Source organism: Pteronotus mesoamericanus, unplaced genomic scaffold (assembly GCF_021234165.1).
Source record: "Pteronotus mesoamericanus isolate MK-2021 breed Mesoamerican mustached bat unplaced genomic scaffold, CSHL_Meso_final contig_32, whole genome shotgun sequence".
NCBI classification, from domain to species: Eukaryota; Metazoa; Chordata; class Mammalia; order Chiroptera; family Mormoopidae; genus Pteronotus; species Pteronotus mesoamericanus.
In genome coordinates, this window is record NW_026555134.1 from 6196246 (window position 1) to 6268334 (window position 72089).

The window sequence follows — 72089 nt, forward strand, 5'->3', positions numbered from 1 at the left end:
TAATTTCCTGGGTTGTTGCTAAAGATAGTGTCTTGACTTCCTACACAACTGACTTATAGTAGGCAGGCTTCCTGTACTGGTTATTTTAAATAATGTGTTGATTTCTTAGGCTGGTTAATGCAATTTTGGATCAGAGTTCTATTATTGTTTATAGTCTGGCCATTGTCTATTTATCTGTTGTCTCTTACGTTGTCTCAGTAGTATTTTACTGAGATATACAAGGCTCCCCTGTAGTGTATCAACTAGTTAGACCCACATTGACCAGAAATACTAGAAATGTTGTTGAGGGGGAAAAACAACATCTTGTAACCTGTCTGCTAATCTTCCAAATGCCCTAGAATAGAGATACTTAAAATAGGCTGAGGTGACTACCACCTGGATATGGAAATGCTGGCTCTCACAATTTTGGATTTATGTAATTTGCTCAAGTTCACATTTACTTGTATTAATCATCTGTTCCTGACACAGGTCTTTGATGCCTATATGATAGAAATCTTCAACTTGCAATATTTTTATTCCACATTTCCATTTTCACATACAATGCAAAGTAACAATTCAAAGGAAGAACTACTCCCTCCTTGGGGCAGTTTGCATATTCTTGGTGGTCTTTTTGGTTATATAGTGACAGAAGGGGAGGGAAGGTGGCTAGTGAGTAGAGCTGCAGTTCCACATGTTGTACATTTTCCCTGGCTGCAATGAGCCAATAAACCCCAATTTGTTTGACTACAGGTATATTCCTGGTGGCTTTGACTGGTGATTACTGACAGAAATGGGGTTCACTGAGATTCATCCAAGACCCTTGCTGTCTAGACTATGATCCTCAAATCAGTAAGAGTGAGCACAGCTGGGACCCACTGAGTCTCTACCTATTCAATGAGCCACCCTACTATGGCTTGGAGGTTAGTTCATGCTGAATTGCATGCTAATGTTTCATCAAGGACTTTAAGTTTGGGATTAATTTTGTCTGGTGTCCTAGGTGACAACTGGCCTTTGACTAAGCAATCGAAATGGGAGTTTACATATCTTTATGGACCTTTGTGGGGTCATCTGAGTCCTCTCAAGATAAAAATGTGTCTCCCCCGAGGTTAATCACCTGTTCCCTTTAAGATTTCTCACCAGCACAAAAACTTTTATGTATATTTATCCAACTGGCAAAATATCTAGACAATAACAATTTAGAACAATAGTTGACTACTCTGGTAAAAAAATTTTTTTATATGAAAAGCAATTTCCATTTGAGGGATGCCTTCAAGCAAAGAAGTAAGGAACCTCCAGAGAATGCCTTGCTTCTTGATAGTAAAGAGATCACAGGTTTAATGTAGAAAATGCCCCCTTCTTTGTGTATTTAAAACATCTGTAATGCTTCTCATTCATGGGTGGATGTAGATCCAAATTCATTTTCTTGCATCTTAGATTTCTTCCCTCAACTTTCAGAGGGAAAATCATTTGTCTTCTACAAGTAATAATTTCATATGCTTGAAGGTGACCCTCTCTCACTTATGTTTGATTTCTTTACTCTTCTGTTTCTCTTTTTCCTTCTCAATAAACTTTAAAGATTAATTACTAAGGAAAAACACACAGCTTCTATCATTATGTGAGCACTCTATGAATATTTAGTCCAGATAAGCATTCATAATGTCTAAATTAAAAATATATAAATATATATATTCAAGAGTTTGTTTTTTTATCTCAAGTAGTGAAAATTGCATTTACATAATAGCTTGTGTTACTATAGTTACAAGATAAAGAGGAAAAGCTTTAGTAATAACAAGAACAAGAAAAATCCCAAGATAACAAAACAAAAATAAAGTATGATGTTCTTCTTAATTTTTTGTATGGTTTAGAGTCTTTAAAATTTAGCTGTCCATAGAAATAATGTCACCACAATATCATGCTTTGTGTAAGACCATTGTAAATTGTAATTTCTTATAATGCTACTAAAAATAGAAATGTAATGTTAGCAAAAATTGTAATTTCCAGATTTTTAACTAACTTTAAGTACTTAGCCAAAAGATTTAATCACTAAATAATTTTTGAATGTGTGGATGAATTCTAAATAAGAAACTGATATAAAACACTACTAGCTAAATATAACTTTAATTTACTAATTTACTCTTATTCTTATCCTAGGCTAAAACATGCATATTATTTTGTGTGTTATATAAGTACATAAAATTTATATATTGTTTGTCTCTTAAAATTTCTTAAAATAATATGAAATGAATAGCATCATAAAAAAAGGCTAACCTGTTTTCCACTTTTTCTATGTCTGGAAAGAAAATAACTTGGTTATTTAGTTAAAAATAATAATTAATATGAATGATTATACTAGGTATAATAAGAAAAATGCAAATATATGTGTGTGTATATATGTAAGTATATATACACACACATATATATGGCATGTATGTTGCTATATATAAAAATGAGAAAAACCATATGAAATTGTGAATTCATAACAAGAAGGAGTTATGATCTGCAAAATCACCCTCCTGTAAGCCCTCAGCCATGAACACCAGCTTTGGTGGTCAAACAACATACACTGTACTGTGTGGAGTCAGCTCCAAAGCTAAGTGTGAGAAAAATCCACAGAAGTAATTTATGAGCAGACACTCTTTTATCACTGCTTCAGATATCAAATCCTTAGATAGTAGGAAATAGATATAAACAAATAATTTATTTTGCTCCATGCTAGTGTCCAGAAATGTCATAAAATTACAGACACTGATGCTAGAAGAAATTCGTAAAGGCCAGCTCATCATTTGATACTGTTTTTAGGAAGTGGTCATACTGATAATGTAGCAAACGTCTCATATTACTGAAAAAAATAGTGAGTTTAACTGACTCACTATTGCACAGAGTGTAACTGACTTCCCAAGGATAGCTCTAAGGGTAAATCCAGGACCCACAAATCCTTACCATGGGCATGCTTTTGATGCTACACAAAGCTGTGTCTATTACCATGATTTCAGGAAAATCTACTCTCAAACTAGGAAAACTGATTGCTTACATTCATTTTTAGGCAATCATGGAAAAACACTATCTGTAGCTTATAATCTAAAGATTTTAATGTTGAAAATAAGTGCTCTGTATGAATTAACCTCCCAAGAGAGGTTAACCTCTCCGCTGGCTAACCCCATTCCAATCTATTGAGGTACTCAGTCTGTTCAATATTATCTGTCTCTATCTAGATCTCTGTATGCATCTACACCTACTCATCTCTATCTTTCTACATCTACCACCAACCTAATGGAGTTGCTAAAATATAACTCAACTTTCATTTGCTATGTAAAACTCTCAAAGGAAACTTTGGCTGAATTGTCCAGTACTTTACTAAGCTGTAAGTCATCCCTGCATATAGAGAGATGAAGAGTTCATCCTGTGGTTCACAGAGTTCAAATTTTTTATAGTCTTTTTAATTTATAAATCATGTTTATTTTATTACAGTTGTCTCTATTTTTCCCCTTTTACCCCTCTCCACCCATCCCACCCCCACCCCCCACTCCCACAGTCAATTCCCACTCTGTTGTCCATTCCATGGGTCATTCATACATGTTCTTTGTCTAGTCTCTTCCCCTTCTTTCCACCATTGTCCTCTTTCCCCATCCCCACTGGTCACTTTCAGAGTTCAAGTTTTTATAAGAAAAAATAATAGAGAAATAATCAAACAAATGCAATGGAGTGTGTTACATGTAATAAAAATGTTTACAACCAGTCCCATTAATCAAGGATTTTAAATAATTGTGTCCACACCTAAACAAAACAGCTATCCCATATAATGGGTTCCTATATTGTACCTTGAACCTTCTGCAGTCTCTGAAATTCTTCTCACATCTCTCATGTCATCATTATTTTTCTCAATTCTCTAATTACAGCTTTCTGCTTGATTTTTAAATAGCATTTGATACTCCTCTTGATAAATGGGGAAATAATTCTCATTTTTGGTTATAATCTACCCACGTCTCAGTGATGATAATGTCCACCCACAGGCTAATTTAGGTAATTTTCCTCATTGAGTTAATTAACATTTGCTCCTTTACCATTGCCCCCCTTTTTACGTTCCCCAGGTAAAAAGTATGACTTTCTCTGTAGCGTGGCTCTCTTCAGTGTTCAAACCAGTACTATGGTGTGTACATCAAAATGTGGGTTCCATAATTCATCCAGGGGGCCAATGAAAAGGCATGGAATAAGTGTCCAAAGTAAATAATACTTGATGAAATTTATTCATAAAAAGTGTTAATAAAGTAGTTTAATATGCACAGGCATTGCAAAAAGAAGAGCAACATATGTATCATAAAGTTTTGTTAATTTATGAATATATAAATGCAATAGTGTGATATAAAGAATGGAAAAGGCTGTATTCCTCCTTTCCACACTATTCTTTTAGGTGCATATTTCCCACTTCAGAGGCTGTCAGGTGTCCTTCCTAATATATATGACGTGTTTCAATATGTATGCATACATTGTTGAGAGCTTAGCTACCCTCTCCCACCGCTGTCTCAGCATTCATTTACTGTGGGCAGGCAGCCTGCAGAGGCCTCCGTCTAACTCGAGCCCATCCTGTAATGCACGCTCTAGGTCACGGCCCACAGAGTCACAAGCAAATGGAAGATCCTAGTACGACTTTGTAAGCAGCCCATGGGAGTAACAGTATCCTCCACTTCCCAGTGTCCTCCCCTGTGTACCCCTTAAATAAGACCTGGTGGAGCTAACCAGAATTCTGCTCTTTCTGATTTGAATTGATCAATGTGGCCTTAGCCAAGGAGCTCTAAAACACTATACCCATGGTCTAATAAAGGCATGAGGTGGAGTCCTGCCTCTTTCTGCCTGTGCACTACTGCCTTGGGTTCTCCGTGTGGCCCTTCAAAGTAGGCCATGCACTTCCTCCAGGACCCGTGAGTAACAAACTCTCATCTCACTGCCATTGTGATCTTTCGTTGAACCATGATTCACTATTTGGCACACGGGGTTCAACTTGATAAGTGTTAATTTTATACACACACACACACACACACACACACACACACATACATGTATCCATCCATACATATATGTCCATTTTTAAACTGTTCATGAATTCAAGGTAACTCGTCTGCATTTTTTTTTCAAGAATATACCATTCTTCCATATCAGTATCTATAAAGCTGCCTCATTCTTTTTACTAGGTTTTAAATATAATACTATATTTTTAAGTAGTCATCTGGTCTACTCTCTCCTTCTACCACTCCCTCTTTCCATCTTTCTTTAATGCTGTAATTAAAAACAATGATGAAAAAAACCAAACCACACATGCGTAATACACATATGGTCAAGCATGCCCATTAGTTACGTTCCTAAAGTGGAATTACTACAATTTTTATATATTAATTTTTGTAGATATTGAAAAATTGACCTCAATAGAGATGTACTTCACCACAAATGTATGAGGATATCATTTTTCCCATAATCCCATTAAACTATGGTTATCAAATCTCTTAGTGATTTTTCAAAATGCTATAAAGAATGATATCTCAAATTAATTTTGATTTGCATTTCTCTTACAAGGACTGCAATAGAGCATTTTAAAATATATATTTAAGAGTAATTTGCCTTTGCTTTTCTCAATGCATATTACTCTCTTACTGGTACTGCATATTTTAAAAAATTGATTTTTAGGAACTCTTTAGAAATTAAGGAAATCAATCTTGTGTTTAAGACGTGAGTTTCATTTTCTTAAACCACTCAGTCATTTGTCTTTTGACACGGTTATTTTTTTAAATGTGTTACTTCTGTGTCATTGTAGAAATTCTTTAAATATTTCTTCTCCTAACTTCAACAGCTTTATTCATACTTTCAATACTTGTTGTGCCTGGAATAATTTTACTGTTAGGTGAAATAAAATGATTTAACTGAATTTTTGCCAGTGGCTACTCAGAATTTGTTAAGTGCATTTACGAAATACTATACAATTCTGATACCAATTTGAAAAGGAAAATTACCATTAATTGATTTTCATATGCAATTGGGTTATTGATATTCTTTTTGTTCTTCCACTGAAATTACACAGTTTTAATTATTGCCTTTTAAAATTTTTAAAAAAATTCCACCAATATACAAAAAGAATAACAATATGACTAAATTGGTTTCATCTCTGAAATATCAGGTTGGTTAAACATGAAAAAATAATCAATGTAATTCACAATGTAAAAAGAAAAAGGAGAAAAATCATGATTATCTCCATAGTTGAAGAAAACACATTTGAAAAATTATACATCTTTATTTTTTAAAAAAAAGACAAACCAAAAAATTTTTACCAAATTAGAAATTGAAACTTTCACAACCTGATAAAGGTATAAAGAACATCTAGTTCATAATTAAAAATCTCAATATTTTAACAATACACTTGACCAAGATTAATATATAGATGCAATATAATCTCTACCAAAATTCTGATTGGTTCTTTTATTTGTAAAAACTAGCAAATTTAATGTAAAATACAAATGGAAAACAAACAACATACAATATCTACACTACTTTTGTAAAAGAAAAAATATCTTTGAGTACTTAAATTGCTCAATTGTAGGACTTACTATAAAAATCTATAGCAACTGAGACAATGTGGCATTAATTTAAAGGTAAATATTAAAATTGTGCAAAGAGATAGTTAAGAAATTCAACCACACATATATGGTTTACTAAGTTTCAACACAGATATCAAGTTAATTCCATGAGGAAAAGAACAATCTTTTCAACAACTAGTCCTGAGTCACCCATATGCAGAATAATTTACTTCATATTCATCTCATGCTGGACATAAATATTGACTCCACATGCATCCTAAATTTAAGGGTAAATTTTATAACTATAAAACTTATAATAGGAGAAAAATCTTTGCTGTCTGAGATAGGCAAGGATTTCTTAGAGGACAAAAATCATGAACCATAAAAGAAAAAGATATGATAAATTGAATGCATCATACTAAAAATGATTGATCTTTGAAAGACACCACTAAGAAAATAAATAGTCAAGCTACAAACTGAAGGAAAATATTTGCAATGTATATATATCTGACATTATATTTATATTCAGAATAAGTAAGAACTTAACTCAGGAAGACACTCAATCCAACAAAAATTGTCAATAGCTCTGAAAACATACATTTGAAAGAAAAATATATGAATGCTAACATATGAACATATAGTTTCTCACTCATTAGTCATCAGTAAAATTTAGATTAAAACCACAATGAGATTATATTAACACCTCCATTAGACTGGTTACTATTAAAAGATTCACAATTCTTGATGTTGAGAAATAGAAACTCTTATACATTATTGCTGGGAATGTAAAATGGGAAAACCATGTAGTGAAAGAGTTGGGCTTCTTGCACTGAATTTAAATATGCATTTCCATCAGACCAGGCAATTCCACTCCTAGATTTTTACCTAAATGCAATGAAAACACTTGTCCACATCAATACATATACCTGGATATTCACAACAGTTTTACTTAGTCCCAACTTGAAAACAATACAAATATCCATCAATAGCTGAGGGGGTAACATATCTGGTGCATAGCCACACAATAGAATACTAATCAGATAAAAAAGTAGGATCTCCTAATGCACAAAATAACACAGATGAATCTCAAAATCATAGCCTAGATGATAAAACAGATACAAAGAAGCATCTACTGTATGACCCTATTTTTATTAAATTCTAGAAATGAGAATAAATCTCTGGTGATTGAAAAACTGACTAGAGGCTGCTTGGTTCCTGGTTGGAGAGAACTGACTGAAAAGAGCATTGAGAGAAATTTTTGTAATCATGAAAATATTCAAGTTTTTATCGGGTTAGTAATTATACTGAAGTATTATTTGTCAAATTTCATCAAACATCCAAAAAAGTATGCAAAAGGAAAGACAAAAACCACATGATCATCTTGATAGACGCAGAAAAAACATTCGATAAGGTACAGTGCCTATTTATCATCAAAACACTAAGCAAAATGGGAATAAATGGGGCATTCCTCAACGTAATAAAGGTCATATATGAAAAACCTACAGCCAACATCACACTGAAAGGGCAAAAACTGAAAGCTTTCCCACTAAGATCTGGAACACAACAGGGATGTCTGCTTTCACCACTTCTATTCAACATAGTTATTGGAAACCCTAGCCACAGCGGTCAGACAAGAAAAAGAAAAGGCATCCAAATAGGAAAGGAGGAAGTAAAACTATGATTGTTTGCAGATGACATGATAATGTACATAGAAAACCCTGTAGACTCCACCAAAAAACTACTCAACCTAATAAGTGAATTTGGCAAAAGAGCAGGATACAAAGACAATATTCAGAAATCAAAGGCATTTTTGTACACCAGCAATGAAATAGAAGAAGAAATCAGAAAAAAAATACCATTAGATATAGCAACATGAAAAATAAAGTACCTAGGAATAAATTTAACCAAGAGGTAAAAGACCTGTACGCAGAAAACTATACAACATTGAAAAAAGAAATTAAGGAAGACACAAATAAATGGAAGCATATACCGTGTTCATGGATTGGAAGAATTAATATCATCAAAATGTCCATACTACCCAAAGCAATTTATAGATTCAACACAATCCCTATTAAAATACCACTGACGTATTTCACAGAAACAGAACAGACATTTCAAAAATTCATATGGAACCATAATCGACCCCGAATAGCCACAGCAATTTTGAGAAAGAAAAACAAAGTAGGAGGGATCACTATACCAGACATCAAACCATATTACAAAGCTACTATACTCAAAACAATCTGCTACTGGCACAAGAACAGACCCATAGACCAGTGGAACAGGATAGAAAACCCAGAAAAAAGCCCAGGTCTATATGGCCAACTAATATTTGACAAAGGGGGCAGAAGCATAAAATGGAGCAATAATAGCCTCTTAAACAAATGCTGTTGGGCGAGCTGGACGGCTACATGCAGAAAATTGAAATTTGATTAGCAGCTGACACCATACACAAAAATAAACTCAAGATGGATAAAAGACTTAAATATAAGTCACATAAGAGGAGAACATTGGCAGGAAACTCTCAGATATCCCACGCAGCAATTTTTTCACCGATGTGTCTCCTAAAGCAAGGGACATAAACAAAAGAATAAACAAGTGGGACCTCATCAAAATAAGAAGCTTCTGCACAGCTAAAGAAAACATCAGCAAAATGAAAAGGGAGCCAACCATATGGGAAAATATATTTGCTAATGACACATCAGATAGAGGTTTGATCTCCAAAATATATAAAGAACTCACTCGACTCCACTCCAAGAAGACAAACGATCCAATCAAAAAAATGGGCAAAGGACCTGGGCAGACACTTTTCTAAGGAAGAGATACAGAGGGCCCAGAGGCATTTGAAAGGATGCTCGGCATCACTAGCCATCAGAGAAATGCAGATCAAAACCACAACGAGATATCACCTCACACCAGTAAGAATGGCCATCATAAACAGATCAACAAACACCAGGTGCTGGCAAGGCTGTAGAGAAAAGGGAACACTAGTACACTGTTGGTGGGAATGCAGACTGGTGCAGCCACTATGGAAAGCAGTGTGGAATTTCCTCAAAAAGCTGAAAATGGAACTGCCTTTTGATCCAGCGATTCCCCTGCTGGGACTATACCCTGAGAACACTAAAACGCCAATACAAAAGAACCTATGCACCCCAATGTTCATAGCAGCACAATTTACAATAGCCAAGTGTTGGAAGCAACCTAAATGCCCATCAGTAGATGACTGGATCAAAAAACTATGGTACATTTACACAATGGAATACTAGGCAGTGGAAAGAGAAAAAGAACTACTAAACTTCTCAACAGCATGGATGGAACTGGAGAGCATTATGCTAAGTGAAATAAGCCAGGGGGTGAAAGACAAATACCATATGATCTCACCTGTAAGTGGAACCTAACCAACAATACAAAGATGCAAAGGAAATAAGACCAGAACACTGAAAGGAAAAGAAACCAACAGAGACAAGAGGGAAGGAAGGAGGAGTGGGCGGGGAAAAAGGAAGGAAAGGGGCATGTCAAGGAACATTTAGCAAGGACTCATGGACAAAGCCAAAGAGAGGAAGGATAAAAAAAAACAGTATGAATTGAATTTTATGTAAATTGGTTTAAATTAAGTTCTAAATTTTTGTCTGATATCTGTGAAATCATTTCAGACTTTTGTTTGTTAGGGTACAGAGATATTATAAATACTTTTATATTGTTTATGACTGTACTAAATAGAGTGGAGAACTCAAAAATGTACTTATGCATTTAGTCTCATTACACCTGCCTTAGGTATCCACTAAATCCCAGTTGTATTCCATTTAAAGGCTATGTTAAGTAGTTGTATAAATCAGAAAATCATTGAAAAATCAGTTTAAACAAACTTCATGTTTAGTCTACATTTTGCTGAAATAGGTTTAAACAGTTTACATTATTGTTCTCATTTTACATATCTCAAAACAAAAGATTTCCAGGTACACAGCCACATTCAAATAAAAGTGCCCTTTCAAATGATTCAAATTTACATTAATCCCAATAAAATATATGAAAAAGTGAAAATCAATGATTTTTTTTATTCTTAATGAAGTTTTTAAAATATCATCAAGGTGGAATTCACTTATAGTTTATTTTTCAGTCAATATAGAAGAATCTGTTTGTGGCAATGAGATAGAAATACTTAGCTGTTTGGACTGAGGACAGCAAAAAGCAGAAGTCACAGGTTGAAGCATAATCAAAATTATCTTCCACTTTTTTTACTTGAAAGCAGCTTCAATCAATAGTCTTGAAGCTCCAGATTATCTATCAAACAGACAAAAACTCTCTTAGGTGGCTAGATCCTCTAATCGAATATTGGCAGATGAGATCCTCTAGGTGATAAAAAAGATTTAAAACCCAGAATGACATTATTTGATGAGTATTGAAGCACACTTATTCAAGTCAAGGTGAAAAGTATATAGTATATACTTATCTCTCAAGTTATTACAATTCTTTAATAACATAACTATGTGTAATTATTACTACTTTCATTAATATATATTTAAAAGCCAAGGTCAAACCTTTTCTTGTTGCATAATTAAGATATTAAATCAATATCTGTAATACATTACATTAAATACAAAATATATTACATAAGAAATATATTTTGGTGTGTGGAAGTAATATTAAATCAGAATTTTAATATATGAAAATAATTATTAAAATATTTATAAATCATATCTTATTCCAGTTCTTGTAAAGTTACTTCCTGGAGCCCTAAATTACTTCAAAAATTAGGTAGCATAAATTAGTAATTGAATGTGTGTTACCTAATATTAAGAGTTTTAGAGAAACAGAGAACTTTGTTCATTTTATATATATTTAATGTGTTAGTATGCTCTTAATAGTGTTGCATGGCAATTTAGGATAATTTTAATATGTTCTTGTATTTTGTGAGTTAATAACAGATATTAGAGGGTGGATTAATCACTATGGGTAAAGATTAGAATAGGAAAATGATTTTTATACCTAAGGTATTTATCTATGCAGGATTGATGTGCAGTAATTTTCCTTTAAAATATCACATGTGACCTGTTATAGGAACAGCAGAATCATGTTGTATTCCTTGATTAATAATAAAAGAATAATAAATTATTTAAATGTGTAATACATTGCATGATGGGATGCAATAAATTATCAGTCTATTAGTCATGCCTGCCAATGTCGGAATCCCCGAATATGAAAACTTGGAGTTAGGCCTAACTTTAAATCAAAGTTTTGTAGTATGTCAAAGACCCAAATCACATCTTGCTCTTCCATTTTATTGTTGAAACTGTCAGCAATGATCGGCTACTTTTACTAATACGAAGCTCTCAGCACTGCGATAATTCTGACATTTCTTTCTCATTTCCATCATCTACTCTTGTGAGAAAAGTCTGAAGAAAGTTTATTCTGGGGCTGCAAAAAAAAAAATGGGATCAATAAGCAAGCCTTCAACAGCAGTTCTTCACTTGGGAATAAGTCTTCTCCATGGGTGCCACCCTAAAGCACTACACTCCATGACTCCAGAAATTCAAAGGAAATGAATATACTAAAATAAGTCTCAAGGGTTTTGTGCATAATGAACAATAACTTCCAATATCCCTAATTAATGCAAAGAATAGATGGCTATTTGTAAAATGCAGTTGAGAGCAGAAATATACAGCGATTTTATTTCAGCAGTTACAGAGTCCAGAAAAATACTAGTACTCCCTTTACTTCGTGATGCTGATAATTGTCCAGGAGAGGGAATTGGGTATTCTAACTAGATTGTTTTAAATATTTTTAATTATAAAAAATAATTGATTATCTTGGGAGATAAGACCATACATGGCACTCTATCACAATTTGTGCATAACTCCCTATATTCTATGAGATGAAGGCCTTAAATTAAAAAAAAAAAAAGTCTGTCTCTAAATGCATTAATTGTAGCTACAAATTAATTTATGGAAATAAAATTAGCAAAAACTGGGCCAACTTCAAAGAAACACTTTGATTATATATCAGTTTGTTAGATAAATCATAATTCAAATGAGGAGGGAAATGCTCTACACAAACCCAGAGAAAACCTCAGTAAAATCGATAAGCCTATATCCAGGATATCTAAGGGAAAAAAGAAAAAACACAAATTACTAATATCAGGGACGAAAAAACAGCCATCACTTCAGAACTCATGAACATTAAAAGAATAACAAAAGAGTACTATGGACATCCTTTTTGCCCACAAATTTGATAATCCTGATGTCATGGATAAATTCCTTCAGATATATATTCTGCCAAAATTCACACATGAAATAGACAATCTGAATAGGTGAGTACCTAATAATCCAATGATGCATAAAAATAAGTATACAGCACAACTATGTGTGATTTATCCCAGATACGTTAGCTGTTATACCATTAGAAAATCAGTTAATATAATTCATCATACCAACAGGCTAAAGAAGAGAAATCGCATGATCATACAAACAGATGCAAAAAATGGCAATATCCAACATCTATTCATGATAAAAAAAAAACCTTCAGCAAAATAGGGAGAGGGAAACTTCTTAAATTAGATAGAGAACATCTACAGAAACCATACAGCTAACATCATGTTTAAGGATAAGAAAATCAAAACCTTCCTGCAAATATAAAGGAATAAGGCAAGGAACAGTATCAGACAACAAGGCAAGAAGCAGTATCAGGAACGACCTCATCACTGAGTTTCAGCACCATATTGGAAGTCTTTGGTAATGAAATAAAATGTATCCAGACTTGAACAAAATACAATTCTTTTTGTTCACTGATGACATATATCAGAACAGTCAACTCAAAAGTAAAGAAGAAGAACAAAGTTGGAGGACTGACACTACTCACCTTCAAGAGTTATTGTGAAGCTGCAGGAACCAATATAATGTGCTATTGGCAAAAAAAAGAGACAAACAAGTCAACACAATAAAATAGAGAGCACAGAAATATATCCACCTAATATAGTCAATTGATGTTTGACAAAGAAGCAAAGGCAATACAATAAAGCAAAAATGCATCTTCAACAAATGATGCTAGAGTGACTGGCATCCACATGCCAAATATATGAATTTAGACACAGATCTAACACCCTTCACAAAAATTATCTCAAAATACATCATAGACCCAAATGTAGAATGCAAGCTACACAACTCCTAGAAAATGCCATAATGAGAAAACCCAGATGATCTATGTATGGCAGTGACTTTTTTCAGTACAACACCAAAAGCATAGTACCTGAAAATACCTACTGATAAGCAAGATTTCATTAAATTTAAAAATTTCTGCTCTGCAAAAGCAGTGTTGAGACAATGGGAAAAAAAAGCCACAGACTGAAAAATGAATATATTTGCAAAAAACATATTTGATATAGGAATTTTATCCAAATATGCAAAGTATACTTAAAACCCACCAATAAGAAAACAACCAAATTAAAAAATGGGTTAAAGACATGAACTGACACTTCACCAGACAATATATACAGATGGCAGAAATATGAAAATATGTTCAACATCATATGCCATCAGCAAAGTACAAATTAAAACTATTAAATATTTCTGCAATATCTATGAGAATATCCAAATTCCAAAACATTGAAACCACCAAATGCTAGTGAAAAGGTGGGATGACAAGAACTCTCATTCATTGTTAGGGAATCCAAAATGGTTACAAGTCCTCTAGAAGAGAGTTTGATAGTTTCTTACAAAACTAAATATACTCATCGTAAGATCTAGCAATTATACTCCCAAAGGAGGTGGAAACTTATTTCCACACAAACACCTGCAGACAGATCTTTAAAGCAACTTTCTTCATAATTGTTAAAATCTGGAAGCAATCTTTAAGGTATCCTTCAGTAGGTGAGTGCCTAAACTGTGGTATGTCCAGAAAATGGATTTATTTAGCACCTAAAAGAATGAACCATCAAGCCAAGAAAAGATATGAAGGAAACTCAAACTCCTATTACTAAGTGAAAGAAGCCAACCTGAAAAGGCTCCATACTGTATGATTCCAACCATATTACATTCCAGAAAAGGCAAAACTATGGAGACAGTAAAAAAAAAAAAATCAGTGGTTTCCAAGGGTTGGAGGGAGGGAGAGATGAATAAGCAGAGTACAGAGGGTCTTTATTGCAGTGAAACTGTCCTGTATATTCCATGGTGAATGAATACATGCCAACATTCATTTGTCAAAACCATGCAATGTAGAGGGAACTCTAACAAAATATGAACATTGTGAAATAATGATCTGTTATAACATCTGTATCACTCCAAAGTGGGATGTTGATGTTCCCAAAGGTTGGAGGTGGGGGGTGGGAGGAGGACAGGGTTCATACAGAAACTGTGCTTTCCACAGAATTTTGCTGTGGATTTAATATGCTCTAAAATATAAAGTTTATTAATTTTAAAAAATAAATATTACAGTGGGCTAATATTATTACTCAATGTGTTTGTTATTTTAACCATTAAATGAAGCGATGATGTAATGTGCTCAATCCAAAGTCATAATAATTTCTCAATAATGTGGGCTACTTAATTATGATGAATGTGCTTGTTTTTCCCTATGTATGCAGTATCTGGGGATGTTTAGGACCAAGCATACTATTAAACAAAAACTACAATATGAAAACATAAATAATTTCTAGATGATTATTTTTAAACCAAATATTGAATTGATGATAATTGGTTAAGTCTACTTGGAAAAATTTCACTCAATGAATAGTCCCCAAACTCATTAATTCATAGTCACAGAACACTATTCCTTGGTTTAATACCATTGTCTTCTATTCTTTTACTCCTCTCTTTAATCTACTAAACTTTTTTAAAAAAATCCAATCCCCAACCACTTTCTACCTTTGTTTTTGAATCACTTGAAATATATTCAGGACATTAATTAAGGTTAATTTTGAAGAGAAGGGCATGGTATAACAAGGCCAGGTACTGGCTGGAATTAATAGATTATCTCACAGAAAGGTAAAGAGAAACAGAACAATTTATGTTCCATTTCCTTTGTCATCTGCTGAAAAGGGCTATAGCTTTGTAATAGGCACACAAATAGCTTAATGACTCAAATATAAATCTCAAGAAGTCAAATAAGTCAATGTCTACAATTTTAGCTGTTATACACTAGTTTACTTTAGCGGGAGTTCTATACTCAAGAACGAAATGCAAACTTCAATTGTTGGAAAAAAGTTCATGTATAATATATATGTATACATGCTACATACAATAAATAAATAATTATGCAGAAACATGTTTAAAAATAGAAATGAACACATTTGAATTAATATCAGAGATCTTTCTCTCAAAGGAACTGAATAGGTTCTCAGACTAATCCTCTGTACACTAGAAATGAAAACCACTGTCAATTCAATTGATAGGTGGGAAAGATACCAAAAAAAATTGCAGTATGCTTCTAATTTAAGAATTGATTCTGGAAGTTAGCAAATATAATCTAAGGATGACTTCATTGCTGTCCAATTGGACTTAAATATTGTTATATATTTTTAATAAAATGTTATGTTATGGATATTTCTCTTTATTTTTTTAAGTTTCATGGTTCTACAGTATGTTAATCAATACTGCATTTTTGGTGAACAAAATTTAGTGAGATAATCTTATAATAAAAACAATAACTATCTTAGCACTTAATTTGTGCTAAGGATTGCAGATAAGAACTTTACTAGTGTCAATTCTATTTTAATCTTGAGAAGAACCCTAAGAGAAAAATTTGTTAGCATTTTCAAGTAGGAACTGAGAGTACCGTAACTTTACTAAGAACAAAGAACTAGTAAGGGTTAGAAGAGGAGCAACTTCTCATCTCTGTCACTTTAGAGCTTCTAGTTTTAATCACTACACTATACATTTTATAATCACACATGCTTATCTTCCCTATCAAGTGACAATAAGAGTCCTCAGATACGCACAGCACAGTGCTAGGCACTAGAAGTCACCCATTATTTTCATTTTATTGGATACCAGACAGCATTATGTATATTTTATTCAAAAATATTTGAGCAACTAACAAATAAATACTATGAAGATAGAGGAGAACCCATCCAATCCAAATTGCATTTCAGTCTCAGTAAATATGAAGTGGTAGTGGATTTGCTTAAATAAATTCCAAGGCATTCTTAAATTTTCAAAATAAATATTGAAGATATTAGAGTAAATAAAAATGCTTCTGCCCTGCTGGCAAATATTATAAAAGCAGATTTTTAAAAGCATTTGAAAATAAATTGCTTATGGTAGTTCAAACTGAGAAGAATAGGAGATAATACACCATGATTTTTTTGGTTGAAACCACGCATATTTTAATAGGTATGCTTCATACCAAAATTAAAAGCAATTTTGTGCTGCTTCTACCTTACATATAGTTTTTAAAATAATTAAAAATCACTAGAATAGTAAGTACAGGTCAAAATTGAGAAAAACAAGTATGAATAACTCATTCTCTTATTTTTGTTTGTTATATTATTCTTTGTCCTTACAAAATATTATAGCATATCATTGCCTAACACACAGAACCATTCGACTAAGTTTTGAGTATTCTTTAAACAGTCCTTGTAAACGTATTAGTATCTCATGCATCTTCACTGATATCTACATAAATCTTAGTATTATATTTAATATTCTTCTTGAGAACTCTATTCAGCTCAAGTATGTAAGTCTTATCTCTGTCAAATATAAGTGGTGCTTGGGTAAAGAAAAAGAAAACCACCTATTATTTTCTGCTTAAATTGATCATAAAGTAAAATGTTTGCTAACTTGAAGTATTATAGAACCTAAAAATTGCCAATGTCTTATAAAAACATTCTATTTATGTACTAAAATGATTTTTTTATTTACATTCATTTACATTGTTACAATCATTACCTATAATTGCTTTTTGCTCTTCCATAAAGTTTTATAGTGAAAATTTCAAGAAATATCTAAAAACATTTAACAGCTTCATGTCACTTTTTTATTTTTTGTGAAATATTCCGTAATTGCAAATTAGGTGTTTAGTGATTTGAAAGACTTAATGTGCCTCTAAAACCTCTCTTATTATCTGGGAATGATTGTAGTCACTGGGCTCATTAGGCAACACATTGACCCTCCTCTACTACTACAGAAACTTCACATTTTTTTAACATTTATTTTATTTCCTCCTTTTCATTCTTTTTTAAATTGACTACATTCAGTTCAGTAATATTGGCTCATAATTTAGCTTGGAAAACTCTCTTTCAATATTAATATTTTATAAATGTATGTGATTTTGACCAAAGCCTTTAAGAAAATCTTTGTTGAATGACATGATTTTAATGAATGTATTTTATTCCATATCATCAATGGTCTTACCATATTGTAAATACAAATAAATAACATTTATGGCAATACTGCAAAGGTCAAAATTATGACCTTATTATTGTGCTCTTATCAATATCCCCAAACATTTTATCCTGATCCCCTAACTGTAAGTATTTCCCCTAGGATTTTATGAAGGGGTTAATGGGGTTCTCATACATCAGCAGAGACTGATAAGTTTTAACTCCATGTCCTTTGGTGTTCATTGTTCACATAATATCGCTTAATTACTACAGGTCACTATGATTCTCCCATTGTGGCTAACTGATTTATGTGTATATGTTACCCACCTCAGTCGAATATTTAGTACTGGAAAGATTATCCTAGTCTTTATGAAGGAGTTTCCTTAGTGAAGTTACATAAACATTTTTTTCTACCACAATTCATAGAAAATCAAATGCGGGACTGGCTTCGGAGATACCAACACAGGGTCATGCTCTCATTTTTGACCATATTTCTCGCCAACACACAGGCTCTGTTACTCAGCTTGATGCAGTTTTCTTAGTGTCTCTCACTCTTTTATTTTTATTTAGATTTTGAGTCCATATGATGACTCTGTGTTTCTGAACCACCACTGTGGCCTGGAGTAAAATTCTTGTCCCCAGTATTTCAACAGAAATATCGTTCCCTATGTTAATTAAACAATATATAGTATAAGACTTTCCAGAACTCTTGAATATTCTGTCCATGAAAATTATAAGAATTACATGTAGGGTTGAAAACAGCCTCTAATTCAGCATAAATTGTCTATTTCAAATCACAAAACATTATAAAGTGATTACATTATTTTCATAAGAGTCAGAGCCTATCTTTTCTTGGCCATCACAAAATATTCTATCCAAAGAAATGTTAATTCTTTATTCATCTTGTGTATAAAACTATATATGCCAGAATTCTTTTGTATCATCATATCTTAAAAGTCAAAGTATAATCAATTTAACTTTATTTATATTAAAACAGTTCAAAAGTTCACCAAATCCTAAAATATGTACAGATAGACAATAAATGTCACAAAGAATAGATAGAAAAATGAATTGTAGATTTATTGTGTTTAGAAACAATAATAGGCTAATTATTTTAGACTATATCTCCTCCTAAAAAATACTATTTAAAAAAAAACTGGATATATAATGTACATTAGCAAATTCTTCTTGTAAAACAATTAAGAATCCCAATACAGAAATTTGCAGGCTAAAACTAAAGGAAACTGAGAGAAGTAAAAAGACTAGAATAAACTTTTTACCCTGAGTGTGTTTGTCAGTAGAAAGAAATTTAAATTCTGTGTTTAGTGATCTCAAACTCATGATGAAGAACGATTTAAAAAGGAGACTCTTCTTCTCCACAACAGGAGCATAGAAGGAGTGCTACACCCTTAAACTAAAAGCCAAGTAACTGAAATGTACCAACCCTAGAGAGTAAAGAAAACTAATATCCTTTTTATTACCTTAGCCATTCGGGCAATCTGAAACCTTCAGACAGTTTTGTCATGGTTCCTGAAGAGAAGTGTATTCTGGAGACTATCCCCATTAGTCAGGCAGATATTCAAAACCCTCTGAAGTAATACACTATAATTAACACCTTTAATTTTTATTAAAAATCATATTTTATAACATGAACACATAGCAAAATACAAACAGTTATATAAGGAATCACTTCTCCATAAACAAGACTAGCAAAAATAATGGGCCTCTCACATAGTTCTTCAATTGTTCATTATCAAACACAAACTAAAATGAGTATATTTATGATGCCATAAGCAAGATAAGCTGGAAAAAATTCCAAAAAGGTAATTAAAAAGAATGATTAAATAATTTACAAATAAAAATTCAACAAACCAACTTAAAATTCAATGGATGGGTTTAACAGCAGGTAAAAACCAGCTAAAAATAAAACTGATGAACCTAAACAAAGATGAGGGAAGAGCAAACAGGAATGCTAAATGCTAAAATGAATTTGCAACACATTTAAAATGTTAGAAGAAAACATGGATAGGATGAAAGGGAAAATTAAAGTTATAGAAAAGACCAAAATAGTTCCTCTTGAGTTGAGAATATGATAGTGGGTAAACTAAATGTTAGATTGTGAAAGATTAATGAACTAAAAACTTAACCATAGAAACTATCTAAAATGTAGAACAGAGAGAAATAAAGACTGAAAAATAAGCATGTAAGGCCATATAAATTGGTATAACATATGTGTAGTTTGAGCCACAGAATAAAGTGTGGTGTGGGAGGGCAAAGGATAATGCTAGAAAAATCCCATATGAAAGGGAAACTGTAAACATGCTGATCAAAAAAGCAAAACAAATATAAGCAGTACATTTTAAAGAAAATTATACCAGAGCACATAATGATCAGGTTACTGAAACCAGTGAGCAAAGAAAATCCTACAAACAGCCAGAGAACTGAAGCCCAATAAGAATGACAGCAATCTGCTCATTAGAAACAGTGCAAGCCTGAAAGCAAATGCAGAGATACACTACTGTTGGCTTTGTAAAATACAAAGAATGTGACATTTTCATATACAGTTGCACATACATATACTATTTGACCAGCAGTCCATTCTACATGTTTACTAAAGAGAAAAATAATTATGGAACCCTAACTAGTATAAGATAAAATGTAGAGTGGCAAAGACAAACAAAAATTTTGCTTTGTTTTAAGAATCAAATAAAATATGACTGTTTGGAATCAAGGGATATGAAGTTCAGTCTTTTATTAAGAGAATTACACTGACAGAAAAGAAAATTCCTTAAGACCAAAGGAAAGAAGCAGATTAAGAAATCCTCTTAGCAACCAAGCAAGACATGTTCTATTTTCTTTCTGTCCCAGGAGAACACTGCATCTGGAGAATATTCCTGGAGGCCAGGACCACAAGCATAATGAATTGGGGATTTTATAAATGAATAAAATTGAAGTCTTATCAAAGCGCATTAACCATACCAGGACAGAGTCTTGATAATTCTGCAGTTTTAGATTTCAGAATAGTTACAGAAATAGTTACACTCTGTGGGTCTCTCCTTCATACTCCTACAAATAGGATTGTTTATTATGGTTTTCCTTTCCCTGACCCATGATAATATTTTTAGTGTCTGTTCTAAGGACAACATATCTTTTCATGTTATTGTTTTCAAGGTTCTGAGGAGTGACATATCCAGACATGATGAAAGACCACCATGAATTATCCCTTATTTAGAGATGAGACATAGAGAAATCTCAGTGTTTGAAATCATATTCAGATTGAATAAATCTTTGGGTTTTCTACCTTTAGGGGTAAGTGATTGATTATACTTTGTCTAAAAATGGGAGAAAAAGCCAAATACTTGATGACCACAGGATTAATTATGGTAGTTTATCAGTGTTATACAATGAACATTTCTACCTCACCAAATCTTTAGTGTATAGTAGGAACATATTTATTTGCCTTCTGGTGGTAAGGTAGGTTTATGTGATTAGTATTAGTACTGATTCAAGACTCTTTAGAACTACATTTCTTTCTGACACAATGATTAGTACACATAATGGCGACTTTCTCAGTCTAGGGGCCTGAGAAAAGAGGGCTCCAATCTGGGGACATGTGGTATGCGATAAGAAGACATTTGGTTGCATGACTTTTTGTTTTACTTCAGCATAACCTCGCGCAGGTTATCTCAGCTTCAACATTCTTCATATTTGGGCTAGGTGATTCTTTGTTGTGGGGGCTGCCCTGTACTAGGCTTGCCCTGGCAGCCTCCTAGGCCCCTGGACGCTGCTGATCAGTAGAACCATCCATACAAACATGCCACCAGGCAGTTCTGTCTCCAAGAGGCAAAATCACTCTGATTCAGAACCGCTGCTTATCCTGACATAAAATTTGCAAAGCAAAATAAGCATGACTGTCTCAAACAATAATTATATTATTTTCTTAAAACCATGTATAACTAAAATTTATAAATAATATAGTCAAAAAGAGAAAAATTATATTTAAATTGATCTAGAGTTCTTGTATTTTCATATACACACACACTGAAAGTGCATTCAATCCCTAATATATTAGTATTATTTTCAATTTTAAAAGGAAAAAAGATAAAACCTAATGATCCAAGTATTCAACCCAAGAAGCATGAAAAATTGTAGTAAGAAATAAATATAAGATAAAGTTTTAAAATATAAAATATACATTAGATTAAAATAAACTGAAACACTTATTTTTAAAAATTAATAATGAAAAGACTATTAAAAAGGTCAAAAGGGAGATACATTAAAAACTAATATAAAATTTAGACATACAATAAGCAAAAGTAGAAAAAGTATAAATGATAATCTTAAGTTTGAAAGAAGTTCTATATCTATAAAGAAGGTCAGGGATTTCTTAATAAGAAGGGACTCACTAGACCTGGGTAGTGGTTACATAGCATTTACAATTATTCGCTCTGCTGTATATTCATATTTAATGAAATTTTAATTTTGTAGATTATATTTCCTAATCAAAACATAAGCAAAATTTACAATAGATCTTTAGTCAAAAATCAATATATGTATTATTCATCATTGCTTTAAAGATATTTTGATTATCATCATTCCATATCCTAAAGAGATATACTTAATTATATTTTTAATTAAATTACTCATATATAAGATAAAAATTATATAAATTTAAATGTCAAAAATATTTACAGCGGTTTAAATGCAATGGCCAAAGATTATTTTAGGAATTCTTAAGAACCCAATCTATGCAGTTAACATAAGAGATCTCATTTATTCATCACAATGGCCCAAAGTTTTAGGATAAGAGGTATAATGTTATTCATATAATAGAGGTAAGAGGACTTTTTTTTTTTAAAATACATTTGTCTCTGCCTCCCCCCAACCACTTTCCCCTGCCCCCTCCCTCCTGCCCCTCCCTCAGCTCTTCCCCTTTGGTTTTGTCTATGAGTCCTTGCTATATGTTCCTTGACTTTCCCGTTCCCTTCCCTTACCCTGCCCCCCGTCCCTCCTTCCTTCTTGTCTCTGTTGATTTCTTTTCCTTTCAGTGTTGCTGGTCATATTTTCCTTGCATCTTTGTATTGTTGGTTAGGTTCGGCTTATAGGTGAGATCATATGCCAGGCGCGGTGGCACGCGCCTGTAGTCCCAGCTACTCCGGAGGCTGAGGCAGGAGGATCGCTTGAGCCCAGGAGTTCTGGGCTGTAGTGCGCTATGCCGATCGGGTGTCCGCACTAAGTTCGGCATCAATATGGTGACCTCCCGCGAGCGGGGGCGCCACCACGTTGCCTAAGGAGGGGTGAACCGGCCCAGGTCGGAAACGGACTTTTAATCACAAGTTCAGTAACAATCTTTCTGCCATTAGCAAGTAGGAACTAAGCTCTGAAACTCTTTTTCTTTTTCTTTTTCTTTCAAAGGTCAAATTCCTTATGCTTCATGAACTACATTATTTATATGTCAGTTTTGCTAAATTACTTAAGAAGTTATGCTCATGAATTACTTTCTGAAAATAGCATAGATAATAAAAAAAACTTAAAGATAATACTAAAAGTAAATTGTCTTGAATTTCCTGATTTTAGTTTGTATAATTTCTTAAATCAATTAATTTGTATGACTCAAAACCCTAAAGAATCCTATAGTAAATAATGGAATTGATATGTACAGTAAAGTCTTATTTTTCCACCTACCCTTCTTCTACCTCCAGCAAACATGGTATTTTTGTAAACATATCCACATGGAATTTAGGATCAAGATAAACGAAAGTGATTCTAAATATAAACATAAATAACCAAAACTGATTTGTACATGGCATGAGACAAGATACTTTTTATGACATGCAGTTTCAAACATGCCTGTCACAAAATATTGTGCAATGTTGTTTAGATTATATTTTTCTTAGAATACACTAAAACATGTCTAATCTCTGCTTTTTTATTTTTTTATTCTTTGTGTGATGCTTATAAATAATTAACTGATTTAAAGAAAAGAAGAATTGAAGCAGACTAAGAAATGCAAATGTATGTAAATATACTTAGTATACAAATAATTTCAGAAAATATTATGGCTATTCTGAATTTGCCTCATGCCCTTCCAGTGCAATGAATCTTGCATAAATAATCACGAGCTCATAAAAATTCATTAGTAAAATAGTGGACAGATGCTCCTCAAATAGAAATAAAACTTTTCCTTAAAAATAAAATATAAAAGGCAAGTAGTATATTTTGTGATTTTCCAAAATTCCATATTTTAATAAGAAACAGTAGCATTTGTTTTTTTCTTTTCTTCAAATTACAAAGTAAGTGTTTCTCCCTTTAAAAAAAATGCAGTCTTAGTATTTGAAGGTATACATATTCAAACGCCATCTGAGAAGCTCAACAGACACTTTTTATTGATACCAAAATTCAGGGAAATATTTTCAAAAAATCCAATTATTCTACCATCCTGTCTGTACTACTTAAATCCAAAAATGAGAGATATGTTTTGAAAGAAAGGTAGATGAGCAAAAGAGATAAAAATCTTTCTTTGTTGTTTTTATTGTCAAAGGCTAAAAGACACAAATCAATTTGATCCATGAAATGATAAGGGTAATGCTCAAACCTATGTACCTAATGTCATGAGCTTGTATGAGAAGCATTCATTTTATGTTTGGGATTGGCATCGTTTAATGAGTGTCAGAGAACGTATTACTATTATGCCAAGGTTCTGCACATATTTCAGGGCCTAAAAATCTGTTTTAATTCAAGGATCAAGTAATCCCATTAAAATTCTATACTTGCTAACAAATTTTTGATTGACACTTGACATCAATTTTGAGTTCTGTAGCATTTTTGTAGAGGTTACACGGGATTTAATATCTTACAACGTATGCTCAAGTGTATTACCTAAGAAAGCATGAGGACTTTGCAGTAGGAAGTCATATTTTGATATATTAAATTGATTTAGTGCTTTGGAAGCAATATTAGAAGGGCTTACTAATAAAAGAAGATAGGAGGGACAAGAAAGATGCATTTGTTCTCTTACTATATTATTTAATTACTTTCGAGTTGCCTGACTCACTAGATAACAATCAAATTCATCCATCTAATTGGAGCTGTTTGATGTGATTTGTAGTTTAGCGATGGAACTCAAAATTGGGCAATACATTCTCATCTGTCTCTACCGCTATAAAAATGTATCACCTATTAAAGATTCTAGAAGCCTTTTCTACTTGTAGCCATATTTCTAAATAAACAGAATCATATTCAGTAACAATTCGCTGAGCTGATGTTCATTTTTATTTGGAAGGATTATTGAATGACCTCATAAAAATAACTTTGGTCAAAAATAACTGTAAGTTTAATAAAATTCATCTGAATTGCTTCAGGTAATGAAACACTTAAGTTTCTATTCATTCAGTGCACATCAGAATTAATGTGATTTATCATTTACCGTCAAAAATTTTAAATTCTCTCAGGCATCAGAGATGTTGAATATTGGGATGAGGGCGAGATAACTTCTCTGGAAACAATCAAAGATAGAAAAAACAAAACACAAAATAGTTCATTAAAAAATGAAGCATTTTTGTATTTAATTTACCACTTTCTAAAGACATGTGTTTCTACAGCAAAATATTTAAATGATACAAAAATTATAGTGTTAAACTTGTCTCTTTTTTATTGTATTTTTTCCCATTACCCCTTATTTCCTTTATATATCCTTCCTCTCCACAATCACCACACTCTTGTCCACGTCCATGAGTCCTTTCTCCTTTTGGCTCATTGAATCCCTCCAAGCCCTCATCGCGCCTGCCATAGCTGTCTTCCTGTTCTCTGTCTCTGAGCCTAAGTCCTATATCTCTGTATCTACATCCTTCCTCTGAAGGTAAGCATCCTTTGAAGATGCTTTTATATCTATACTTCTAGAAATATTTTATTATTTCATGGAAAATATCTGTATTTTCAAGCCCAGATGTTAACATTTGGTTATACACATTGCTTTTACTTAATAATATAACATGAATTCTTCAATATTCAGACTTAATAGTATCCTCATTTATCCCTTGAACATAGGCATTGGGCAAACTGAACATCCATATGCAAAAAGAATGTATTTAAATCCTTATCTTACACCATGTACAAAAATCAATTGAAAAGCAATAAAAGGCATAGACATAATGTCAACACTGTATAAGTCCTTGAGTAAAATATAGGAGGGATGCTTCATAACACTGGATTGGACAATGGTTTCTTGGATGTGACAATGAAGTGCAAGCATCAGAAGAAAAAAATAGATAAACGGCACTACATCAAACTTACAATTTTTTTTATGTACTTCTGTTTTCTGGCCTTGCATGTAGACTTGGGTGTGGCGCGAAGAAAGTGTGAGGTCAAGAAAAGTTTTTGTTTGTTGTGCTCTTACCTTTTGTTTAATTTTTTTATTTAAAAAGCTTATAGTGAAGTCACTTTAGGTCCACACACAATGGTAAGAAATAATACTGAGAGATCCTGCATATTCTTTAGCCAGCCTCCCTCAATGAGAACATCATGCAAAACTGTAGTTTGATCCCTAACCAGGATATCAACACTGACACAGTCAAGATCAAGGACATTATCATGTCCACAAGGACTCGTCATGTCTGCCCTTCTGTTCCCACTCCCACTTTCCTCCAGCCCCTCACCTTAACAGCTCGCAACCAATGATCTGTTCTCCATTTCTATAATTTTGTCACTTCAAGAATGTTATATAAATGGAATCATAGAGTATGCAGTCTTTTGGAGGTTGGGTTTTTCATTCAACATAATTCTCTGGAGGTTCTTCCTTGTGCCTTTCAGTAGTTTGTTCCTTTTTATTGACGAGTAGTATGCTATTGTATGGATACACCACAGTTTGCCTAACCATTCACCTGTGGAAGGACATCTTGACTGTTTCTACTTTGGGGCTATTATAATAAATATGCTATAAACATTCTCCAGATTTTTATATGAAAGTGCATTTCTCTGGGATAAATTCCCAAGAATGAAATGGACAGGCCTTATGATAATTACATGGTTAGTTTCAAAAGAAACTGTCAAATAAGTTTTCAGAATAGTAATAACATTTCATATCCCCATTAACAATGTGTTAGTGATCCAGTTTCACCACACCCACATGAACATGTGGTGGTATGTGTCAGTCATTCTGATAAGCATACAGTGATATCTTGTGGTTTTAATTTGCATTTCCCTAATGCCTAGTGATATTGAACAACTTTTATTATGCTTATTTACCAACTTTACATCTTCTTCAATGAAATATCTGTATATATGTCTTTGCCCATTTCCTAATTGAGTTTTCAGTTATTCTACTTTTGACTTTTCAAATGTCTTTATATATTCTAGACACTGATTATTTGTCTGATATATATTTTGCAATTATTTTGTTCCAGTTTGTAGCTTATCTTTTCTTCCTCTTTACCAGGAAACTTTTTATGGCTTTTATTTTGGAAGTGAAAACTAATTTTAGAAGTCTAGGATGGAAAGATACAGAAACATTCTTTTCCAACAGTGATAAAATGTTTAGTGAAATATTTTAGGATTTTCATGACCATACTAAAATCTATCTGTTATTTGTGAAGAAAAAATAATATGAAATCATCTAAGATAGCTTATGCTTCTTCTTCCCAAAGATGAAGTGCAAAATTGAATTAACCAGGGTCGTGGCTTTGCCAAGAAAGTTGGATGAATGAGGAAATACTGTTAATGGTGAACAAAAAACATTGGTTGTACTGAGGGAGCACAGATTGTTATCTCAGAAATGTGGGAAAATACCAAATAAAAATGTCTTAATATCAGTGAACTAGTGATAACAATGAAAATCAAAGAACTGTTTCCAATGAGGAACTAGGGAGTGAAGAGAGAGACAAAAGTCTGAAAAGGGAACAAGGAGAGCATCTGTCTCGCCTCCAAGTATTGGTGGTACCCAAGACGTGGTTAAGAAGACTAATCACCAGGGAAAAGCAAGATTTTGGTTAGAGCAAGGAAATTATGGTAATGACTGAAGAGTTGTCTAAAGATGAGATGTGCTTACGATAGAGCATGGAATTTGAACAGCATGGTTGAAGCTGAAGGGAGACATGTGTGATTCAGACTTCCTAAGATAGTAGAGAGTAGTATGGCCCAGGAATCTCACTAATGAGCAATGCTCTGTGAAGCTTGATTTCTTATGGAAATGGAAGTAAACAAGATATGGTACTTGAAGGAATTAGTCCTTCATGTTCTCTGAGGGGTAGGTAAATAATGAGGTCTATTTGGAGCTCTTTCATTGGTTATAACTGGGGATCTTATCTCACAGATAGTCTTTCTGGGAAACTAAGGGGCCTATTTCCTTTAAAAAGTATGACTAGGGGGTTGCTGTTAAACCTATGCCTTTAATGTATGTGTTATGTCTCATATCCTTGATTTGAAGATCTTCAAGTATGAAGTTGGTAGTTTTTAGTAAATAGTAGAAAAAAATTGGTGGCATATACTGTCTGTCTTTATGCCATTGTTTCTTACTTGACATGCCCAGTCTCCATGTCTGCTTCCAACTATATCTATACAGAAGAAGGAAAAAATAGGTTTGTTCTTCCATGGTGATATTCTTTTAAGTTAACAAAGCTATTGTAATAATAATAATTTGCATGTCCTTTTCCATACAAACAATGGTCAACCTAGTTGTATATAAACAGTGGGTCATTTAGGAACAGTGTATATAAACAGTGGGTCATTTAGGAACCACAGTAAGACAGATTAGTGTTTGGAATTATGACACTTTGGTAACAGCTAAATATCTATCCTTGGACACTCACTCAATTAGCTTAGTTTTTCAATATGTTAATGAATGTCCATCTTATAATAAGTTGAACACTACTTATATAGACACATCTCTTGGAATATCACTTAGAAATCTTAAACTCAAAATGCTCAAAAACTACCATGTATTTTCTGAAATTCCTTAATAAATGAGAATATCACACGACCATTTTTCCAAGTCTAGCACCTGGATTTACCATCAATCTCCTTTGTCTCTCACTTCAAGATACAGAATCATGATAGGAATTCAAGTCATCATACATGTAGTCAAGCTGGAGTGACATGATCATAAAACCATGTAGTGAAATTTAAGTGAAAAGATCAATGAAGTGACAAGTAACTAATGCATATAGAGCTGCATTTTAGTACAGGAGCTGGTGCTTTCCCATGATGCTCCTGACATATAAACCTATATGCTCTGTCTATTCTTCTCAAACAATGATACCAGGAAATTGATAGCTAAGTGGATGTTGTACACAAGCTCATCATCTGTCATGTTCATGTGGCCACCAGATACTTTCAGAAACTCCATTCATCTGGACCTGGATCATGGGCCTTACCTCATGGACTTCGGCCAATATGTTCTCATAGTGAGCTATCAAAAAAGGAAACTTATTAGCCTTATGCAGGTCTAGCCCAGGATTCATGAACTCTGCTTGATCAGAGGCTCTAATTAAAAAAAAAAAAGCATCATATTTCTTGGCCAGCTCCTGGACCAGTTTTCATCCTTGTTAATTTTTTTAAAGACCTCAATGTCCTCGTGGAGAATATCCACAAGATTTAATATGTTATATAATTTGTTCATGAGGAAGAAAAGATATTGGTGAAAGCAAGTAGATGGACACAGCAGGAAAGTCAGGGGACTGCAGTATCAAAGAAATAAAACAGAACATTTAAGAAATGTGGCATGGTGGCAAGTATTTCCTAAACAAAAATGATAAAAAACATGAAGTGAATGAAGGCTGTTGTTTTGGATGTAAGAACTAATTTATATGGGCAATTAATATTTGATAAAGGAGGGAAGAACATACAATGGGGTAAGTTAAGAGCCTATTCAATAAATGGTGTTGGGAAAATTGGATAGATACAGTAGATGCAAAAAAAAATGAAACTAGACCACTTTGTTATACCATACACAAGAATAAACTCGATATGGATTAAAGACTTACATGAAAGACTCAAAACCATAAAAATGCTAGAAGAAAACACAGGCAGTAAAATCTCAGACATTTTTCTTTGCAGTAATCTTTTTAATCTTCTCAGACAAGGGAAACAGGAGAAAAAATAAGCAAATGGGACTACATCAAAAAAAAATGTTTCTGCACAGCAAAGGAAACCATCAGCAAAATGGTTTTTAGCTAATCCCTTCACTTTCATTCAGACTCCTTCTCCCCCTCCCCTCTGACAGCTGTCAGTCTCTTCCATGTATTCATGCCTCTGTTTCTATTATGTCTATCAGTTTATTTTGTTCATTAGGTTCCACATATAAATGAGATCATAGAACATTTGTCTTTCCCTGGCTGGTTAATTTCACTTAGCATAATAATCTAGAAGTCTATCCATGCTGTCACAAAAGGTAAGATTTCCTTCTTTCTTATGGCTGTGTAGTACTCTGTTGTGTAACTGTACCGCAGCTTTTTTTATCCACTTGTCTACTGATGGGCTCTTAGGCTATTCCCAAATCTTAGATATTGTAAGTAATGCTGCAATGAACATCAGGGTGCATGTATTCTTTTGACATAGTATTCCAGGATTCTTAGGATGTACTCCCAGAAGTGGGATTGCTGGGTAAAAAGGCAGTTCCATTTTTAATATTTTGAGGAAACTCCATACTGTTTTCCACAGTGACTGCACCAGACTACATTCCTACCAACAGTGCACAAGGGTTCCCCTTTTCTCCACATCCTCACTATCACTTGTTGTTTGCTGATTTATTGACGATAGTCATTCTGAAATGTGAGGTGATACCTCACTGTGATTTTAATATGCATTTCTCTGATGATTTAGTGACATTGAATATCTTTTAATTGGGCATCTGTATGGCCTCTTTGGAGAAGTGTTTATTCATACCCTTTACTCACTTTTTTAATTGGATAACCAAATCCAATTAAAAATATGTTCTCAATATGTGCAGTTGCCAAATATGTTCTCTCATACAATGGGTTCCCTTTTCATTTGGTTGATGGTTTCCTTTGCACTGTAAAAGCTTTCAGCCAAAGGTGAGGTTCTGTACTTCCACAAAGTTCTGTTAATGGTTTATAAAGAAAGGTATTGTGCCAGTACATTCATAATTCAGATGTGGGAAAAGATGGAAATCTACCCTTTTTAAGTTAATGGAATTCATGTCCACATTCTACAGAAGGTTAACTTACTGTTATTATTATTATTATTGCTATTATTTTTAATATTCTCCTTCAAACGTGTCAGAGGAAATGTTTCATCTTGAAACAAGTAAATAACTACCTTCTTTTCAGCCAAATAACATTTCCCACTGCAGCTGAGCTGCAGATAGCTTACGATTATGTAGTTTCTGATTGGCCGAGGGAAGTAATGCTGCAATTAGCAATATGCTTGCATTTTTGGCTGTTGCCAGGTAATGCTCTGCTGGAGGCTCATTCAGCAGTGCTGAAACACTGGCATTAACAGAGCAGCAACACCTGCTGCTGAGAAGAGCTGTAGTGTTTGGCTTGTTAGTTCGTTTTTCCTCGATACCGTTGATTTATTTATTTGCTACTTGTCAAAAATATCATAAGAAGAAAAACTGTTCGAAAGAATGTCAAACTATGAAAGTAGGTCATGCTTGATATTATCTTTGTTATTATCCCTAAAAAAAAAAGAGCTAGCAACAAAACAGTTTTCATGGTAATGTTTCACTGGAGTGGGAAAAGATATTCTTAGGGAGAAATAAGGAAACAGTGAAGACAGGAAAGTATAGAAGATGCATTACCAACCTTGCCACTGCTATATAATAATGGTGTTGATTGCTTAGTCTCACTGGTACGTACACTGACAGGACCTTTAGAACCATTGCATCTCAGACCATGCAGTTGGAGCAAATGTAGAAGATGCTCAAACTATTTATCTTTGCCTCCCTCTTCCTTCATTTTCCACAGGAATTACTCCACACTACAGCAAACAAAATTGCCCACACTCGGATTGCTTCATCTAGCACTTCATGTCACATTCTGGAGAAGCCGAAGTTTCTGGGAGTCTAGCTCACCTAGCGTATGTGCATGCTAGTCTCTCCTTGCTAAGTATAGGTACACGTGAAGACCTCAGAGACAACCTTGGTGACAGGTGCAGTAGCATGGGCTTCCTAACCACAGAAATAATTCAAACTGTCAGTAGGACCAGCAGGACAAGTTGTCAAGTCCTGGAGGTGATGTAGGCAAGACTGTGACCATCTGGGATGGCACATGAGCAGAATCCATTACAGCCCTTCTCTCATTTTTATTCACTCAACCCTCTCATAATATCCTGATCTCGATAATGTGCCTTCACTTCTTTCTGAATGGGGAAAGAAGTGGAGAGTTGCAATGTCTTAAAAGACTTGATACAACAGCTGTCTAGAATTACAAGTCGTTTTCATTATTTACTCCCTTTACCAACTTTTTAGATTGCTCTTCACCCTCATGCAGCACTTTGGCTAGTTTAATTGACTTGCTAGAAGAGTGATCTAAACCAAAGGACCTGGACCAAGTAAGGTGAGGCAAGCAAGATTCCTACACAGAAAAATTTAAGAAGATATTCATTATTAGGGTCCAACAAAAGCTGATCCTAGAGAGTGAATATCTCCTTCTGTTTATGTCCCAGGTGCCTTGCTTGGCTTACCTAAGTCTTGGCCCCACATCATCCTCAAGAGGTACAGGACCATAGTGTCCTTCTACTAGTAGAGCTGTGATTTTTACAATTTCTCTTTTAAAGTTATTGCTAGCCAAAAAAGAAACATAAGACATAAGTGAGTCCCTGGGGTTCCGGCATATTTCCTCTGCAGCCCTAGATATTCGTGCTAAACATGTCCAATTGCCATCTCATACAGTGTCTTTTTTCTTTGCTATGCTAGTTCATCAGCGTAAGGCCAAAATGGCAATGTGGAAATCATACCTTCTACATCAATGAAATCCTCACTGTGTCAGCTACTGAAAGAGTATACCCCATGAAGATCACCTTTTAACCAGCAGAAAAAAAAGATTGTGGAAATAAGGTAAAACATTCCACTAGTAATCACAGAGAGTTACGGTAAGCAGGTAAATCATCCTTCAAACGCTTTTTTCGTTGACCCATTTAGTTACTGGGTACATTGTACCACATACTAGCAATTGAAAGAGAATGCCCAATCCCACATATGATGCAGCTAAACTTTCAAAAGGCCATTTCAAACCTCAGCAGAGTGGCTCAGTGAGTGAGGCTGCCAGTTTGTTTCCAGGACAGGGCACAGGCCTGGACTGCGGCTTCGGTCCCAAGTCAGGATGCATGCAGAAGGCAGCTGATCGATCTTTCTCTCTCATATCAATGTGTCTCTCCCTCTTTCTTTACTTCCTTTCCCTCTGTCTAAAATTAAATAAATAAATATATTTTTTTAAACAGGCCATTTCACCATTAAATTAGTCTGAATGTCTCTGGTTATTGAAGTTAGTATTCAACAAAGGAATATCTTAGTCATGAGCCAAGTGTTCCTTTTCCTTTACTTTAAAGTATATCCCTTAGACCAATTTAATATTTTATAACATATAATTGCTGGTAAGTATCACCACTGCAGGTCTTTCTTCCCATTTCCAAAGATCTAAGATTTCAATTTTGTTCAATCCAGGTTAATGAACTGGCCACACAACATGCTTTCAAGTGATATAGACTCATAATTCTAGCCACATTTCCTTCATGATAAGAGAAACTATTGTGACTTTTGCTCCTTCAACACAAAAAATAAACTGTGTCTACTCATTAGAAAAACATTTCTGTACTGTTGTCTTTTAGAGCTACCCCATGTGAAACTATAATTTGGCAGTAGTTCTTAGTGACTAATGTTTTGCCTTTACCTGTCCATCAACCAGTCCAAGTCCTTTCCCTGCTTTGCAAGGGAAAGAGAGGTGTTTTTATCAGTCAGGTGATTGGGGTGGCATCTAGGATTTCAAGATTCCTTAGCTCATTTTTTCAGATGCATCCATCCCAGGTTAGAGTTCCCTTCCTGCCATAGCAGGGTTCTGATTTTGACATAACACTGCACACTTAGTTTCTTTTGCAGAAGTGATATTTTTCCCAAATTCTAATTCTGATTACCTATTTTATTTTCAGCTTCTCGAGGTTCTCGTTTAAGGACATGAGGCTTTTCTTTAAAGGTCATATCAAAATTCCCATGTGTTTTACAATGTGCTTTAAGTTGGCTATTAGCTGCACTAAACCTGTCCTTTCCTTTCTGCAAGACTTCAAATGACATCTGCAAAAGTCACAATACCTTTTGTGATCACCGCCATCAAGTGCAGTACCTGCTCTCCCAGTATGGTTATCTTACAGTTCCATCACACCTATATTAAATGCAGATTACAGTTTTACTAAAGGTGGGCACTACTGTCTACAAGTGGCTTTCAATACCCTAATTATCAATCATAATGGGATAAATGTTGTCCTCATATTGATATAAAACTTGACCCCAAATCCCATCCTGAGGTCTGTCTGTAATCCATGCTACTGAGACTTCCAGTCCATAAACCCCAGAAAATAGAGTCTAAGACCAAAACTTTACTTTTAATAATTTTTTTTGGATGTGATTCCAGAGACTCAGCAGTAAAAGATAATGGGAAGGAATGGGAGAAGGAAGAGCAAACAAGAAAAGTGTTTAATGAAGCTGATACTACATTCACTCATACACAGGCACACGAAATGCTGATTTCTCACTGTGGTGAACTGAATGATTAGTTTCAGTTCTTCACTCTTTACCTACATGCATTCCCTTTGCCTTATTGCTCTGCAGTTCTTATCATTAGAGGCAAAGTATGTTTCCCTACATTAATGAATTTATGCTGGAGCTTGTGCTTTCCTTTGGCAATTGGGATATTAACTGACATGATGCAAAAAGAGATTTAAATATGCTTGTTAAATGTGTTATAGGCCGAGCCCCATAGGAATGAAACAAACATGGAGCAGGGCTGATCTCGGTCCATGATCAGAGTCCTGTCCACCTAGAGTCAGCTAGAGTTGTCTAATCTAGACTGCCCTACAGATGTCTGAGTAAAAATTCAATGGTGGTTGTAAAATACTGAGTTTTGGGATGGTTTATTGTGACAGTAGCTGACAAGTATCTGAAGCTTTGGGGGGCATTTTCAGCAAAGCAATATGGAATTATTGAAACCTAGACTGTCTACTGGCAGAAGAAAGTAGATATTTATCTGTCCACTCTGTCCTGTCTCCCAAATCGCATTTTCAAAGTCTGTTTCACAGAACATCAAATCATTTGTACTTCAGGGTGTGTTACCCAGGCTCTCAGAGCAAATTCTGGCAACACCAGTGTCTTTTTCTGTAGGTTCCACCCATGGGCTTTATAACTACAAGGATATTGTGAGATTTCACCCTAGTCTCTATGCCTTAGAAGCAAGGCAACTAACCAAGGTCAAAAGAGAGTAGGTTACTTCAAGATGACCTGAGATGATGTATAAACTGTGTATGGGGTAGATAAGGTTAGTCCACTGAAGCTTGTGTAAACCTGAACCTTTTAAAATTTGCTGTTTTATAACATAACTTCTTTCTCCAAATTAATTTTGTATTTTAAAAAACCTAAGAAAATTGATATCATTGAAAGTTATACCTAATACCTAATATTTACCCTATCTACAGGTAATGCATGACTTATTAGTATATTTAAAATTAATAAAATTAAATAAAAATCATAACTAATTTACAAAACCTTAGGTACGAGTATAATGGTTCAACTCTGTGAGAATAGTATGGGAAATTACTTAGAAGTGCTCAAAATACATAGGCAAACATAAACGTCACCATTGCCTCCCACACACATAACACCTACACACACAGAGGGATTTGGAAGGACAATTATATAATCATAGAACATAAGTGGAATTTGAAATCAGACATAGATAAAAGACATTAATATTCTGTTTTCTGGCAATGAAACAATAAACAAGGGAATTTTCTTATCTAAGTCTCAGGGTTATTTTGGGACAATGGGAATAATACTGTAATTCTCATAAAGATGTTGTGACATGGTCTTCTCATGAATACATTCCATTATGTAATGAAGAAAAGATAAGGAAGCCCTCAGGGATCTCAGAATTTAGTGGAAGAGCTAGAAATAAGTACATATTTACAATAGATAATATCAAAATGCTTTAGTCTCTGACAATTCAGGATATTTTGAGATAAAAAAAGGGAAAACAAAAGCCTTGTGGATAGGGGATGAAGGAAAAAAATTCTCAGTAAATTAATATATGAAAGTAAAGCATCAGGTAATAAAAATTACAGCATAGTAATGCTGGAAGAGTTTTAATTCTACCAGACTAGAAAGATATTTCTTAGAGTATTATACAACACATGCACATTTCTCAAAATTTTGAACACATGAACATATCCAGACATGCAGACCCAAACACACACAATTCTGGCCTCTTTCACGGGTGCTGTTGTGAGAAATATTACCGAAGAAGTACAATAATTTTTTCAGATTGGTTTAGCTAATCCATGGCATTGCAAGAAACATTAGTATTTAGCTTGTGGTATTTCAAGCCTAGAAAAGTAACTTATGATAGTATACCAAGTTCCTATTCTTTCCTTCATCCACAATTCTACAGTTTGACTGCTTAAAAATTATATTTATCTCAATCCAGCCATCATATGAGATTGGGAGTAGAGGAATTAAACTAATTTCTTTTAATCCTTGCTATAATGTTTATTAAGTGATGCTAAACTATGCTTACTCCACCAAATTACTGTATACCAATCAATTGTATACAGTACAATTAGTGCTTTCTCAGAGAACAATTCATGCTACTGTATTAATGTTATGCCTCGGTTTTTCACTCAATGGTTTAATGTCTTCATTTGTTAAGTAATAAAAAAAGAAATATCACTGAGGAAAGACATGAGTGAGAATCATCAAAGTAAAATACATTTATAAAGTATTTCTTATTTACTTAAAAAACAAATTTAAAAAAATGTTTAATTTGAGACAATTTTGTTTGATTGTTTCCTTTTTGTGATTATTTTAACAGATAATAGAAAATTTAGTGTTCCTGGTCAAACTACCAATTTTTTGAGAGTTTTCACTTTGATATTCAAATAATTTCATTTGGGGGAAGAAAGCATTTATGTGTCTTTGTGTGTTTGAAAGAGGATGTAGATATGTTTTCTTTGAAATCATGAGTATTTTTTTCAGGCCTTTTATATTTGAGTTTATTCTTTATTTAACTTTTAAAACACTATTATAGTTGAGTATTTAAACAATAGACAGTTAGTGAGCATATTATAATTATACTCCTTCACTCATTCACTATTGTATATATATAAAATGTGAGCAGTGAGTGTTATTCACTGGCCCCATTAAGAAGCCTGACACTGAACACCATGCCTAGGATGATGTTCATCATCCTCATATGCTTCTCCATTGTCATGGTGCCATCTTTCTTGATTTGGATCAAAGTCCACCACTTCTACCTGGTCCATTTTGTCTGTCTCTTCTATTTCCTTCTTTCAGGTAGGAGTTTTTTCCAGCAAAGAGAGTTTATCAGTAGAGAGAAAGCCATTCTCAGGAAAGTTGACCTTAACTTTGATGATTAGGCACCCTTTACATATGGTCTGGAATAAATTGGCATGACCTGACTTAGCACACAATCGATAGCTCCATGATTGACAACCTGACCTGGAATCGTGATTATTAGCATCTCTATCTGCTTTTTTGGCAGATGGTTTCCTCAACAGAAGTGCTGTAATTAGAAGCTGGCCTTCAAGTTGGGTAACACTGGGTAAGTTACTTAGTACATCTGGGCATCAATTCCCTTGTAAATACAACAGAAATATTCTGTTTTTTATAGAGCAATTTTGAGGTTTATGGAGATAAGGAAACAAACATATTGTCACAAAGTAAAAGTTTACTTTTTTTAGCTTTCTATTTTTTCTAGGACACTCTACTGCAATAACCACCCATCTATTTCTACTCTGAATTTATTTTACTGAAATGTCCAGCCTCATTTCATAAATAGAATGCAAATAATAAATTTAAACACCAAAAATATAATGTTCTTAGAATGTCTATTATTCATAAATATATTGAACTTTTTTATTGACCACTAATGTTGATGCTGAAAACAAACCCAACCTTAAAGATGAATGAAATTACATTGTCAATATGTCTTTCTCTTTTGGTGCAGTGACAGTGATAATTATAAAAAACAATGTAATTTTTAGGCTTCATTGTTGACACTTCCTATGATGTAGAAAAACTACTGGACAAGTGTCTACTTGCTGTCAGTTTATGGCTGGAATCCCAAGTGAAAATGAAAAGAGCAAAGAATTTTCAGGCAGCTAATTACGGAATACAAATTGCAAGGCCATGCAGTGGGCAATTTTTCCTTGTAATGGCCCAATGACTTAGATGTAGGAAAGCCATTTCAAACCTGACCAGAGAATCAATATTGAATTATTTCTGAAAATTTTTCAAAGTCAAGTTATTATACTTAATTGGGAAGAATGCTGTGTAATGATTTTGTGGGTTTTTTCTATAATTCCATTTTTAACAATTTAGTAATCAGCCATGTCATTATTTAGAAATAATTGAATTTTTTGGCTTTATAAAAAGTTAGAATATATTTACTATCTTAACCAATTATTGAGAAATATAAAATATTGTATGCATTTATTCCTTTGACTGAAATCACTATCTCATAATCTAAGGTAAATAGAGCTTTTCTAAGCTATGTGCTCTTGATTTTTATTTTATAAAATAAAAAAAGAAAAGAAAAGAAAAATTTTGATTTTGTTTTCTTTGCAAAAATTTTAGGTACTAGATATTAAAAATTTAATTAAAACTTCCATAAGATATTCTTGACAAACAAAGCTTTTAGACTAACAGTGCACATTAATGTATAGAAAAAATGATTTTTTCTTTTTTAAAAACCATTAAACATAACTAAAATTTTCATATATCACACTTTGGAAAAAAATTGAAGTATAAACATAACTAATTATCACACAAAGTTTCTTTATATTTTGGAAGGTTAAAATCAATAAAGCCAACTTATAGAAATGATTATTTACTGCTTACTATTTTAGAAGAAAGTCAAATAATTAAGCTTACATACATTTCACACTTCACATATTAGGGACTTCTTACTCATAAAAGGAAGGAGACTAATTTTGATTTTTTTAAAGGTTGATTTATCTAAAGCAAATATTTGTTTTCAAAAAATAGGAAGAATAAGAATTTCCTTTGTAATTTTAAGTCATTTTGAAATGAACATTGTATTCCTATAAATATGCTGTATTCAAATTAAACAATACATTAATTATATCATTCAAATTAAAATTATTATAGCCTCTCTGAATCTGTAAATTACAAATACTATAGGAAGTTGTAAAAGTTAAATTGCAGTTTAAAATTAAAAAAACAATTTAATAATATGGTTTAATTTTATTAACAGACTCAATGATGATAGATGTACCTTAGAGAAAGTTCTTAAGAGTAAATTTTCTTCCTGAATTCCTAATTTTTTGATTAGGTATTCCATTGTGTTACCTGTGCCTGTCTCTTTTCCCATTAAAATCCCTGAGGTCAGATATGTTTCTTGTACATTCTTATATGTTTTGTCCTGATTCCAAAGCTGGTCACATGGAAAGTATATGGTGACATATGAGTAAGTGAAGGGATGAGTAGAAATATAGACAGATAAAAGCAGATGAAAATAGAAAGCTAGATAAGGTGGATATAAAAGTGAAATAAAGAAATCCTGCCAAAAGAGGTGACATAAATATCTGCATTAATTTAGTTGCATCATTTAAGCTGTTTCTCTAAATCGGTCCATTAAATTAATAAGTATTGTTGCATGTATAGAATGACTAGCATTTCATATTGTGGTATAAATTTCTAAATGAAAATTGATCCCTGGAAGTAGTTTAAGACCTTATCTAGCCCTTTTATACTACAGAGATCCTTTTATAAACTGTTTGTGGAGGCATGAGAAAATACATATATGTATTTCCTCAAACCTACCTGCTGAGGTCTTGTATAAGCCAATAATGAAATTATACATATTTTACCAAAAAAAATTCCCTAAATATGTAAAATGTGTGCATACAAAGACTTGGTTAACAAAACAAAAATCTTCGTATAAAGAGATATCCAAACAGGGATCTGGATATTTTAATCAGAGGAAGTGGATAAGTTGTAAATACTTCAAATTTTCAGCATAGCCTTTGAAATGTGATTTATCAGATTTGACAGTTATAAACTTTAATTTTCTTATTAATTTAAGAATGTCATCCATGTTAGCTAATAGTTAGTTTCTCCCCTAAATTTGAGCATTTCTTTGAGACACAGTTGCTAACAAACTGATGCCCAGTTGTGTGATGGTTTTTTAACGGCCATTTGAAAAGCCACAGAATTTTAAGAGGAAACCCTGATCTGGCATGGGGTCCTAGAGTATGGCCTGGGACTAAGTCCTGTGGATGCTCTATCACCTATCATTTATGATATGTTTGAGTATTCTGTAGAGCTGTTTAATGAAAGACTTTCTCAGGGGTGGGCTTTCAGTGCTTCCTATTATAATTTCACACCGTCTAGAAATACCTCAGACCCAACAATAGCTCTTTAGGATGTCAAGTGAGTTTTCACAGGAAATAAGAAAGGAAGTCCAAAGTACAATGCTCAAGGGAAGAATAATTACATGTATCTACTTTGTGTCTAATTTTAAATGCATTGTAAAACTTTAAAGATATATGGTTATAAAAGTAGTTGCTAGAGAAGGAGATTTCTAGATGATCTGCCCACCAATAGCATTAGAAATCCTCTGAGTTAGCCAAACCCGTTTCTCAGGATCTGTTGCACCTTGATCTAAGAACGCAGAGTCCTTAGGCAAAGTCACCAAGGTAACAGCAACAATAGTCAACTGTGGACATATGACCTGTATTATCTCTATATGTATGTATGTATTTATGTATGTATGTATGGTTTTAGCTACATGTCCTTACTGTTCTTAAAATAAGTCATAGGTGAAAACAGTGATGGTGTAAGTATTAGCTCTGTTGTAGCTGTTGAGAGAGCTGCCTCCTATAATCTCCATCAGCTTCCCAGTTTATTATAATAATATTACTTCTACTATAAACATTGATAATATTGACTTTGACATTTAAATCTTATATGCTTATAAAAATCATGTTTAGAAAGCTTCAATAGTTCTAATGATATACAAGAGTGATTTTCGGCTGATGTGCCAAAAAAATTTTTTTAAATGTGCAATACCTGACTAGTGAGGGGCACTGACCTTTTTCCCTTAGATTGTCAAATAAAAACTAATGACAATAGCCAATACAACAATAGCCATCCAGTGTGAATGAACCAAAATTATACCTTTTTTTTTTGTTAGACTGGCAAAATATAGAATATATTTTTGGTGAATCATAGAATTTTAGTACTTAGTTTATGTGTGCCATGAGATGAAAAAGCTTGAAAATCATTGGTCAACAACATAAAATTATCCTCAGCAAATGCAAATCGGAAACAAGTGACCTAACCTGATTCTGCTTTTATTCCAGACTACAGATAAAATTTCTTAGCATACTTTATATAGAATTCTGGAAACACCACTTCAGGCTAAGCTGAAATTATTTTCAAGGAGATCATTACAATAATACAATATTGGGGCTTGAACAAGTTACTTTTATTTTTGTAGATTATATACTGATGTTTATGCTACTTATGATAGAGTTGTACAAAAATTATTTACATTATTTCTTTTTGTCATTTAAAATTGAATGCTATTTAAGGACAGTATGCATAGCTTATAAAATCAGTCCCTTATTGTATCTTTTATTGTGGTGAGCAGAAAGAAAACAATTGACAAAAATTTGATTGACTGTAAATGCATACATTTTGCTTAAGAAAAAGGTTTATCTGGCGATGGGAATAACTTTGACAATGACCGCTGTATGGTCCATTGTCAGGAAGAAAGGCAGGGAGCTATCTTTGATTATGCAAATTTTAACATCAGTTTCCTACTTAGGAGAATCAGCATTATCAACATCAACGTAAGTAATTTTAAAGAATATTACATCACTAAGATGGTTCAGAACGAATGAATTTGAGCCCTTGCCAATGAATATAAACCTCTAATGAGTACATGTTAGAAAACTGCTCATCCCAGCTGTGCTCTTCTCTCCATGGCTTTTATTAAAGTCTCTTGTATGGTCTTGATTTTAATTTCTTCAGATAGTTTGAGGTGGGTGACCTGATATTCCAAGATTCTGTAACATTTGAATTGTTATGTTTGTCACTAAGCACAACAAAACTATATTCAACTATTAAAGAGAACATAAACAGATGAAAACACAGAGATTGAGTTTCCCGATGCTATTCTAAGGTTAATTTGTAATCTCCAAGATAGATTTATATAGGCAATATAAGAGTGCCTTTTTCTTTTTCATTCTTTTATATCTATGATTTTATTAAATCAACATAATCTGGTGAAAAAACATTTGGGTGTAAAGTGTTTGTTTTTTTTTTAAATCTTAATTTATTTTATCCTCCCTAATGAAAATAATGACAAAAACTTCCTATGACTTCCAAATGGAAAAAATATATATAAATAACTCATCTGTTATATCATTTTTAGTTAATAATGAAAGTAATATTGTAGTTTACAGTATCACTTAAAGCAGTTTGTTTATTCAATTTTAAGGATATTTTATGGTATATATTTTTCTCAAGCAAGACAGATTTTGAAACAGATTCAGCCTTCAGTTTGACCTACATTTAGAATTAAAGATTCTGGGAATTCTTACATCTCATACAGAATGCTAAATATTAAAACTAATGTTTGAAACCATGAAAAAATTAATTTATTCATATAGAATTAAACATAACCATAACTGGATTTTCAAAAGTAAAATAATATATCAAAAAATAATAGAATTGATATTTTAATGAGTATTATTTAATTCTATATTTTTCTTTAACAATATTCTGTACTTTCTCCTTTGAAAATAGTCAACTAACAGCAGTGTGTCATTTTCTTAATTGTTTTTACATTATACAAAGCAGTCAGGTAATTTTGAGCATATAAAAATTATGACAAAAGTTAGAATTATTTTTCAATTTATTAATTAGCAAGAAATAAAATGTAGATATCATACTTCAATGATGATTGAATCACAATACTTCTTAATCATAAAATCTATCTATTCCCCAACTCTATAAGAATGAAAGTTTTTACATTATGCAAGTTCTTGTCTTTCACCTAAATTCTTTAATCTTTCCATTTGAGAAGATACTATGCTTCACATCTTTTAAACTAGATTTATCCATTCTGAAAGCTGTCCCTTTTTTAGAATCATCCTCAATCTTTTAGACCAACTGGAGAACCACTTAGGGAAGTGAATCAATCCCAATTTTCACTCAACTAAAATTTCACTTGTCAAAACTATGTTGGCATTATATAAGGTGCCATCAAATTTGCCACCCTGAACACTGGTTACTTTTTAGCCACTTAGTTGTGCTGGGCTCTGGAGGAGCATACATTTTTTCATCATCTCTTTTCTGGCCTCTAATTCTGGTAGTTAAAAGAATTCACTTTCAATGTTGAGAGAGACAGCTACAGACCTTCTTTGTAAGTCACTGCGACAGAATCAACGAAATGAATTGAAAGGTTCAGAAAAGAAGCAATCAAGTACAAGCCTGCTTTGAACAGGCAGAGGCATAAAACCTCGTTGTTTAGGATCTCTTTTGTACACTTCAGAAGTTAAGCATGATTTTATTTGAAAAAATGCGTTAACAGCAACACCAAATGTTTTTGACTCACCTGTACATCCTGGCTTTCAGTTTCATCCTAAGTAAAGTAGCCTACCAGCTAATATCATACATCCACAAAGCAAAACCATGAGTTTTTATTTTAGTTTTGCTCCTAATTTCCTTTCTTAGAATATAGCCTCATTTTTACAATATGTTAAATTAATCGTAGTAAATAAAGAAATAGAAAAAAGCAATTACCATTTTTTGGAATAAGAATAGGAAAATTTAAAATATTAACAAAGATATGTATCTTTCTATTGGTTTTGAAGGAACTTTGTGTCCTAATAGGAATAATATATTGCTCCATATTTTTATTCATAACATAGCTCTTTAATGCTTCTATGTTGATACAGATTTCCAATATATCAATCATTTTTGTGATGGCTTTTATTTCTTCCTTAGTTACATTATTTGACCTTTTATTTATAAAGTCCAGAAAAGACCTTATTCTGCTGAATACGTGTGAGGTAAATGCTCATTAGAAGCAGTAGTCCTGCATTCTGAGGGTCAGAGGGATGTGAGTCTAGCCCTGACTCTACAGAATTAGTACATAATGGCTTGGGGCTAGTCAGGTGAAGTGTTTCCTTAAAAAAAAATGCAGGTATATCAGCTTCATAAACACCACAGGATTGTTATAAACACTGTGTGAATATATCAAAGACATTCCTTAAAAATTAGTTTGTGAGTTACATAGTGTGAAAGCCAATATCTTAATATTGTCATTCTGTGAATTTCATTATCATGATTTTTAAAAGGGCAACTCAGACAAATAGGCTGATGTCAAGTTTGTTTATGAATCCTCTTGCTCCTCTCTTTTTTTTTCTTACAACTATTGATTTTAATGCAGTTTATAATTTTCTGCTCAGGTATAGTATTTTGCTCATGGTCCTATTAATTTTAATTGTTATGCTTCTGAATATAACATTAAGGTCACTTGAAATTGAAATAAATATTGGCTGTGACTCAGTCCGAACTTAATGTCATTAGCAAACTTTCTAAGTATATTCCAAGGATATTGAAACAAGGATGATTAAATAGAAGTTTTTTTTACATCTCCCCTGACAATGATATATTGATAAGAACTTTCTAGTTTCTTTATCTAATAGCTACAAAGATTAAAATAAATATTCTTGTATGTTTTATAGAAATATTTATTCATCTGTCAGAATAATCATTAAGAAAAGGCAAAATACATGTCTGTCCAGAAAAAGTCCAGTCATTGTTACTATAACAAGAATGGTTTGTGTGACAATGTAACCTCGCAGCCAAGGAGAGTGGACTGGAATGCACACACCACAGATAAAAATGTGGTACAAACACTTCAAAGATGGTTGAGAATCTGTTGAAAGTGATTCATGTTCTGAAGGCCTGAAACAAGCAGAACACCTGAGAATGTTAAACATGCATGGGCTGCAACCACCAAAGATCGGCGACTCACAGTGCAAGAACTAGAAGCTGATCTGGGGATCTCAGAAAACTATTGTGTCCAAGATTTTGATGCAGGATCTGGGTATGGAATGTGCTGTGGCAAAATCCGTTCCACAGCTTCTGCTATGAGAGCAGAAGTAACACTGTGCTGCAGTTGCTAATGACTTGATTCAAACTGCTACCAGTGAACCAGATTTCCACAAGAAGGTAATAATCAGAGATGAATTGTGGGTCTACGGCTATGGTTCGGATATGAAGGCCCAGTATCCCAGTGGAAGTTGCCTAGTCTGCACACTCGAAGGAGGTGCGGCAAAGTTGCAGCGAGATCAAGATCATGTTAATTGTGCTCTTTGATTAGGAAGACGTTGTCCATCACAAGTATACCCCTCCAGGTCAAACAATTAATAAGGAGTACTACCTCAATATTCTTCGTGGGTTCAGAGATGCAATATGATGTAAATAGCCACAGCTATGGGCAAACTGGTGATTGGTGCTTCATTGAAACAACACATCCACTCACACATCACATCTCATGCAGAGTTTTTTGGCAAAACATCAACTCAGCCAGGCCCCTACAGCCCAGATTTGGCATCCTGTGACTTCTGGCTTTACCCCAAACTAAAATCACATTTGATAGGGAAGATATTTCAGACAATGAGATTTAGAAAAATATGACAGGGAGCTGATGGTGACTGGGAGAACTGTGTGAGGTCCCGAGATGCATACTTTGAATGGGACTAAGGCATCATTGTCCGATGTACAATGTTTTTTGTACCTTATATCTTCTTCAATAAATGTCTATTTTTTCATAGCATATGGCTGGATACTTTCTGGACAGATACTCAGGTATCTGTCAACCAGGAATTTCACTCTACGTGATAGGTGTTACCACATATATATGGGTTTGTAGCATATTTGATTCCAACAGTGGATCATTTTTTAAATAATGATGCTTCTATCACAGCAAATTATATTCAGTAATAATCATGTCAAATAAGTAATAATTTTTCTATATTTTTAGTTATACTATAAACAATTAAAAATAAATTTCAACTTAAAACATTATTAATTTTCCATGAAATGTTTGCGGTATAAACAAAAAACTTCACTTAATAAATATTACACCTTGCTCTTCATACTTTATTTCACTGTTTTAATATTAAACAGAAATTATCCAGGTGGTTACACACAATTATAGGATTGAAGTAAATCAAGTGTCTTCTCCTTTACAATTAATCCTGTGTCAATGTTTTTTTTTATATCTACTATTTAAAGCCAGGACCACACACAGGCACAGGACTGGAGACATGAACTCTAGCACCCCTGCAATGAGTGCTGGCAGCGGGGCCTACGTGTGTTATGGTTGACTGGTAGTGCTTGGAATTTGATTCTATGTAGAATACAATATTTATTTTTAAAGTTTTTTAGAAGTGCTGACTTGAAGCTTACAAATGTATAATTGCATGTGTATGTATAAAATTAAAACAACAGTAAATCAGTAAATCTTTAAAAGTTGGGATGAAAGCTTTACATAGGGCAGTTTTTACCTTTGTCAATCTTTAGAATTGCCATCACATGGTGTTACTAAAGAGTAGAAAAATTTTAGTCATTTGTATCATTTGTTTTGCATTCTCTGCAGACATTACATACCCTAGTTGCCTGCACCATGGTGAACCACTATGACTACCTCACTCTTGTATGCCATTGATAATCTAGAAAGAGGAACATTATTCAAATGAATCCAAGTAAATGAGACTTTTTGCAGGATATATTACAAGATGTTTTCTAGATAGTGAAATGTGTTTTTCTTCAATGGTAATCCAAGACTCATGTGAACATTAAGTTGTCTTCTACTTGAAAAATCATTTGGCAGTCACTTCTACATGGATTTTCTTTGTATTTTTCACTTTTTTGATTTCTTGATCAATTAAATCATAGGGCTTTTGTGCTGCTCACTTAGGAACTTGTGGTAATTGCAAAGTTTAAGTAATTTTTCTTAGTAAAATTGAACCAAAAAACTACACAGAAATGTTTAGCATCCACTTACTGCCATATTTAAATTTCTGTGCAATATCCATAATGTAAGACTGATTTAAATAACTGCTATATCTGTTATAATCACCCAGAACTCCACCAAATAGCCTTTAACACACAAAATGGCAAAAATAGCGTGCTTAAATTAGAAGAGATCAATTAATGTTACTACATATAAAATATACTAATTACTATGTTATCAATAATATAAAATAGAAAGTATAGATTAAATCCTATTATCTCAAATTTATAAAATTATATTATCAGATAAAACAAATTTTCCAATTTTAAGTATTACCTTTAATAAGGATATTTGTAATCACTTTGATTTTAAATAAATTAATCAAGTATTCAACTATCTTAGAATAATAGAAGCCCAAATATAGAAGCCCAGGATTTCATATAAGCTCAAATCATTACATATATCTAGATATTTATTATTGGTTTTCTCAGTGACACATTTTTCATTTGGAAAAGTTATAAAGAGAGGACGAGTTAATATCATATCAAGCTGGCAATTATTTTAAGGCTATTTTTTATTTGAATTTGTTTCCAATTATACAGAACACATAGTTCTAGAAATAATAGTTATGGAAAACTATGGTATACAACTTATTGCATATAAATGAATATATTTCAGCATTGTCACATTCTTGTCAGGTACAACAATGTAAAATAACTTACCACCCTTCCTAATAACTTTCTGATTTTATGAAGAAATAGTGTGTTCAAGACCTTGCAATAACAATCAAGGACAATATGCTGAAAGGAGAGGAAAATATATAAATTAAGTTGCAGATCTGATGCCTATAAATCATTTATGCAAGTTAGTGCTTACTCAAAATAGCTACATTTATTCTAAGAAATAACATTCACATTTCATTTTTAATAAGGTTCGAAGATATTCTTCAAAGGTATGGAAAAATGAAAGAGAGCAAAAAACTTTAAAGAATTTAATTAGAAATTCTTTACAACATGTATATATACTTGACATAACAAAATTGATTTCCTTGTGCTTTCAAAGTTACCTACATCCTTTTTTCTGAAGACGCTGACTTTGTACTTTATAACCAGCCAGTTTAAAGGTTTTCAACTAGGTCTTAATGTCTATGTAAATTTTCAGATTCTATGAGAATTATTTTTCAGGAATTCATTTACATCCTTTTTGATTGAATTTTTTTTTTTTTTTTTTGTATTCTAAAAACTATTTGGCTCATGGTTGTAAATTAATCAGCAAAGAATATTGAATTTACCCAGCACAGTGTGGATTTCTTCAGTCTTTTCCATTATGTGAGAGCAACCATTTTTATAATCGTAAGCTATAAATTACACTCTGATTCAGGATTACTTCAACATAATGGACACTGAACCAGTTTCTGAAAATCTCCTACAATGACAGGTGTGTGAAAATCCAAAGTGGTTTCTGGATTCCTTCGTTAACCGGCAGTATTCCAAACCAGGATAAAAGTGCCCAATATATATATCCAACCAAGAGATACTGGAATCAATTCAAAACCAAATAAATATATATGGTAACATTCACAGTATTTTAATTAACTTGCATAAATTTGCCTAGTTAATTACTTTTATATTGTATTAGTTAATCTTTAATATTTTCTTTTATTATTATGAATAAACATCTCTAACAGTCAAGAAGGATAGGGAAAGAAACTCTTTTCATCACTTCAGGGATACAGGCTATTAATATGTCTTTTATTTTCTTCCATACTGTTGTAGATACATGTAAGTGTGCATGCCTAAACATTTTTTTCAAATAAATGGTAGCGTAATTTTCACCTTGCTTTCTCATTTAATAATGTATCTTAGAGAGTTTTTCTTATTATTAAAAAATTAATAAATCATCATCCTTTATATCTCTATGCTGAATCCCATTAATAGATGTATAGTATTTTTTCAGCCAAACATCTCAGTTGGTTGTGTTTTTATAGTAATCAATTCTGCAATAAATACTTGGTTACACATATGTTTGAACACAAGCATGACTATGTCTCCAGAGTAAAATGGAAGCAATTACTGAGTAAGAGTATCTCTGTTATAAAATTTGATCTGCTGCCAAGTGTCCCTCCAATATTTATCAATGGGTACCCCAAGTCATGGTATATGAGTGTCCATTATCTACAAAGCCCTAATTTTTAGGGTTCCCTTTATCTTTTAGATCTTGTCTATCCAACTCTTCCTCTCCATCCACTTATACTCAGTTCTCTTACAGTTCTTTGATGCACTAGACACTCTTCCAACTCAAGGCCTTTGTATGTGCTGCTTCTTTTTTTGTTTCAAAAATTCAGGCACTGTTTCATTTGACTATTCTTATAGCTACTAAATCCTTCATTTGTGTCGCTGTTGTCAAGGATAAAGCTGATATTTATAGCTTCTGCATTTACTTTGTTCTCAGCCAGAATCTCAACTGAGGTGTCCTTATTAGAGAAGTGACCCAGATTTCATTTTTGGAGAGATCAAGTTCTCTGTGGACCTGACTTCTCGTTACGGTTGCTATAGAAATCTATTCATTTTACTTTTGGGCAGGGGAGTAAAAGAAGTGGCTCAGGTAACAACTGACCTCACTATCTAGTAATAATTCAATTTTCCCATGGTAATCAGAATCATTAATTTCATCCAGTTAGAGTAACAACCTTTTTTCCCATTTTGTTTTGTGATGTGAGGAGCTCCAATGGCTAGAAGGCAGTCCCAACTTATAATTCAATAAACTGTTCTTTTTTGGTGGAAATATTCTTCCCTAGAGACCTAAAGACTCCAGACCAGCAGAACTTAAAGTTGTGGAAGCCAAAATTCTACAACTGGATTATCAGCTTAATAGTAAAAGAAGTAATTTCCAATCTCATGTCTTTTTTTCCTGAAACTTGTGTATTCTGGCTATAGAAGAGATAACATCATGTACTACAACATTCCTCTAGTCTATTAGGTTATCTACTTCTCATTGATAATGTGATGGTAAACAGATCCCATATATGTGGAGCCCATGGATGCACATTTTTTTTGCTATGAAATAAGTTATATGGTTAAAAGCATTAGTAGGTTGAATAACCCTATTTAAATAACATATTCATTATTTAAGCCCAGAAGTATTCTTCTCTGATCCCACTCAAAACTTTCAACCTTACAAATTATTTGATAAATGGGTCTGAATAGCACATTTAATATATACTATGTTGCCTCAGAAATCCAAGATGGCTCACCAAGCACTGATTCTTTTGTACTGGTAGGGACACAAAGTGCAGTGGCCTACCCTTCACTGAAGTGTGGATAGCACCACATTAGACTAATCATTGGATTTCCAGAAATAATACTGGACTTGTACGCCCTCGAAAGTCACTATGTTTACTTCCCAATCTATGGCATGGATGTCATATTATGACCCCTAAATTACTTGTCACTTTCTAATCAGCATATGTCATCAATAAAATGATACAGTGTAATAAAATGTTGCATTATGGGGAATTTGAAGTTCATCAAGATTTCTCCAGATTACAGCCTGACAGGGAGCAGAGGAAATGACGTACCTCTGAGGAAAGACAGTGAGGGTACACTGTTAAATCTGTCAGGTAAAGGGAAATAGCTTATGGCTTACAATGGTTCCTGCAAAATTTTATGTAGAAAAGAGCATTTGCGAGGTGAATAGCTGAGTACCAGGTGCCAGCGATCTACATCTGGAAAAGCAGCTGAAGCTGAAGTCTCTATGATTAAGTTCACAATAGTCTATAGTCATTCTGAAAAACCTATTAACTTCTGTACAGGCAAACAGAGAAGCTAAATTGTGATGCAATCAGGAGTACCACTATTTCATCTATCAAGTCCTTGATGGTGGCACTAGTCTATACATTTCTCCCAGGATGAAGCATTGCTTTTACATTAATAATTTAGCAAGAAAAAGATGTTCTAGGACCTTCAATTTATAACATCATACATAAATGCTCTTACTACTCTTGGGTCAGATAATCAATGTAGCCATTCTGTCTATTCACAAGCATGTGTATTCCACTTGTACCTTCAGCATAGAGGATATACCAACATGATAGGCCCATTTCCAACTGACTTACTATAATTCAAACTTTGGACAAAACTTTGGCCTATCTGAGACTACTTTCATTCCTGGATTGCAATTGTACTTTGGGTCCTCAAAAATCAATACCACTACAGCCCTGGCTGGTGTGGCTCCATGGATTGAGCACTGGACTGCAAAGCAAAGGGTTGTCAGTTTGATTCCCTGTCAGGGCACATGCCTGGGTTGAGGGCCAGGTCCCCCATGCGTGGGGCGCTCTAGAGGCAACCATACATTGATGTTTCTTTCTCTTTTCTCCTTTCTCCCCTTCTCCCTAAAAATAAATAAATAAAATCTTTTAAAAAAATTAGTACCACTGCAAAGGCAGTGTTAGCAATACCCAATAGACATGGGCATTACCTTTACCCAGTAAACCACCACTTTAGAAAATAACCTCAGTTCACTACAATATATTCTTGTGCAAGTAAACGGGATCTGGTCTTCCTGTCAGTTAAGAAGTCTTGGCCTGCGAACTGATCTAAGGCCTGGAAGCATAGTAAGAAATTGAAAGTAATCATTTGGGCAACATAAGTTAGGTTTCTGTTCATTAGTCCTGGTGCTGTTTTATTTATATAATTGTTAACATTTTAGTTGACTGCTAACCTATTTTGTTCCAACAGACATAGAAATCAATTAGCCACAACTGTGATTCCTCATCGTCAAGCATTCTAATCATTGGTTTGTCTCAGTTGCCCAGTTCAGCAATTATCACTTTGTCTTACCAAGTTAAGAGACGTGATTGGCCTCTGCTATTATGGAATCTTATTATCCCCATTGAGATCAGGGAGCCCTTATGAATGGCAGCATTTCCCACTGTCATACTCCTGACCTACAGAGCAGAGCGACCTCAGAGCTTGTCAGGGAGGCTGCTACTGACCTCGTTAATGAGACCCAATGCCTTATGAGGAATATGCCCTCCAGGTCCCCTTGTGAGATGCAGTGTGTATGTGTGTAGGTCACACATAATAAATCTACTTCAACATTCCTATTCCCTTAAGCCTTTGGATTCCATCCTCTCCATTACATTAGGAAACGTTCTGACATATCACTTTCATTAAGCATAGGCCACTGTTGAGTGCAAATTTCAGTCAAGCAAACAAGTATGCTGTTAGGGCCATTTGCAGCTGAATGAGCAAACATATTAAATCCAGAATGTCTAATAAACACATTCATATCAATAAATTCAACCAAATTTGCTGTTATATTCAACCCTACCTAGTATAATACCTTCAGTATCCATTCCTACACATACTCCTCAGGATTCTGCCAATATAAATCATCAACATATTGAATTATTTTGGTATATAAGCCAATGCCCGTTGTATCAGATTTTATTGCTCTGCTAAAAACTACTAGAATATAACCCTACTTATAAGTCTAATTGGAATAAAGAGTATTTGAGGTAGATTATGAGGAGAATTGGTATTTCTCTGAAAGGAAAATCTGTAGGTATGATTATTATTGTATTTCTCCTTCATTATTATTTATTGCTATTTTAGAGAGAGAGAAGCATCAATTTGTTGTTCCACTTACTGGTACATTCACTGTTTGCCTATTGTACCCTAACGAGGAATTGAACCCCACAACCTTGGTGTATTGGGATGACACTCCAAGCAACTGAGCTACCCAGCCAGGACCTATAACTGTATTTCAGCAAAGGAACCATCAATATGCACCTCCATGAGAAGGAAAGCTGCTTCCAAACAAATGTCCCAATTCAAAATTTCAGGGTCACAATTTTTACTAAAAAATGCACCAAACTTTAGATGAGACTTGATGAAACACTGGGCTAAAAGTATGCTTTAATTCTGCAACAGGTAAAATTACATTTAAAGAATATTTAGGTCTCGTGGCTACAAGAAATAAAGGAACCTTTTAGAAGTACCACAGATTGTAGATGATATAGATATATAGAGATATAGATATAGATGATATAGATATAGATAGAGGTATAGATATAGATTAGATACAGATATAGATATATAGATATAGATATAGATATAGATATAGATATAGATAGATGTACCCTTGACATGTTCTTTCTGTAAGTGCTTCAGTGCACCAGAAGGACTCCATCCCACATGATAGTCACTGTCATGATGCGGTGACTACCCGTTTCCCAAGGCACTCGTTTCAGAAAACCCTTCATCACAACCAGCAATAGGCAAAAATTTGATTAACCCTAACACCAACCACCATATATTAGGAACTACTAACCTATTTCCAATTTGCGAAAGGATCAGCACTGTGTTCAAGCACAAAGACAAAACTAAACCAAATTCAACACTTGATATTTTAGGGTCTGTTTCTTGGGGTGACTCCTGATACTGATTTCTGTTCCTGTCAAGGTCCTCTCACCAGACAAAAGCTACACTAATGGTTTGAAGATAATGGTTTGAAGAAATAATAAAAGAAATTGCTATACAGGTATAAAACTGTTAACCAGATATTTCAGGAGAAAGAAAAAAAACACCTAAATTATCAGTGAGAAAAGAATTCTAAGACAGCTACCACCCCCAGGGTTGGTGGAACAAAGGAAAAAGGATAGTCCCATTCAAATGTAGATGATTGGCGAAGATACGCTCACAGCAGCAGGGACTCTGGTACCTCTGAGGAAGAGGTGCTGCTGTGTGTCTCTGACCTTGGAGAAGGGGTCTCAGGAGCAAGTTGGTGCCTTTAGGGGGTGGGGGCGGGACGGGAGGGCATTGTGTGGTTCAGGAATTGACAAAGGTAAATAAATAGGAATGAACTGGTATTGCAAGGATGAAGATGGGCATGATGAGAACAGGAAAGAAAGAGGTAGGAATCATAGAGCAGTCACACAGGAAACAAAAATAGGGAAGATTAAGTTCATTCTTTCTATAGTCTTGGAGTCGCCCTCCAGCGCACCCTAATGACACAGCTTAACAGAGATCCAAATGACAGAAATGAATGTTAACAGAGTCTCAGAATAAAGCCAACATAGGAAAGATGATTTGGAAATAATTGATAGTTTCTTAACTGCCACATCAAGCAGAAAAAAATTTCATCTCTTCCACAAGCCCTTCAAATAATCAAAAACTTCACTGAGTTTCCGCTTTGATGAAAAGAAGTCATAACTTTTCAATCAGGTGCTTTTAAATTGAAGACCAAGAGTTGTGTCATGACACCTAAAATTAAACTTCTGCTTATTTTAAAATATATATATATATATTTTTAAAAGCTTTAGCTAATTTCATCACAGACTCTGCCCCAATAATCCCAAATGAGGCAAGAAAGAAAAGGAAAAGAATAGTTATAAAAGCAGGAAACTGTCAAAAACAAAATAAGGCTGTAGAGTTGAACCTACACCTTTAACAGGGTGCAGCCAGGCACCCCTAAAGAGAATTTGTAATGGGGCCCGGGACTTGGGGTATCTAAAAATAGATAGGATATTCTCCTCCCACCAAGGTGGGCTGCCCTGGAGGATGGGAGACAAGAAGCAGGGCCATTGGGAGTCATTTGCATGTCAATAACAGCAGGATATCAAACCTCATATGCAAAGAGGGTAATTTTGCATATCAACAAGGGTAACCAGGAAGGTTTGCATAACTTTAACCCAGAATGTAACATGAAAGCAGCTCCCAGTTACAGCGAATTGGGAAATGAGGTTCCTGGGGAAAACTTGCACCAGGATTTAAACCCATGCCTGGCAGCCATGCTAAAGGCTTTTGACCATGTGGTTTTGGGAGTGGAGGGGGGCTCCCTTGACCACGCAGCTTAGGAAGCAGGAAAATAAGATGTAGCAGTCAGGCAGAGCAGCTGCCCCGGTTACAGTGCGCGTGCACGAGAGCTTGGAGATGGTTTGCCCCATGCAAACCACCTATAAGTTAATGCAAAGACCATGTGAGAAGGAAAAGGGAGAAAGGACTTTTGCTAGTGGGTCATGAGAAGGTTCCATGTGGTTATGAACTGATAACTGAAGACTGCTGCGACACAGCATGTGGTGCTGGCAATAGCGAGAGGCCTGCCCAGTCAAGCTCCAGACTTCCGTTCTTTTTCTTCTGAAGGACGGTACCCCTGACTGGCCTGACTGGGCAAAGTGGGGAAAGTCAGGACTGTGTGCGTTAGTGGGTGTTTTAAAGGGATTTTGAGATTTAGGTGACATTTAGCCATTATTCAAAACCTGTGTAACTTTGGGATAGATAGTTCCTTTCCTTTTCACCAAACTCTGCCATTGGGAGCCTTAATTTTTCAGGGCAGCAGAGAACCTGGCACAGAGGGACCCTGGGGAAGGGGGACGTTGTTCTGGCAATAGCCCCCGGGGCGCCCCTTCAACGGGCCCACATTTGGTAACACACCTACCAAAAATCACATAAAATGTAAATGAAATAAAAATTCCTGTTGATATAGGAATATAAGACTAGACAAAAAAAGTAAATCCAACAATACGCTGCTAACGAGAAGCAAAACTAAAAACACAACCAAATGTTTTTAAAAATTGCAATGAAATACTGAGCAAAAATAAATCATGCAAACTCTACCAAAGGAAAAGCTAGTATAGTTATATTAATATTAAATAAATAGATGATACATTGTTCAATTAACCAATATAAGTTAATTTTATAAAACGGCAAAAGCTGATACATTCCAATGTGAAAAGATACATCTACAATGATATGTAAATTTTCAATACATCATTTCTAGTTATTGATAGAACAGGTAATAAATCGCTAAGGCTATAGAAAAAGGGATAGTATAGTGGTAAACTTTACCGAGCAGACATATACAAATGCTATCAGCAAGAACTGCAAAAAGTGAATTATTTTCAGTTTTGAAAATGAATTATCGAAACTTAAAAGACACTGAACCATAAAACTCATTTCACCGAATTTTAAGAATTAACATTATCTGGAATATATTATCTGAAGTGAAGTTAAAAGTCAACATACTTATAAAACATGTGTTATTTTTAAGATATTCACTACAAGTTAATACATGAAAGAAATCTATAATAGAAATTAAGAAGTATTATAACTGATTGTTAAAATATAAATATATATAAAATGAATATGTCAGAGCACATTCTCCTCTCTTCAGTAATGAATGTTCTTGGCTACGCTGGTAGGAGAAAAGGGGAAAGCAATTCCCCCACTGTCCTACCTGTTAGTAAGGGCCTCACACAATATCCACCTCTAATTTCTACACATTCTTAGTTTTCAGCAAATTTTCCCATGAGTACTTTTCACTATTGGTCCTCCATTTAATGTGCCCACAGGGCCAGGAAGAAAACCTGTCCTATTTATATCATACAATATTTCGTTAAGCAACAAGATGTAGAATGAGAACACACCACAGTACTGGCCTCAGCCATTTCCGTACGTCCCAGACAGATGAGGCAGAGAGGCCCAGGCTAATGCTTTGCATGCGGTGGGTTTGTGTTATAGCTGAAGAACCTGAAACTTAGAAATCCCCAGTCCTAAATCAGGCTGGTAGCACACTTAGAGAACCTTTGCTTTGGACTGAACCATTATTTTTATTATACTGGACAGCAAAAATTGTATCATATGCCTAAGCAAAAAAAGGCACTTGCTCTTTCGTGCAAATCTGTTCGCTACTCAGACATCCTTGAGAAGACAGTGCAGAACAAAATCACTCAATATGTCTGCTAGGAAGATGTACAGCCACATGAGAGACCTAGGGAGAAGTATCTCCCAAAATTAGCGAGGTGGCCAGATTTAAATCCATGTATAAAAAACATCACATGTTCACACCAGAAACCAACTATTCAAACATATTTTCATAAAAATAGATGATGTAGGCACCTAAAAACAAATACAGGTAGAAATATAAATATTTGAAAGTCATTACTGGAGAGATGTCCTATTTCTTGTAGAAAGTTTAAATATCATAAACATTTTTTTCAAATTCATCTGCAAATTTAATGAAACTGAATTATGTGTTCTAATGAAATACAGTAACAGGATTTCATAATTTGTATAGAATAGAAAAGTTCCATTACTATTCAAAATACGTCTCTCAAACAGAAAATAAATAAAGAGAGAGGCTCTAGTAGATATTAAAATTTACTATAAATAGCTAATAATTATGATGGCTTGGATTACACAATGATATATAAACATATTAATGTTACAGAATATTGATCTTGCAAATCAACATATACTGTTGAATGCTAATATAAGATAAAAATAGTTTGGCAAATTTAGAAGTAAAAACTTTATTGGGTAGATTAGATGCATTAAATTAACCATCCCACTGGGCTTCCACACAAAAAAATACACCTATACAGTGTAAATACAAAATGTGTTTCATTAGAGTAAAAGTCATAGACAAAGAGGTAGCACAGAACATTCGATTTACCATACTGGTGTTATCTATAAAAACGTATGATGCTTGGGTGAGGAATCTCTTGGTGTCCATGGAAAGAGGATCTTTCATCATGGATAGGTACGACTCCAAAACATAAGCTAGTCCCAAGCAATGCTATACAGCTTTAGGGGCAAGGGAAAACCTCACCTAGGTGCCTGTATCATTGCAGGAGCTTTCTGGTTGACAGAGGCTTGTTAGAAAGTGGAAGGTTGTAGAATACAATCTGCTGAAGGAAATACTAGAACTCAGCCAAAGCTGTAACTGGTAAATATTGTAGTGTAACAAATTATCCCAACACTTAGCAGCTTAGAAAATCCACACTTATCATATTGCAGTGCTGTAGTTCAGGAACTAGGGTAGGCAGTAGGTCCTCTGTCTCAGGATACAACAAAGGGTTTAAACAAGGGGTCCACTGAACTGCCATTATCGCAAGGCTCAACCTGGAAAAGATCAGTTTCCAGGCTAAATCCATTGATCTGGTTGTTGGCAGGATTCAGTTGTCCACAGGTCGTTGGAACTCAGTTCCCCCTTAGCTGATGGCCAGACACTTCCCTGAGATTCTTGCTACCTGGGGATCCCCATAGAACCATTCACAGCATGGCATCTTCCTCCTCAGAGAGCGGATGAAGGAACTGCACCATGAAGTAGTCAAGGAGAGAGTGCAAGGAGGAGTAGTCATTATTTTACTCAGATGCTGCTTCTCATAGGTTAAGGTTCATCCCACAGGGGGCTAACTTGATCAAGATTACAGGAGAATCAGCTGGCATTGGCGCATCCGTGAGTAATCCCTCAGGCTTAAATTTGAGGGTTTCATCCAAATCTGAAAGTGGGGGACAACTCACACAAAAAGCATGCAAAGCAAGGAGACGAAAAGGAGGGAAGCACAGACAGAAGCTGAAAAAGCCCATAAACTTTGTGTCCTAATGAATGCTTAAATGCATTGTTAGGACAGCACTGTACTGAATGTTTTATAATCCTCACACTTTTCAAATAAGTTATTAGTGAGTGGCGAATAAAGTACACACTTCTATTCATAATTCGTAAAAGAAAGTCAAAGGAATATATCGTGATTTCATTTGGTTTACTTTGTCACGTTAGGCTCTGACAAAGTAGACGTTCATTGCCACAAAATCTACAAAGGAATATGGGATTGGCCTTCAAAATGGAATCATAATAGCCTCTTAAATTACATTATGGCAATGTAAATAAACATTATGCAAAGCAGCTGCTGTCCTTGCACAACAGCTGCTTTATATAATTAAATAAGTCAGCTGCTTCAGTGAACAGAATAAGGCAAGAATGTACAACAACAAAAGCAGTCGGCATTAAGGACACTACAATGCATCAACATACTCAGTTTTGAAAATGTAAGTAACCATTAATGATGCCGAACAATGTACCAATATTCCCATCCTGTGTGATTGTAACCTAAATTCATGTTAAGTGTAAAATTTTTTAAAAAATTTAAAAAAATAAATGGGTTCCAAATAGACACTGGAAAATTAGATGAAATACAACAGCACTTGATTTTATTGTGATAAAATAACACCCTCTGTCTGCTGCACATGAGAGACATTAAGACATCATCTCGAGTGTATATGGGCATCAGTGACTGATGAAATAGAAAAAAATGATTAAACACAGGACAGTGCTGAATTCTCTCATATATTTCCCATTTGAATGTGTACATTTTACCCAATACATTCATAATCATCATCTTCACTCTGAAGAGCATCTCAGTGAACAACAGAGATTTGCCACTGTAGTAAATTGAAAACAGGACTGGATGTAGATTCTGCAAAAATGCAGTACCCAAATTCACATACCAAATAACTGTGTTTCTTCATTTTGGGCACAAAATTGCTTTATGGTTAATATTTGCTGTGGTATAATTTCAAACAGGTATACAGATGGAGTAATTTAAACCTCATTCAGAAGCCATGTAAAGATTAGGAAAATTGCCAATAAATATATGGAGGAACCGGGGATTATAAAGCATATTGAAGATCAAGAGATTTGTCTTGCAACTAAGTAAAATACCAATGAGCACCATATAGTTTAAATGATACAGTTAGCTGAATGAGGAGATTCATGCTGGTAGTTTTTCTAGTAGGGTTATGACTAAAAGAAACTATCAGTTTGTATCTGTACCTATCTACATCCATCTATCCACCTATCTATACATTATCAAAAGAGAAGATTGACCTTGGATAACTATAGAGTCTTGATATCACAAAGTATATTTCTATTTCTTCATTTCTATTCTATTTTCTGTTTTGCTTAGCTTAATCAATGAAATTGTTTTTTCAAGGGAAATTACTTTTTACTGAAATATAATTGACATAATAATGTGTAACTTGAAGGTGTACAATGTGTTGATTTGCTACATTTGTACAGTAGGCTTACAGTTATGAGTATGTGAAACACAGTTTATTCTTATATTATTTGTTAATTATTGTATTATTTTCTGCACAAACCACTGTAAACTGACTATTCCCCACCCTGTATATTATAATATGATTACCACTGTAGCATGAGCTAGCACCTCCATCATGCCATGTACTTATATTCCTTTTAATGAGAACATTTAAGATTTACTTCCTTAGCAACTTTGAAATATATATCATGGTATCATTCACAATAATCATTGTGTTGTACATTAAATATCCAGAACTTAATTCATCTTCTAGTTGAAGGTTTGTGCCTTTTAACAACACCTGCCCAATTCCTCTACTGCCCCTCGCCGCCCGGCCCCTGTAACCACAACTCTGCTCTGTTTGTGTTTGATATTTTTTAGGTTTCACATATAAGTGATATCCACAGTATTTATCTTCCTCTGTCTGATTTATTCCACTTAAGAAAAACACCCTAAAGATCCATATGTATTGTTGCAAATGAAAGGATTTCCTTCTTTGTAGTAGCTGAATAAATATTCCATGGTATATATATGTACATTTTCTTTATCCATTTATCTGTTGACAGATACTTAGGTTATTTCCATATCTTGTCTGTTATGAATAATGCTGCAATAAACATGGGAGTGTATCATTTTGATATCAGGTTTTCACTTCCTTTGCATATACCCAGAAGTGAGACTGCTGAATCATATGGTAGCTCTAGCTTTTCCATACTATTTTTCATAGTTGCTAAACTTCTTTTTCATCCTACCAACTGTATACGAGGGCTCCCTTTTCTCCTCATCCTTGCCAACACTTATTATCTCCTAGGAAAACACATAGGGAGGAAGCTCCTTGGTATTGTCTTGGTGTTGAATTTTGGATGTAGCATCAAAAGTACAAGCAACAAAAACAAAAAATAAACAAATGGGACCACATCAAAGTAAAGAACTTCTGCACAGCAATCAAAATGATTTTTTTAAAAAAAGCGTCCTGCAGAAAGGGAGAAAACATTCACAGACCATAAATGGAATAAGGGGTTAATACCCAAAATATATAAAGAACTCAAACAACTCAATAACAACAGCAAAAAATCCACTGATTGAAAAATCGGCAGAGAAACTGAATAGACACTTTTCCAAGGAAGACATCCAAATGTCCCTGTTGTAATTCAAAACCACAGTGAGATATCACCTCAAACTTTTTGGAATAGCAGTCAAGAGAAATGGTTATTTTTAATGTGAATATATTTTCAAAAGAAATTGTTTAATCAAATCTAGAAATTTTAAAATATATTTTGAAAACTTTTCAGCATATTGTGATATCTAGGGGTTTCCTGATTTAAATGCCCTTTTTAACTTAAAAGCAAAAGAAATCAATTTGCAGAACTGTGTCTGCCTCTGGATTTTCACCTATGTCTATAAACACACAGATTTATCAAAGTGGAGTTGGTTTGAAATAATAACAGAGCCATTTTATACATTTTGCATTATTTATATATTTTAGTATTTTCCTTAGCTGCATAAATCTTTGTGACTATTAAATATGAAACTGCATTTACAGTCTAAAATTTAGAGTAGACTCTAAACTTCCAAATGTATCTAATGGCTCCTAACCAAATGCAAATTGATTCTAAGATAATGGGGTGTTCAAATATCAAAATATGTTGTTAATTTTAATTTTTTTAAATAGATTTTATTTTTTCATTTTTAGAGAGGGGGACGGGAGGGAGTAAAAGAGGGAGAGAAACATCAACGTGTGGTTGCCTCTCACATGTGCCCCTACTGGGGGCCTGGCACGCAACCCGGCCACACGCCCTGACTGAGAATCAAACTGGTTTGCAGGCTGGTGCTCAATCCTCTGAGCCACACCAGCCAGGGGTCCTTTTTATCTAGTTATATTTTTTCATTTAACCCAAAGAATATACATTCTCTCATAATGTGCTTAAATTGCAGGTGTTTTAAGGACCCTGAATGCATTTAAAAACTCATGTTCAACACCCAAGTTTGCAGAATTTAATACTCTCGGTTCAAATGAATAAATTCAATAAAATGGAATAAGACAAATCTCCTTGATTCTACCTCAATCCACTTTATCAAAATAACAGTACTACTCTTATTTGCTAATACTAAAAATAAAGTGACATGACCGCAGGCATTTACTTATGTTTTCTATGTGAGCTCAGTTCTGTTAAGTGCTTTAGAAGTTTGTTTCAATTCCTCTCCAAAACATTTCTACGAGGTAGGTAATCATACTTTCTCTACTTTACAAAAAAGAAATCAAAGGCTTACTTTTTTAACTAAATACAGTCAGAACATAGTGAATGCTGAATTTATTAATATTCTTAGTTGTTTTGTATCCTAATGCTTTAGTAAGTGATTTGTCCAAATAAGCAATTACGTGAAATAATAAAATCAGATTTTTTACCTAATGTGCAGACACTTGATGGTAAGGCCTATTTCAGATTAGGTAGTAGTAGCAGTAGAATAGAAGGGGAGAGCACAAGTTAACAAAAATTTTTTAAAAAGTGATACCAGTAGTCATAAACTGCAGCAATTCTATCTCAAACAAGAATGGCTTGTTTACTATCTGGGGAAGCATTTATAAGGTAGCATGTGTTTAAGAACATAACACTTCTCATGATTGAAGTTTTTTCCTCTTTGGGTGAAACTTACATAGGGCTTTAAAGACGGCCAACAATCACCCTTGTGGGTGTCACTTGTAGTAACTACGCTGGCTTTTAATGATCCTTCTGTAGGAAACCACAACTGAGTCCAAAATCAGATTTTACTGCATAGAGGGCAGAGATTCAAACTTGGCCTTCATTTTGTATTGTTTTGATCACTCCAAAAACACCTAGGGGTCAGATAAAATGTCTGGCCAAGGTGACAGGTATCAGATGGTTTGAATTTGGCCCAATTTATCTTAAAGGCTCTTGAAAGTCCATGAGTAGAAGTCCGGTGCTGTCTTTGGTAAAGTTCAGTGTTGCCATCTTTCTGAAGGAGCTCTTGGCCTGTTGCTGCATTCCCTGGGTCCCATGGTCAGGACGCCTGGGCCCGATGTGAAGGAGGACAGTCGTGCTCCAGCACATTGGGGAAGGGCCAGGTCTTAACACTCTGGAAACTTAGCTGTTCTCTCATTCACCTCTGTGAAGCTTTTGGTTAATGCGGTCAGAGAATCTGGCTCATTTTTCTCTTCTTTACACTTGCACAGAGGACTAGAGATGGACTGTGCTGCTTCCTGTTCCGGGTCAGTTTTAGCAAGACCATGTGGATTTACAGAATTGAGTCCTTTGGTGCTGGTGAATCATTTCTGCCAAGGTCTCCTGAACTTCAGCAATGGTTCTCTGTGCGTTTTGGAGACTGGTGTGCTTTTCTGATAAGAGCTCCTTACAAGCATTCAGCATCTGCTCTCTTTCTTCCCTGTGTCTCATGTCTAGCTCTGGAGGCCTACTCAGCTCTGGCTGAGAAGCTTGAGGGTGAATTTATTCAGGGCTGGTCTCATCCAACTGCTGGTTTTGTTCAACAGAGGTTGCACTTCTGTGAGCAGCCCTTACCCAGAAAGCAGCCAGATGCTAGGGCCCTATGTTTAATCACTACCCTGCAGTGACCGCTGGCAGTACATGTGCTGTGTGTACCACGGAGAAAGGCCCTGCTGTATTGACTTTTTTTTTCAGAGTTGCTAATGAAGGCAGTTAAGAAGAGCTTACTAATTATAACGGAAAGACCTTACTTTTAGGCTGCTGTCTCTATGCTTCTGGGTAAAAGACAAACATTTCTTATTCTCAAAAACTTTTTTTATCTCATTTACACATAAAGCGTGTCATCAGTGTCCTGATAATTAAAATATAAGTATCATTCAAACTGGGAAAATTTGAGGATAATTAACAAAAGGGTTATTTACAAAGTTGTATATAAGAAAACCACATAGCAGAGAGCAGCACCCTAAGGTTAATAAAAGAGAGAACAGTGATCTCACTCATGCCCGCATAGGGTAACATTTAGTTGAACTTGGAGAAGGAAGGGTTGTGTAGACAGAGTTGCCTAATAGGATCTATGGCCTCATATCAGGTTTGAAATCATCCAGTGATACCCTGCAGGGATATAAATGCCCCAACCTCATCCTCACCCATCCTCTTACCTCCTGGTCAGTGGCTGGGTTTGGATAAAGGGTCCAGTTAACAGTCCATCTATGATAGCATTCTGCATGGGGATGGGGGTCAGTTGTAGAAAAGGTGGAGTATAAATATTCTATCTGGCCCAAAAGGCTGTGTAACTGATAGTACAAAGGGTACTTTCCTTCCACAGTTTATAATTAACTAGAAAATTTAACGCTGTTTCAGTGCTACAAGAAACATATACAATATATGGATAAATTCAGCTTTGTTTTGATTATAAACAGAGTTAAATTTCTCACTATAAGAGTATGAACCCATATTTATAGGTTTTATCTTTCATTTTAAGTATTGTTCTGAATAAGATAATAATAATTAAAAACTATTTAAGTGGAACTTTAAGGCTATTACAATATCACAGTAAACAATTAGATTAATTAAAAGCCAATATTTTGTATTGAAGAGAAATAAATTCAGGATTCCTTTATAATTCTAATCAAGTGGAATTAAATTTACCATTAACACAGTAAGAGCCTAATGTGTTGCTGTTTTCTTAATTTTAAATATTATCATGTGTATAAATGAAAGTAATGAAAAACACCATGAGAAATCCTCCACACTAATATAATTAGTATTTATTTAAAAATATAATTGTAGCTTGTTAATGGTAATGGGTAACTTCTATTGAGTGGATAGAACAGGCACTGCTCTTAGTTGCTTCATAAATATCATCCCATTGAATTCTCAAACAATCCTATGAAATAGGTTACTTATGATGACCATCGGTAACTATAAACAAAGACATAGGAACTTACAGAAGTGCCATCTGCCTGTTCACTTTTCTTTTCTCAGTTGATTGAGCAGTCAGTAAAGAAGCAGTGCACTTATGGGACCATGAACACATCACCAGAGATCCAAGTTCTCCCAGTGACTAATTGAGGACACAATAGTAAACAAAACAATGTGGCTGACCTCACAAGGCTGGATCACAGGGAAGATGTAAAAACACACATAAAAAATGAAAGGTAAGGTGAGGTACACAAAACATAATGTCAGACTGGCTTATCTCACTTAGCATCATACTCTCCAGGCATAATACTCCGTATGATTTCACTTATATGTGGAATCTAATGAACAAGTTAAACTAACAAACAAAATAGAAACAGAGGCATAGCTGTCAGAGGGGAGATAAAAGGGGGGCTGGGTGAAAAAGGTGAAGGGATTAAGCAAAAAAAAAATGGAGGGAATAAATTGTAATGGAAAGAGATATGACTTGGGTTGGTGAACACACAATACAATATATAGATGATGTATTATAGACCTATACACCTTAAACCTTTATAATTTTATTAACCTACATAACCCCAGTTCATTTTTTTTAAAGTGAGGAAAAAACATGTCAGCTAGACTCAAAACCCTGAGAACTGTCATAAGCATGAAATTTATTACTTCAAAAGAGTAACAAAGACAAATACAAATAGCCCTTCACTTGCACTATTTTTAAATCTTGTTTCAGAACAACCAAAATGTATTTAGATTTCAAAACTCAACCTGTGGCACCTCATCACTGATGGCTTAATGATTTTCCTTTCTAAGTTTCTTTGCTATGGACACAGCATATACCTGCATGCTGCCCCCATCAAATTTGCTATTCTTGATGAAGGACATATTGACATCCTTAACTTGACTTTGAAATCATTGATTCCCATACTGGGTGCACTGCTTAGAAGGTCAGTATGCAACCGTCCTTCTAAAATGTTAAGAATGCTAAAAACAGCATTGACTAATATAAAGCCAAGTACTTCCTAAAGTACTTTTTATTTGTTTGTGCCAGGGACTCAGTGACAAGCTCCATCATATTTCTAGAGCTTGTGCTGGGAAATTTAACAACCCCCTGGGCCAAATCTACCTACAACCTGTTTTGTAAGTACAGTTGTATTGGAACACATTCACTTCCACAACGGTTAAGCAGTTGCAACACAGACTGTATGGCCAACGATGCAAATGTGTTTCCTTACTGACATTTTACTGAAAAAGTTTGCTGACCCCTGTACTAGGGTAAAAAAAGGGCAAGGGGAATGATTTATTTATTTTGCTCCCTTCTTACATTGGAGATTTTTATGATCACAAGGCAGATTATACAAAACCATAATCCATTTACTTAAAATGCAATCCTCGATCCAGATCTTTGGGATTTCTACCAACTCATCTATAATTACTTAGATGATAATAATCTTCAAAAAATTAAAATGCAATTATATTGATAGTTCAATGTCATTATACTTAAATCACATTTGAAGAGGTTGAATTACTCAGCAGTTATTTATTCTTTCAGACATTATGACTTACAAAATATATGCCAATATTTAATTTTTACTCTAAAATGCCAGGTCCATGGGAATATAAAAGCAAAATAAAATCAATATTTTTGAGAACTCTTAAAATCAATGCATATTCTGCACTGAACTCTAAATTTAACAAGTGCAACAACAAATATTTGAATGTTTTAAATATTTAAAACACAGCTAGATTAATAAGAAAATTAGTCTTAACTCGTGAAAATATTGACTGAGTGCTTAAATAATTCTGATAAATGCTCATTTTTCATTACACATTCAAATGTATATTTACAATTTTTACAGAATGCATCCATATATCTGTGATTGTAATAAACATAAAGCCAAACAAAAACACCCACTTACACATTTGCAAATAAATATATAGTGATTGCAAATTAAACTAAGTATAATTATATGAGCAGCTAACCAATTATTATGTGTATATAATTATATATAATATGCATTATAAAATAGTATATATGTGGACGTAGAAATAATGCAGGATTGTTCAGAAGACTCCAACTCTTTACTACGATATATCTCAAAGACAAGAAAGTAGTAAAAAGCAGAGAATTATTATAGTTAAAAAATTGAGATGTACTCATAAAACAAGGTACATTAAAACAATAAACTATGCATTTATGATACCACACTCAATCTCATGATGAATAATACTTTTAAAAAATATCAGTTACAATGTGGAATCTAAAACTATATCAATGAACTTTTTGTATTTGGTTACATTAAAATCTATTTGTCTTTCTTCTGGTGAAAGGCTCTTTTACCATGCAGGATTTTACAATAGAGTGTATTGGTCATTTGAAAAATATTGGTTTGTGTGTTATTCATATCTTCCAAATGTTGACAGATTTCATTATACAATACCAAAAAAAAAATCACATTTTTAAATATCACCACACTTCTCATCGGAAAAGTGTTAGGTACAAGTAAGATGTCAAATTCACAGTGGCAGATATAATTTTTCAAACATCTGATTTTCTTTGAAAGCTCAAATCCTATCACTGGCAACATATACTGCCAGTTGTTTACCTTGACATGACAGTCTCATGTCATTCATTTTCAAGAAAATGTCTGCCACACACACAAGTTAGAAAACTCATAGTTTTTAACTCGTTTACGTTAAATTGTATTCTGTGAAAAACAGCAACTGGTTTTGCTCACAAATCAAAAAACCACACATGAGCTTTTCCTTGAGACAAGTCTTGCATTTCATTATGCCGAAAAAGTGCAATATGCGTCATTCCTACTTCATCATGTAGAATATTCAAAGGACACGCCCAAAAGGCCAAGAGTTAAGAAGAGGTCATTTCAGTTGCTTCATCATGGGCATTCTTTGGTGAAACTGGCATGGTATTAAGCATGAGTCCATGGTGGTCAAGAACACCCTGACTAGCGCAGCTGATGCCACTGCTCTGATTCATGCCAAAGAGCCGCCCTCTCTTCACTATCATATGAATGTTAATAAGTTAAAAAAGCAAATGACATCTTAGTTTTATTAAAAATATTCTTGCGGTAAAACATCTTAGTTTTATCATGAAAATAATTTTGGCCTCATAGATTTGCTTTGTCTCAGGATCCCCACTGTTACTATTTTGAGGAATAATAATAGACTAAAATAGACTATTTTGAGGAAAACTGTTTGAGTATTTAAAACACGAAATATATTCTATGCAGAGTAATAAATATTATATTGCATGTACATATTTACTATTTTCATGCTTTAAAAAAGTAAAATACAGACACATTCAAAAGCAAAACTTGATTGATAAGCAGCTATCTATATTATATTTTTAATTAATAAATAGAAAAATTAAGGATATTGTCATGTAGTAGGCCATGGTACTCATTTTTAGTGTTACACATTGTTCATCTTATTTAAAAAATTCCTAACTAGGGAATCTGTTCCCTAAATACTAAATCTGCAACAGTACTTTCACCACATCTCAAAATGGGTACCAGGTATCAAAAGCATTGCCACTATTTAGGTTAGAAACTAGAAACACCAGGCCTTACTTCAGGACCACCAAGCAGGCTATGCATTTTACCTAGTCACTAAGGTTATTCACATGTACATTCAAGTTTGAAAAGCCATGTGGTAAGCTACTTTGTGACAGAGAGAGAGGAAAAATAAATGAAACATCTCCAATTCATTCATCCATCCATCCATGAATTCATTAGCCCATCTACACTATGAACAACTATTCAATGACTCTGTCTTGTGGTAGGCATTCTGATTGACATTAAAAGTATCACAATGAACAAAATTTATCCCTTAATTCTTAAGTTGAGAGGACAAGAAAACAAGCATTTTCAATAAGTAGTATAGAAAACTGCTTTCTTTTTCTATATTGGGAAGCAGAGAATTTCCTACCACTCCATAGAAAGAGGTGCACTTTATTGATTGCTGATAATAATCTCCAGTTGCATTCTTTGAAGGGTAGGGGATTTAATAAATAGGTAGAGTGTCATTGGTCCTAAGTGAAAATAAAACAGTAATACTCAGCTAAGCACCATCATGTAGCTATGTTAATAACAGTCTTCTCACCTACATTTTGCTCAGAACAATTCAGCAGTGTGTTACTGGAATCACAACTCAATTTTATAGAAGTTAAGACATAAGGCTTTTATTTGAAGGCTTTTGTGAAAACACAATTTTTTTTTTCTCTGTAGCTTTTACTCAAAAATAACTCTCAAGTTTTAAAAGATGACCAGGGACCAAGTAGGAAATAATATGGTCGGACAATAAGTACTAACTACATGAACATTTCTTATTGTGACAATAGTTGTCACTTGAAGAAAACAACCTCTTTATTAGAGAAAACTGGCAATCCACCATGTAGTTTCTGACATTTCCAAAGTATTTGATGTAATAGCAACCTAAGTCACTCTTCAAAGCCACAGGGAACACTGAAAACACTTGCCACTTACAACTCAAAGTACCTAGCATAAAAGGGTAAATAATATTATTAACTAGCAACTGCTGGAAAGCTAACAAACCACCTATATCTCCACACTGCTATAGAGGATTTTTTTCTACAGAATAAGTCGTCTAGGTGAAAGATGTTACCACTAAAAATTTAAAAACTTGTTTCCCCCCACCCTCCTGCCCTCCCTCCCTCTTCTTTTCATGCGTAAACCTAAGCCAATAACATTCTAAGGACATTACCCCACCCCCCTCAAAAAACTAAAATAACTTTCTTTAAGGTTTTCTGGTAGTGAGTTATTTGGTGAGCCCTGGTGAGATTATGACCATCTCTAGCTCCCTGAGACTGCCCCTGAGACAGAGTGAACAGCCACACACTGGACATGAGAAAGGCGTGAGCTCTGGAGCGGCTGGACAGAGATCTCTTTCCATTACCTGATTTCTATATTGACTAAAAACAAATTGATCCAATATACCTTATTTCAAGAAAGTTTAGATGTGGAAGATAAGGAGTCTATAAAATCTAGAATAATGACAGAAATAGAGTCAGTAGCAGAAAAAAACAAATCTAGAGAGTGAAACAATTCTTAAGTCTCTAGAGTAGGAAACAGATGTCTTCCCTTGCTTGTCAGTTGCTTCATAATTGTAGGAAAATTTAAAGAAAATGGAACCCCTGTAGCTGCTATTGGGTTACTAGATTTTCTGGTACCAATAAAACGGTTTACTGAGAAAGATAAGGAGTACTTTTCTAATTTCATGAGGTTGGCTATGAGTCTTAGTGTTCCCTCTATTTCTTCTTCCCTGTATGTTCTTGTCTTTCTTTATAAAAAGGCCAACAATTGCCATTTGCTGTTCCTTTTAACCTAAAATAAAAATAACCAAGAGGAGCCAACTATACAAAATTGATAGAAACCATGTTTCCAAATGGAACTTGTACAGCCTTTCCCGTACCCCTTTATTCTGCAGTAAACACCCTGATGCATGAAGAGGAGAGGAAAGGCCTAGCAATGAGTACCTTTGATGGCAAAACCATAAGCACAGGAAGAGTTTCTCTTAAATTGGCCCTGTGCATACAAAATTCTATTAAGCAACGATTTAACCAAACTGTGCCCGAGCCATTTCTAAAGGCAACCGCCTGCCTGTGTTCTGCACACAGTGATTCTCAAACCTGGAGGCTCTCCTAGGAATGCCTGGTATGCTCGATTACACGTAAAGAGGTCTGGATCCCAACTGTTGAGTTGTAGATACTCACGAGGTTTGGAGTTCTTTGGGTCTAGGATGGGCCCATGGATCTTCAATTTCATAAGCCTCCAAGACGATGTCATAAGTAATCAAAAAGAGATTTTATTGAAACAGCATGTTGAGTTATTGTTGGTTCATCTTTATCAGATAAAAAAAAGAGAAGCTAAGGCTTGAGCCATACTGTGTGGAGAATTTGTGCTCTTGAAAATATGATTTGCAATGTGCTGGCTGGTAATAGAAAACTATAGCTTTGCACTCGTCTAAATAATTTCCTACTTTTTAACATATGGAGTCAATATGCCATTAAACAAGCTGCTAGCTTGAGGCAATCCAATATGTTAAGAAGAAACATCCTCAGCACCGCACCCTTTCGTGGAACATCACTGCAGTCTGTAGCAAGGGCGTCTTCCAGGGAGCCAGGCTGCCAAGAGCGGGCTGCCAGTACCTGCATTGCTTTCCAGTGATGCGGACATTCCTCTTTCATCCTGAGGCCATTTCAGTCTTTGAAAATATACCTAAGAGTGTTAAGTTCCTCTTTCTCTTTGGGAACTCTACGTGTGTGTGTGTGTGTGTGTGTGTGTGTGTGTGTGTGTAAAAATATGCAGCTTAAGTCATTCAGATGTACTGCTACTTATGTGAAATGATCTTATTGTTCCTCCTTAATGGGCACATTACTTGAAACATCTTCCCCTCAAATAGTTTCCTTCTTATTTTATAAAAAAGGCACACACTTTCAATTCTCCTAAGAAGCCTGGTTAGCTAAGTTCCTTCCCCACCCTCTTTTTTAAAAATGAACTTTATTTCTGCTGATATCTGAATTAAAAAATAAAAGCTTTGATGGCACAGAAAGAGACATAAATTGACCAACAAGCCTGAAGATGACTCCATGTACAATATCTCTTTAAGCATTTGGGAAGCAGGATGGTAGCTAAAAATCATGTACCGATTGTAATTTTAAATTGTTAAAGTTATAAGTAGTATTTGTAAGTGGTTATTAAATAAGTTTACACACTCTCTATCAGAAGTCAACCAATTTTGGTAGGAGAGGAATGCAGATATATTGGCTATTAAGTTTTTCAATTTGTTAATCAGAAGAGAAACGAAGTCACCCAATATTGGTTATCATTGCTAAGAAGGAGGAATACTGTTCTGGATTGATCAGCTCAAGGTGTTTGTGTTTGTTTTCTGGGATGGCTAGTGAAGAGCCCTGTCTGCTCCATTTCTGAAGAATATTGAGAACCTATGCAAGGCAAGCCTGGACGTGAACTCCGTTAAAGAGATGTCTCCCTCCTCCAGCCCGACCTCACTACTAGGACAAACATACTTTTGTGTTTCCTTTTCCAATGATAGTGAATGTGACAGTGTTTCTTCACATTGTGTATACATAAAATGTCTTTTAGGCTATTCTGTAGGCCAGAAAAATACACAGCAGGCTGAGAAAAGCCTTATTTTTATGTTATTATGACTGATTTAGATTAAACAATGAAATTCTGCACTGGGTCAAGC